Here is a 69837-nt window from a genome sequence, read left to right as displayed (position 1 = left end):
TACTTGTATCCCATACTTGCCTCAAAGCAGAGCTAGACGGGTATATACGTACATATAGACAAGACGGGTTCAGTGGATCAGGTCGAATAGAACTACAAAATTATTTTATTTTTGAATAGAAATCAATTTTTTTATCTCAAAAAACAGATTCGTGAAAAATTATATATATTCGTATCAGATTCGGATCGAAGCTATTTGTGAGCAGCTCATATTCCTATACGTTGGCTCAGCAAAATTCTGCTCAATCAGCAACTAAGTTGAGCTTTAGAATTGCCTAACTTGGTGAAAATATTTATTTCCTTTTAGAAAAGATTTAAATTTTTAAATAAAATTTTATTTATTTCATTTTTGGCAAGTTTCCCGCATTGGATTTTAAAATATAAATACTTTTGTATTTATCGATGTCTAGTTCTTCCAAGTCCAAGCCGGGCTTTTGGAGAGATAGGTTGTGACTAAATGCACGCTCGTTCAGCCTGGCCACACATCTTATTTGATTTGAATTTGAATTTGGATTCAAAATTTGATTTCAACCTATAACATAAGCATTACAGATCAATTTTAATTCGCAATTAACTTTGAAACCATAACCTAAGCATTACAAATTGATTTGAAGTTAATTTGAATTTAAATTTAAAATCTCTATCTATTGGCTGAGTTGTGCATTGTAACATATATGTACATTATGGATCATCACACGTATGTGATGTTGAGCCATTATGAGGCGCCAGCACTTAGCAGGGCCGTTATTGTGTGTGTGTGTGTGTGTGTGTGTGTGTGTGTGTGTGTGAGAGAGAGAGAGAGAGAGAGAGAGAGAGAGAGAGAGAGAGAGAGCTATTGAGGCCATTATGGGCCTCCTCCGTAGTTATCTGGATCGAGAACATTTTTTAGGACTTGAGTACATTAAATTAGACCTAAAATAGATCTTATTGAGAGAGATCTTTCATTTTTCACTTCTTTTCACTCATTCTTCTCCTTTCCCAATTTTCCTGAAGCTTTCTTGCTTTATTTTTAGGAAAACTGAAAGATAGTTGATTGGGTCAGACCATCCAGAATCTGGGCCGAGCCAGGTTCATTATACCTTAGGGATGGTCTCGGCATAGACCGGTATAAAAAAATGAATTTTATTCTTAGGGCAGTGTACATATTCATATGCCTTATCCCAAGCATACCTTTATTTTTAGTTTTTTGATTTTTATAATTTATCTTTGTATTATTTTTGAAATTAACATTTTATATATTTATTAAAAATTTCTAGGAACCATATCTCCAACATAACTTGCTCTAATTTGGCGGTGCCTCCAAGCAAGGTTATAATCAACAAATATTGTTGGCCGTTCCTGAGCTTGCTGGAATCTAATTGAAACAAAACTTATGACTCGAGCATAATCTGGCTCACTTTTTTTTTTTTTTTTTTTTCAGAAGGAGACTAATGAAGGAATGCTTTCATTAGTCACCGAATTTTATTAGGTGAAAGAAAGAATACAATAAGTCTACCAGAAAAGAAAAATTAATTACAAAAGAACAAAGAGAGAAGTGTAGGTAATGAAGAGAAATAGCAGCGTCACCGAAGAACAGCAAAACAGAAGAGTCACAAAAGAAGAGAACTTCAGCCTGATCAGTAGTCTAGTCACAGATCTAGCGCCGAGGGATTGCCAAAACCATGAAGAACAGCATCAAAAATAGCATTCAAACAGCAAATCCTTGTGACGACAGTATCAAAGTTCAACTTGGAATGCTTGAAGAGTAAGTTGGAGATCGTATCCCAGGATCAACGAAAGCAGACAAAGGCCGAAGTAGCAGCAGCATAGCAGCCAAAACAGCATCCATTGGCAGCCTAAGAGAGATCCCATCAAGTAGACTGTAAGTAGGGGTGCAAATGGATCGGGTTGGATCGGATCCTGAGTGACTCCGGTCTGATCCGATTTTTTGTTCGGATCCTAATTTTGGACCCAAATCCGATCCGGTTGAAGATCTGGTCGGGTCGGATCGGGGTCGGGTTCGGATCCGGATCTGAATCGGATCTCTTTTTTTTGTGCTTTTGGGAAAGAGTTTGGGCAAATCTAATTTGGTCATATCATAATTATGAGGTGCTGGTGACCCAACTGACCTCCAGTCAGAACAGATGACCCATGACTTACTAAGTCGGTCTACAAGCCAAATTTCATATGACACTATTTTTTATCTATATGACTAATTGGACGGAACTTGGTGTCTCCAGATCCCCTCTCACGAGGACAAAAGAATTCCCCGGCCTTCTTCCAAAATCCAACGCCATTGCAGAAAACTGGCACATGACCCATATTCAGTTCAGTGTTCCCTCACTTCCTCCCTGCAAAAGTTAAAAAAAAACAAAAACCAAAAAACAGAAGGAATAAAAAAAAAAGCCAGCGACCGAGACACCAGAAGTATCTACAGTGTAATAGATCGAGGGGAAGTCCTGACGGATCAATAGTGCCACGACCCACGCGCTCGTGCAAAAAAAAAAAAGAAAAAAAACTCTCTTTTGCATTTTCCCCTCTTTCTCTCTCTCTTCGGATCCATTCGGATCGGCTCGGATCCGTTCGGTAAATCCAGATTCGACCCAGAAAATGATTCGGGTCCAATTTTAGAACCCAACCCGACCCACAGATTCTAAAATTTGGCTTGGGTCGGATATCCGACCCATTAATTTGCAGCGTTAACTATAAGGGGATACGAGGTCCAACCCATTTGCAGCCTTAACTGTAAGGGGCAAAACCTTTGATCCTCGCTCAAAGCTTGCTAAAGCATGATCTGGCTCACTTCAACATGAACCAATGGCACTCCTACCAATTACCCAAGTAAAAGAATCAAATATTCAATTATTGCGTGAGACTTTTGTTTCCTTCGTAGAGTAGTACGAGCTGGTTACTGTTCGAGTAGCTGCATGCCGTTGAGATCAGCCATAATCTTAGAGTCACATCACACCTGTCGTTGGATCTCCGGACACCAAGAACGGGATCACATGAACTTAGGGCTTCCTCATCAGGTACAATCCATTTCTTTGTTGGCCCATGCTTGTAAAGGATGATAAATGTGTGGTTTCTTTGTCTCGCTTGGAAGATGATCAGCTTGCCTTCGATCGTATGTACTTTAACAGTATCCACACAGACCACAACTGATAAGATGGATGAGTTTAGGACACTTTGTTTTTTGTGAAGGTGACTTAATCTTTTCTCCTCAGGCAGTAGCAATGGTACTAAAGTTCCTTGCCTCAGTCACCCAGCGGACAGTAACTGATCACCTAAGTCCTGTAGAGCGCGATGTACAGGGTCCCAACTGATTTCCATCAAACTCCTCTGAATTAAGGCCCTATTGAGCTCAAACATAAATTCCTGACCAATTAGAACATCATTAGAAATACTGCATCTACCTACGTACAAATGCTCCTTGCTCAGAACTAATAAGCTTTAAAAGGATGTCCCTCAATCTGGAAACCAATATCTTGGCCGTCGCCTTATACAATATAGTACACAAACTAATCGACCGAAAGTGGCACAGTTCTGTAGCATTTTGCCGTTTCGGAGTTAGGGTGACAAAAATTCTCTTCCAGTATACACACATCACACCTGAACTAAAGAACTGTCGAACAGCCTCTAACACATCCTGCCTGATGAGCATCCAATACCTCCAGAAAAATACCAGTGGAAAACCATTCAGCCCTGGTGCCTTGTCTTTCTAAACTAGGCTTTGATCCTTTAAATCACAGAATCTTGCCATCCCGGTGGCTGGAGCTCCAACCAAGGTTACCAGCTGCCGTGGGGGACCAGAGGAAGATCCCGACGACGAGCGCGAGTGGCAAGGATGGCCAGAAAAGGAAGAAAGATGATCATAATCAATGAAAGCAGGGGAACCAGAACATATTCCTCTTGTCAACCAAAATCTGGCAATGAGCCGACCGAAAACAATAATCTAATGATCATGGAAGACGTGGGTGAGGATTGTCTGAAGGGAGGAACATTACCTCGGTTCAGATGGCGTTTAGGACGCAACGGTGGAAAAGGCATCGGACGAATATTTGGCAATTTCCGGCGAACCACGACCCAAAACTGAGATATTCGGTGTGGATCGAAAGGGAGAGATCCACCTCTTTAAATAGCCGGCAGAGGCTAGCTTTCCTAGCTCTTCTGGAGACGGGCTCCTAGCTCCTCTAAGTCGAACAGGCCAGCTCTGCACTATTTTTTTTTCTCTGAGCCAACTCTTATATATCTGGGCCAGTCAAATGGACTAGGTCCAGTTTCGAGTTGGTTGTTACAATCATATGAGTTGATACCTTCTCACACATGATCACAAATATCCAAACTCCGCTCACGTAAATCACAGGCATCTAGCACTGGCTGGAAAACTCAGAAAGCCATAAATTACAAGCCCATCAATGCATCACAAATAGGCCATGCCATGCCATGCACTAATGAAACAGAAGAAAAACATCTCAAGCCTCCCAGAGTACGTAGAAACATGAAATAATACTACAGCGCCAACATTGTCATATCTCCTACAGAACTGGAATTAGTTCTACTAGCAACTTTCCACTGATGTAGCGAATAACAAACAATGTTTTGCCTTCTTTCAGCACTGTGCCGGTGCAGGGACGTTGCATTTTTCCGGGAGCTGCATGCCATGGCAAGCTTGGGGTCGATGCCAAGGTACGTTAGCATGCTGGAGTTCTCATAGGCGCAGAGGCAGGGCAGGTCGGCATGGGAGAGCGCCAGGCAGCATGCGTCGGCCGGCTTCTCGGCGAGTTTCACCGTGCTGGTGCAGGGCTTGCAGGCCATCGGCTCGTCCCTGTCATATTACAAATCGCCGGGACGCCAGACACCAAGCCCATCTCCAGGGCACCACACGGCCGGCTACAGCCAGTGCCCAAGGCCACACTCCTAACTTTTTCCACCATTTTGGTTGGACTTGCTTGGTCGCCATGGTTGTATCCTGGGGCCTCGATGGTTGGTTGCTGGATTGTGGAGTGGAAGAACCTTGGTGATGACATATATAATACTTGTGGTGAGGTTTGGAGGCCCGTGAGTGGCCTTTGGCTGCATTTGGAACGCATACAGGGCTTTTATTCGGGTTGGTGATGGGCTTTGGAGGCCCAGGATTGGTGGTGGGTTGAATAGCGAGCCAGCTCTCAGTGCTCAGCTGGCACTTCGCCCATCGTAAAATAATATTAATATTAATACTAATATTAATATTAATAAAAGACAACTATATCAGTAGAAATATATAGAAAAAGAGAGAGAGCAAACAAGATTATGTTATTTGATAGTTGTCCGTTTTTTGACGACGGCCATGGAGCAGCATATAACAACGATGGAACAATAATGGAGTGTGTTGTATTTTTCACTTTTTTTCTTAAAATAAAATAATTAGAGTCTCTCATGCATCTAGCTAATAAACCATGTCTCACGCCCCAAAAAAAAAACCGTCTAAGAGTGCATTACTTTATTATTTCTTAATAATTAAAAAAAACTTATAACCATAGAATTCAAATAAAGAGTAAATATGAACCAAACCGAATCACGCCCCATCGACTCGCAGTACAAACGGCCTCCTCAAGCGAAACTATACCCAGAACCCTTGCCCTGTTTGTAGTTTCATGTCATTCTTATTCTTTTTTATCATCTACATCAATCCTTATAACTGTTCTTCTCTGCATATCCCTCTGTTTAAGCTTTATCTGAATCTCTCTTCCATCCCAACAAAACTCACCAAACTCTAAACACACTCTTTCTCCCCTTCAGGAGATTTGGCTTCCTCTGTACTTGCTTCTGGTTCTGCTATTGGTTCTACCTTTGGCTTCATTTCCTCTGTAGTCTCCACTGCAGCAGCAACAGCTTCTGGGGAAGCAACTTCTTCGAGCTTCTCCTCTTCTGCTGGCTTCTCCTCAGGTTCCACCACTTCTGCTTTGGCTGGTGCTGCCTCCTCTTCTACTTTGGGTTCTTCTGCGGCTGCGGCCGGGACCTCGGCTTCGACCACTTCTTTGGCAGCAGGTGAAGGAGCCTCGATTTCCACAGTGGCAGCTGAAGCTGTTTCCACCTGCGTTACAATTTTTTTCTCAAAAATGGGACCCGTAACTGGTGTGTTTTATGCATGCATGGAAGGTGTCCAGTTGAGATACGTGGAGAGTTGGCTGATGGGACTGGTGATCAATGCTCTTTGATAGGTCACCGAAGATTCTTGTTAAGTTTCCCTTGCCAATCTAAACATTTTTTCAGATAAATTGGATGTGGGCTTGATCTCACAACAACAAACAACAAAAATCGTGATGTACCATGATTGGAGGATTAATTTTTATAACTACGATTTGTACAGGACTTGTAAATTAATAATCGGCAGGAAGAACAAAGCTTAATATATAAGAAAGAAAGTAGTCTATATAAACCTGAATTAAAATGATAAGAAGAAGTGTCTTAACTAATGATAATTTAGACCACCTTGTGTAATAATTCTTACATCTCATGCACCAATCTTTTGGCATAAATCTAGAGTGCTGGGGAAAATAAGTCTTAGTAAGACTGATAGTAAACTAAAAATTATCCTAATCAACATGGTAACAATAACACGCGACAACAAATTTGATACTAGTGTGGATGAGAATCTGAAACTAAAACTGGTCGACAAAGATGCAAGACATGGAATGCTACCATGCTCAAGAACAATCAAATGAAACTAATCAATCCAGGGATGATTGATCAACCCTAAACTATCTTCTGGAGGAAGAGATGATAACAACTTGCTGACTAGCCAGTGAAAATGTGTGGTGACAAAACCAACATAATTAAATGGCTCACCTCAACACTAGCCATGGCAAGAGAATCTAAGACACTGAACTGTTGGAAACTCGAAACTGAGAAATTAAGAAGCGAGCAAGCACTGGATGACTGAGATTGGTGCATGCGTGAGGTGAGCTAGTACTTATATCAGTGCCTAAAGCCTATAGCTATTGGTTGGACTATTGTTATGAGAAGAAAATATTCTCCCGTCACCCACCTATATATGTATCATTATTATTCCAAATATATAATCACATCACAAAGTTTACACCACCTTTTTGCTTAGTTTACACTGCATGCTTCCTCCCAGGTCTCTAACTACTAGCCACGTGGCGAACATATATTGGACATAATTCCAGCATGGGTCCTCTCTGGTCCCACTTATTAGAAATTAAGCAGCCAACGCATGGGCCCCACCTGCTGGTAGCGCCGAATATGTGGCCCGCCTAGGACAAAGTTGACGATGATGTCACGTCGCTGGGACCTAATTCCCTTCGGGACAACGTAATTTCCGAACTGACCGCATATAAATTTCTATGCGCCCACAACTCCGTCGCATTCCCTTCGCGTCATGAGTGGCCGTCACCTTTCGCAGGTGGCGACATGCTTGACGAACGGACGTTATGTGGTTGTCAGAAGATGTAACTTGTAAGCTTGCTACAGGTATTTTACGAAATTGTATTTTTTAATTTTATTAAATATATTTGTACACGTATTGAAGAATTTAAAAAAATAAAAAAAAACAAACAACAACGCAGAGGTCTGTTTGGAAATTTGTGACTGTGGCATGGAGACAGCTTGGGTGGGTGGGCCCCGAGTTCGGCATCGCCCTGACGTGTGTCCACCTGTCATCCACGTGTCCCGTAGAATCCTGAGGGCCGGACGGCTCTTTGCAGCCACTTGCCGATGTCAGATATTGTCAACTAGTGTTTTCTAAAGGAAACAAAATAATAGGAGAGCATTGAATCCAAGTTGGATTGCATTTGTCAGTACACATAGTTCTAGGGTTTGATTTATGTCTATTGTTCATGCCATGCATTATATTTGCGAGTCCTTCTTGGCAAAAGTGTTAAATAAAGACATGCCTAACTCTGCAGTATATCATCATTTACATGATTATATGCAAGAAAAAAGAATTATAATCATTTGCATGGTACAAGATTAGTATAATAATTAAGTCAGATGAATTAATTAATATAAGCATAAGTACACCTGTGGAGATCGAAAATTAAACTATTCAAAAAATTAGTATGGCAACTTTTAATAATGATAACTTAAACAAGTTTAAACCAATAACTCAGTGATGAACAGGCTTTGTGGATTATGATTGATCTCAAGTCCAACATTATGTAGGTATCCAATGTATCCATGAAGTACCATCCTGTAGCTAACACTCTACATTAGCCATGGTCCATGAAGGAGCTACATAACAAAGCTTAGTGTTGTTATGCAGTTCCATTTGCCTTGATTTTAAAGAACAGATACACCTTCATTAGTAATCTTCAATACGGTAATTCTGATTACTAGATCATAATGGTTAAATATTTACTCACTGATATTGAACATTAAACAAATAAACTTATAACATGTTTATATTAATAATTAATAGCAAAACTTATTGATTTCTCCAACACTTCAAACGCAAAACAAGCCAAGGGGTATGGCAGGTGCGAGCCTGGGCCCCCCCCAATCAAGAAGCCATGACAGCTTGCCAGGACTCAGGCCTTAGAGACTCTAAAGAGGCCTTGGTTCGGTACTCACGTGAATCTGCCGCCCCTTGCGAGCCTAGAGGACTGGGCGGGCCCTCATGGGCCACGGCCAATCCCTTCTCTCTTTTGTCCACACTCCATGCGTAACCAACAGGACTGCCACTGCTGCTGTCCTCCAGGCAAAACACCATCATACAAAGCTGTGGAAAAGCTTCAACTTTATCAGCACGAGCAGAGACCAACTCCTTTGGCCACCACATTGCTATTAAAGAAAGCATATCACTCTTCTCATTCCCTTGTAACTATCTATCTTTTATTCTAATCACCATTAAATCCTTGGGTCCTGCTTATCACTTCTGTTTCTTTAGTTGGTGGCTCGGTACCAAGGAAATGGAGGTAAGGGAAGAGGTTATGGAGATACTCTGTTTTTGTAACAATGACATGATGATTTTTGTGTAATAATGGTGGCTGGTTTTTGTTTCTCTATTTCTAATTCTAATATTCACCCTCCTCCCCCCATCTACTATTATAATATTGGCATGGACAGAGATCTCTCTATTGTCCAATTCTAAACAATGGCAAATACCTTTGCTCACAAAAGCAATAACAAATACCAGAGCTTTGCAATATTTGCGCAATCACAATCTACATATTCATTTTACTATAAAGGTTCCCAAGGAATTCATTCTAGAAGTGGGTCCAATAAGAATTATCTGTTCTTTTCATATATACATAGTGATGACCACCTTCAAGATTTGATCACAGCAGAGCTAAGCTTTATTAACAAAGGATAGCATATCATGAATTTTCTAAATCAAAAGATTGAGCATCAAGAAGACCACTAAAGTGAGCTAAGAAAAGGTTTTTGTTGGGTTTTTTTCAGTTTAACAGTAGGGTCATTAGTTTTAAAAAAAAATTTGCTGATTTTAGCTACAATGCATTATTGAGAGTTCACTATTATGGACCTATTATTTACTATGATTGGTCCACTATAGATTGCTCCTAATCTCACCAAGAAGTCCAATCTCACATCAAAAGGGAAGATGGATCATGGCTCATAATGATGTCGTCACTGAGAAGCGAAGTTTAAAGCAAGAATCATGGTGTTGATCTCTTGTAGTAGCTTTTTTTCCCTCTCTCAGGTCGTTCTAGCTGTTTTGTACTGTTGAAGTGGCTTTTTATCTTTTCTTCCTTCTCTCTCTTAGCCTTTTATCATTTTGGAAGCTTTAGAAAAGCTTGAGAGCCGTGGGTGATAGAATTTGAATGCCCCTCCTCGAAAGGCAATTGACCACCTTTATCTAAAGGTGGAGAGGTCAATAACAGGGAAGCCTTTCACATCTTCTACTGCAGTCACGTTTACCAATGAAACAAGGCTAACAGAGAAGTTTCTAATGAGGCATTGCAAACCTCAGAAGAGCAGCACAAAGCTTGTAAGGGAATATTACTAGGTTTCTAATGAGGCATTTACAAAAGCAGGAATCGAAGGGCGGCGAGTGCAAAAGGCACCCACCGCTGTTGATCTAGAGAAGGTTGGATATATGAAGCCTTACCCCCATATGCAAAGAGATTTTTTTCTAGTTACAAAAGCAGGTATATTAGAAAATGAAGGGGTCTTTTGAGTGTCTAAGCTTTAGACAGTCGAATCATTTAGTTCATTAAAGCATGGAAGAGCAGAATATCATAGCTGGTGATGGTTTGTCAGATGCTCCAAATTTGAGATAGTTACATGTAAGCATATTAACTGATCTCAGAACATGGAAGCAGAGGTGGTCTGCTCATTTCATAGTCAGTCAATTGTATGAGTTAGTAAATTAATGAGACGTGTTGATTCAAAATTATCTAGCGATGAATAACTCTATCGCATTCTAAAAAACAAAAAAAAAAAAACTTTGCTTGTAAAGTTTGCTCATGGTTATACCACAAGGTTCAATTTGATTTGATGGATCAGATATATTTGGGTGAAGGCTACTCCTAATTATATAAACCATTGTCTGTGAGCCCAAGAAACAGATAAATTAGCTGGTGAATTAGACTACTCATGGATGTAGCTGCATAAACAGGCAGTCCTTGTAGTTTTATCTTTCTCCTGGAATCTATAATACACTTCTAGAAAAGTATTCAATCTTCTTAGCCAAGCTATAAACTCATTTCCATATGACATGCATCTGCAAAGAATTAATAAAGAAATTCTTGAAACTTGGACTTGTCTCTGAGATCATATCCTTGTGTCTAGCAATGAGAGATTATGGATTCCAATCTTGGATAGTATATTTTCAAGCACCAAAATCCAAGTAATAATAGCGCAGGTGATCCTCCCCACCTTCATCTAAAAAAAAAATCATGAAGCAGTATAAACAAAATTTCATATGAACATTTTTTAAATCACTTAATTTGATGATAGAGTTGGATAGAGGTGAAGTCTTGTGCTGATACATCTAACTATAGTTAAGCTGATTTTGTGCCATAAGATTAACTTATCATCTCAATTTTATTGTCCCAACCTAGGAGCATGATTGTTCCAAAAGAGTCTGTATTGAAGATCAGTCAGATTCATATTCTGCAGACAGTCAAGAAATTTATTTAAAGGCCTGATATCTACCAACTATTTTTTCACTGATGGTTCTGACAGCATGACTCAAGCAAACAAGCATCCTATACACATACACATGGGGATGAGAGATGGGAGACAAAAAAATTAGATGTAAACAAACCTTAGTCTCATCTTTATATATCTGGTCAAGTCATAGGGATTTGGTACCAGCAATCTGGGTTCAAGTCCTGCCTTCCTCATTTTTCAGCTAGGTTTCCTCCCATTCCATTTCTCGAAAAAGATTACAAAAAGAAAAAAAAAGGTTTATAAATCAACAAATATTCCTTCTTCATTCCATGTGTCAATTTTTGTTGGGCATTTGCTATTACTTATATACAGGGATGACAATTAATTAGGCGAGTCTGCGATAAATACTATTTTAGATTTTGTCCCTCTAATGTGGCCTAAATAACCACTTGTATATAAGTTATATTTTGTATTTTGTTTTAGTAAATCAAAACTTCACAAAGGTTAGAACAATGATCAGTTATAATAACCAATTCTAGTTATCTATAAATGAAGAAATTGAAATCCTATTTAATTAGATGGGGTTATACTAACACTAGAGCAATGTGTTCATGCCATCTCATGTCACTAAATTCTCCACTGCCTAATCTTGAGGTGTGCAACCATCATTCTTACTCTAATCTTCTCGTCCCACCCATCCTCCCTACTTGGACTACATCTCCACCTCTGCATGTCCATCCCTGCAACATCGATTTTGGAATTGGTACCTCCTCTAACTTGTGTTCTCTAATCATCCTTTGTGCTCCCTACATCAAATATAGTATAGATTCAAGAAAAAGCTATGAAAGATTACATGATATTATTTCATGTTTTTATGATTTTATTTGTAAGGACCGATGTGAGCGTGTGTTTAGTCCCATATCGATTATTCACTAGGTAGATCATGAGTATTTATATAGGATCAAAGAATCCGAATAATATCTTTCAGCTAGCTTTTTGGGTGAGGTCTTGGGTTGTAACAGAATTGATATTAGAGCTGGCTCAGCCCATGATCTATATACACTAGGGAACAATGTAGCACAAATTTATGGAGGCTGATCATGGGTTGATGATAGTGTTTGTGATTAGATTTAAATGGATTTGGATTCTTAGCCTAACGAGGATGCTAGAGCTTAACAGAGGGAGCATGTGAGCAGGGTGTATGTTTAGTTCTCATCGGTTATTCGTTGGATCGATCTTGAGTACTTACACAGAATCAAGAAACCTAAATAATAACTTTCATCTATGCCTCCACATATGCCTCCACAACTATGCACACATTTTTTTTAAAAAAAAATAGATGGATCATGAACGGAAGATAAGATATAATAGAAAGGAAACGGTCCCATAAACAATCTTCGAAGTGCTGAGCCATATAAAAAGCGATTCAGTCAACTACTCCATTCACCTTCCATTAGAAATAATTAACCCGAAAGGCAACACAATTCATCGTCCCCACACACATCTTTCAAGACTGAGGCATGGTCTCAGTTGCGTCTTAAAATCCAAAAGGGGACCTTGGGTCAGTGCTCACGTGAACCGAGCTCCCCTCGTGAGTCAAGAGCACTGGGTCCTCCTGGGTCATGGCGCATCCCTGCTCTTTTCTCGAGTCTGCAGACATGGGCAACAGAAACTGCTTCTCTTTAGGATAAACACCACCACATAAAACAGTAGAAAAGCTCATACTTTATCAGCACGAGCAGACCGCCTCCTTTTGGCCACCCATTCCTCTTAAAGCATGCACAGCTCTCTTCTCCGTGTCCCCATTATAAAGGCAGGGACATCCTCCCACCCTCCACATTCCATTGAACTACCTCACTTTAATTATTATCACCACCACATTCCTGAGTTCTAACTTGTCTCACTACCTTTGCTGGTGCTCAGTTAATGGAGGTAAGTGGAGAAGCTATCAGCTATGAAGGAGTTTGCCTTTTTCTTTTTCTTTTTTTTTTTGGTGGCAACAAGTAGGGAGGGGGCTTTGTAATGGTGGTGGAGTTTTGGCTGTAGGGTGGGAAGAAGTGGCGGCAGGTCCCGGCGTTTGGGAGCTGGAATTTCTGCGACGAGGCCCGGTTCGCCCAGTACTTCGAGTCGGTGAGAGGGGCAGGTTTGATCCAAGCTCACTTCTTTGGAGGAGATGGTAAGGTTCTCTTCGAGGTGGTGTCCCAACAGCATCAAAGAAAGGTCAGTAACTCTACATACAGTTCTCATGAAAGTGTTTTCTTTTTGGAATTTTTGTGACAAACGTGATTCTTATTTTGGGTGATAATGTTGTTGCTTGCTTTACAGAGGAAGAAGGGAGGAGGGAGAAGAGAAGGAATGAAGCAGTATGAGAAGGAGAGGAAGAAGCCAGAGGCTGTAGACGAGGACTTGTACAAGATACCCCCAGAGCTCTTGTATCAAGCACCTAAGAAGGCAAGTGTTCTCATTTTGAACTTTGAAACATAAGTTGGGTTGGGTTGGGCCAACATAGAACATGACCAAAATTTGATTTGACTCAACACAAATTGTATTTAAGTTCAAAATTTTGGAGTGGGTTCAGGTTCAAGCTTGAGATGTTAGGTTCATCAAGCTAGGGTTGGATGTTGGGTTCAAGCTTGGATGTTAGCTTAACCAGCCCAAGTTGCAAGAATTTAGAGCAAGGAACAAATAATAGAATCCACATTAGCTTTCAGAATTTCCTGTGGAACTCTTCTATGAGGGTCTTCTATTTTTATTTTTTTCTCTTTAAACTATGGCCAAAAAAATTTAGCATATTCAAATTAAGAGACCTCATGCTTGTTTGTTTTCTTCTATTTATCTTGTTGCAGAAGAAGTTGCTGTGGAATTTGTGGGCTCGGTGTCTAGGCCTGAACTGCGTTGCTTAAGTGGGCTATTCTGTGGTGGTGCTTTGCGTCTGTAGTTTGTACCTCCAATCTTTGATCCTTGTGTAGTGAGATATATTGTAAGATATTATATAGTGTTCTAAAGAGGAAATGGAAGAAATTACTGACTTGTTAGAGTGTCCACTAGTACTACTTTTTTGTGATTTTAAGAGATTGGAGTTCATCAATCCATAAAGGAAACTGTATTTATCTATTTGCTGCTTCATCTACAGCACATTTTTGCTTTTATTTCCTTTGTTTATATTCACATAACTCTAACCTAACACTAAAGGTGGAGATGGGGAAATGATGGTGTCTAGAGAAGCGAAGTTCAAAGTTAAGAGCTAATAACTAATTGAAAATTGTTCATTCATACTAATAGCTAATTGAAACTAATTGAAAATTATAATATTTTGTAAGCTAATAACTAAATTTTAAAAAAAGGGTTTCTTTCTTCCTGAAACTTGAGACATTTATTCATTTCATGCTTTCCTCTGTACACATCTAGCTGATTGAAAATTAAAGTCAGTCACCTAACTTGATTTTGGTAGCAAATTAAGAGCTGGAACGTTTGGAACTCTACTAGGAACAGAACTCTTCTTCTATTTTCAACCAGTTGCAAATCCTTGAGAAGCTTTTGGGTGACTTGCATCCACTGTGAGTCAAGCATTTCATGAAAGCAATGCAGGCATTCTTGCAAACATTGTTCAAAATTAGTTTGTCAGAGTAGTGAGCTCGGATTTAACTCAGTGGTCACATCTCTCAACCCAGCAACCAGAGATTATTGGTTTGAGTATTTGATGGTGTATTTACTGGTGCTTGGACCTGGATAATTAGCATGTGGTCGATGATACGCAAGTGTTGTTGTGAAGAAAAATGATCAACTTCTCAAGGATTCCAGGAATAAGCAAAGCTTTGATTGTCTACTTTTGAGGCCTAAAGCTTGTCTCTTGAGACTCCTCAGTGGATTGTCATATGAACTGGATATGTAGCACCCTTATATGCTTAGGGTTGCAAATTGGTCGGGGCAAGAAACAGCATGCTTGACCTTGATTTGATCAGGTTTTATTTAGATCGGTTCAGGTCGGGTCTAAGGAAAAGATTCTTAACCCAGCGAGTCATATGGATCAACTCCCGGCCAAATATGACTCGGACCAACAAGTAATGTTTAGGTTGGGATTGTATTTTTCAATTCCGGTCAAGCATTTTGCTATTATTTTATAACTAAAAATATAATAATCAATAGCTAAATACAAAATCAATAATAATTTTTAAATAAAACTAAAAAGCTAGCTTAAACATGAATTTTCATCAAAAAAAATAATAAAAATTTTATCCAATCAATTGATCATGAAAATATGCAACATATGTTTAAATATAATTAAATGAAAGTATGTGAGGAGAAGGGATTGTTGACATGAACAAAGAGGGAATAAGTTAAATGAGGTTTCATTCAATAAATTAGAAAAGATGATTACGATGAAGGAGAGAGGCTTCCTATATTTTAGCCTTTTATATTAGATTGGATCAGGTCTTCATCAAGTCAAGCCTGTTTTTTGCTAATCTAAATTAGATCTGAGTGATATATGAACTAGATTGGGCTTTCTTTTTTGTTGATCTAAATCAAACCTAGATGATTCAGGAGCATAGTAGGATCAGACCGGGTCAGAAAATACATAACTCAAACCCTAGCCCTATATTTAGACCAAGTCATGTGATATAACAAACAAAATAAAATAATAGTATAAATCACCAATTTCTAAACAAATGTGACATCTAATGGCTCACATTCGCCTTACAAATCCACCACTTAACTCTATATTATAACCATTTGAGAATGTATCATCAACTTGGGCTCATCTATTGTGCTCTCCAAGATATCTTCTCTGGTTTTCCTACTGTCTTGTTACTTACTTCTAATCTACTTGTGAGATGTAGCTTGGCGTCCAAGAGTTAGCAGCTCTCTTGATGTTATCTACCTTTAGTTGAGACTAGAGAAGATTTGTATCCTATTATTTTCATGTAGTGAATGAGCCTGGCCGTGCATGGCCTCGTGTGTTTTCTCTTTAAAGATTTTTCATGTAAAAATCTCCGTACGTTCTTCTCTGTGTTTGCCATTGATTTGTTTTGATCTTCTGCAGAGAAAAGGAAAGCTTGGTTCCATAAAAAGATCAGTTGTGGTTTTCTTGAGAACTATTACATGAGGGGGTCAAGAACAAAATAACTATACCAACGTGGAGGTGGTGGCTCGGAACTAAATGGAGCAGGTGTAGTCATCGTGCCAAAATCTTTTCTTCAGAAGCCATGGCTGTTCCCTTCTTCAAGGCCATCCATAGGTGGAGTGAAAGGGTTTGCACCAATGGCAGGACTGACATTGAAGCTTTAAAGAAAAAATTGTGGATCAAATAGTAAAATTTCAAACAAAAAATAAAACCTAATTAGTTTTAATGTCAACCACAGGAATTAATCCAAAAGGTTTGAAAGCAAGCACATGACAATTACCTTCATATAAGGCAAATTAAAACCCAATTTAGTTTTAATGTCAACCACAAGAATGGCAGAAATTATGATGAATTATCGCTGCTTTCAAACCTATAATTCTAACTCTCTAGCATGCAAAAGAAAAAGTGGCTCACATACATTGATTTCCCAAGTCCTTGGGTTGCATTGTTCATACTCCCTGCGTTAAAGAAAAAAGCAGAAAGCAACAAGCATGGTGAGTAGCAGAGTCAAATTTCAGTAAGTGCCCACTCATAGTGAAGCAACAATATTATTTATATATTTCCAAAGAGATTCTTACAACTTCTGGCCAATGCAACAATGGCACATTGCCAGTGACTTATAAGAGACAACACAAAATTGCACCCTCTTTTGCGATCACTCTAACAAGCATATTACAATAACCCTGTCAACACAAACATTTTACTAAGAAAGAAACTGTCTAAAGAATACTTCCACAGCAAGACCCTGTAATTGGCTGCATGATTTGAAAATCTGGATTTCCTTTCTGAGTAATGTAAAATTGGAAATCGGCAAGTGATGGGTATGTACAAAAAAGAAATGTTGGAGCAAGAAGCTTTTATGTGATCCGGTAAGAAGAATGATCTTCCATTTTTTTCTGTTCTTTTCCCCCTCAAAACTCAGTTATCGACAGAAAAGTAATATCTATCTCATCTTTTACATTTTGCTTAAGGACACCGCATGTGGCACAAGTCATGAACCACATCTGATGAGCTGCTGAAATGTGCAAAATCAGCCCTATGTAGATGGTTTGACTGGTTTCTTCTAGACTGGCTTCTTGCATCGTTGCTCGTGGTCTTGGACAAGAAGCAGTGACATACATGGATCCGGTGGCTTCTGCTTTCAGTTGAGCCACTGCCCGTTACATTTACTAATAATACCACCTCTTTGTCCCTAGTGTCTTCACACCACCAATTCTGTGGGATTCCATCAACAAACTCTTCTTGGGTATAGAAATCCTCATGATGCACAGTAACTTCTACTGTTTGTCCAGGCTTGATTATACCAACTGCCGGGTGGACCTACATAAACCAAGCAATGACAAATAACCGACAATGCTGAAAACCAAATAAGAAAGGCGCAAGATCAACATGCAGAAGGAAGTAGACTATGTGCTCATCATAATATCACCTCTAGCAGCAACATTCAAGAAACCAGACTGACCAATGGCTATAACTCAAAATTAGACACCATTATAATTTCAGTTATGTTCATTATCACTAAAACAACATTATGAAATCTCCTCTTTGATTTAGATATTGAGCACAACCATACAACTTGAAAAGCACTTTAAAAGTAAAATAAGTAAAGTCAGTTTAAAGGTACAATAAGTAATGTTAATTTAGACTAGATGTTGATACTGGCAAAATGTCATGCAGTGGCATTTTAAAATTTTATGGAACACAAAAATAATTTTGAATGTCAGGACAAGAATTTCTTAGCAATAATATCTAACAAGATGATTGAGACATGTCCACAGAAACCATCATGGTTGGCCATAATACCAAGGAAACTACATGCATAATTTCATAAAAACTAGCACAGGTAATTTGCACAATTATTAGATGCAACTGGCAAACTCAAGGAGTCCAAGGAATGTGATTGACAGAAAAGGTGCATATACTATTAAAAAGAAAATGTAATTTGTCTTCTGCAGCAGATAGACTGACATATACTTGCCATTTTATGTTTTGGTTGGTAAACAGCCTAGATAGAGAAACAAAAGCTCTTGTGAGGCTTGTAAAAAGAGATCCCTTACAATATAGTTTTAGTACAACAGTTTTCTTCTATTTTTTATTATATTATATGCTCAGAGATCAACACGAGTTTAGAAAGTCTTAGCAGCAAAGCATGTCGGCTATGCAAAGTTCTCTTATTAGCACATTATAAAGGGAATATACTTTATGATTCAATCAAATTCCTACACACTGTTTGCATGAGATTTTCCACAGAATCTCAGCCTAGACTTGGACACTGTTTCAAGTGGGTCCAACAAATTAGGGAACTTGCAGAGATTAATAAAGTGAAAATTTAATATATGTGCAAAAAATAAATTGGTAACTTGATGAGCAGAGAAAACCTGACTGGAGAAGCTAATAAAGCCATAGGGAGTAGCTGCAAAAGATACTTTAGGAGTGAGGAAGATGGACTGAAATAGCTTATAAATATGGAGCAAAAGAGACTGGTTTTAACAAAGGAAGTTCTGCATCATCACTGGGTTAGGCTAATGCTTGAAAGACCTCAAGGAAATACAGATCACAAGTCCTGATTATTCATTTTTTTTGATATTTTTCTGCCAAGAGAAACTCAATATTTGGGAAAGCGATTACGGGCATCTAGCATACTATGTGAATGTTAACTTCAGGCATATTTAAAGTATCGATTTGTACCCTGCTATGGGCATTGGCCTACTTAAGCATGTCTGTACCATGGAGAGACCATTGCAAATTACCTGCAAAACCCAATTCTCTTTCCTATCAAAATATTTAACCCATGTAACTATTATTGTCTGTTATTTAAGGCATCAACAAGGGTGTGGATGGTACAAGGGACTCCAAAACATGGGAGGTTTGAGACAATGACACATATGAGAAGGCATATAGAATGAACAAATATTCCTTGATTCTACAATGATGATGCAGAGCACAGTGGCTTGTATTTGCCAATATCATGATAGTACAGGTCATGTCCTGGGAAATTTGATGTAGCATGGAACTTAAGGTTAATGAAGAACTTATGGCAATGCAAGATAATAAACTAGTCTCTTCTCAAAAGTTGGATAACATGGCTTATGTAGCTAATACCAAACTGCAACCCACTCTTTCAAGTAGGACAAATGTAGTAACAACTCAAGACCTTACCCAAAAAGACTAGCTAGAAGATATTTTTTGGATTTCTTGGCCCCCTATAACTACCCAAGATCTACCTAGTGTGTAAATAACGTAAGACCAAACATATGCTTGAATGGGTTCTCACATATTTCCTCCTTTTAAGCTCTGGTGTCCTTGTTAGGCTAAGGGTCCAAGTCCACTTACAAACCATGATCGGCTGGTGGTCAGCCCCAAAAAAGGCTCGTATTGTAGTATCCCTTGGTCTACATGGGATATGGACCAGGTCCGCTTTGATACCATCTGTAACAACCTAGAGTGTCACCCAAAAGGCTAACCAAAAGATATTCTTTGGATTCCTTGGCCCTATATAAGTACCCAAGATAGAGTGTATAGCTAAGGTGAGACTAAACACACTCGCATGGGTCATCACAAATGCAGTCTAGAAAACCAGCATGAAAACCTCAGTAAGTCCACTGATGTGAAAGAATTGTAAAGGAAAAGAGCACAGAACAGTTAATTTTTCAAAGGTACATATGGAGATGTGTGGCCCTTCTATAGTCTTTCAAAGGTACTACTCCAATATACTTTGTCCAAAAGAATAAGCCTTTTTAGTTGCAAGTAATTAAAATGCAAACTGAAATAGCAGTTGGATAGAATTGACGAGCAAAATGATATTAGTGACCACTTTCTTAAAAAAAAAATTGTTGGCAATCTAAGAAAGAAACAAGATATTAAAATAGCAAGGTAGCATACAACCCAATCTGGAGAGTAAGCACAAGGATGAATAACCACTGTTGCAGTGAATTCTTCCATGATTATCAGCCTTGGTACGATAGCAAGAGATATTTTTCTGTTTTAATGTTATCAGATGGGATAGCATCTCAAAAAAAAAAAGATGAAAAAAATAGCAGTAGAATGTCGATTAGAAAAATCACTAGAGGACTCCGCATCAACAGAGGCAGATGACTATAGTGAAGAGAAGGGAAGACAAGCAAGATAGAAGAGGCCATAGAGGTGGCAGGCTGTGAGGTGTAGATTGAACAGCTGAAGAAGGAAAATTGGCTAGCTATGACAAGAGATGCAAAGTAGACTTGAAAGGCTTTAAAATAATGATTCCAGGCAAGATCCTAAAGAGTCTAACCTTAGTAAAAAAGAAATTTTAGAAAAGCCTCTACCAGAGCATCAAGAACAAAATTGTCTATGAGGTGCATGCAACTATTTACCTAAGGTTATACCTGTTTGCCACAGGTACCATAGAAGAGATAAGGAAAAATCAAGACAAAAAATAGCAAAGGCTCTAAAGGTCCTTCATCATAAAGTTATACTAGAGATGCTGCCCTAGAAAAAGTAATGATGGATGAATCATTGCTAGTAATAATGCTATTCAAATAAGCTGGATTGCAATGCCGTAGCATTTAGGTGTAGTAAGCATGGTCAATGCAGTCCTGAATGAATCCAGCAACAAGAAGCGTGCAACAAAAGCAATTAATTGAGATCAAAGAACTTGTTTAAACTGTTAGATGCCATGAGTGGAAGTTCAAGAACTGTTGGGATGATGCTAAAGGCTTGGAAGTTTTTTCACAGGCCTCTCCATTTCACTGTAAAGAAAGGCAGACTTCATTACAAACTGATCCAGAGGCCAACTGCAAATAGGTAAGACAATGAAGAAAATACTGTTCATTGCAAGGGTAAAGGCTTCTTATATTCATGTGATGCTCCATGTGTGCATGCGAAATCATAAGTAACCAGACAAGATCAATAGTGCAAAATTAAATGCTGTTGTGTTATGACTTCACAAGTGCACTGCATCAAATATGTCTGAAAATTCTTCTAAAATTGGTATTTTGATCTCCTGGAATAAAGGAGTTAAAAATGAAGTGTGGCAGGATAAAACAGAATAAAATGAAAAAAGGTCAGTTGATTCTGGTTTTTTACACTTCATCCTAGGATAGAGAGGAATAAACCAGAATAAATCCTAGGAAAGCAACCTAGAGCATCCTAGGCAATCATTTTTTCAGCCACTAATTATTTCTCTTAACTCTTTATCATTGTTGCCTATTATTGAACAGGTCATGTGGAACCCCCTGCTATTGGTTACATATAAGGTATGATATCCCCTTGTAGCTACCAATTTGATTTTTTTCAGTCTACTCGTAAAATATATAGTGGCACCACTTTGTGATATTGTACACAGAATATCCGTCTCATGGTCTGTTGAACCAGCCAGTTCGGGGCGTACCGAACCAAACCGGTCAATTACCGGTATAGTACAATCCATCGAATCAAAATGCAGGGTGAGGGAGGAGAGTGAGGAAAAGAGAGAGGGAGAGGGAGGGGAGAAAAGGGAGAGAGGCCGAGAGAGAGAGAGAGAGAGAGAGAGAGAGAGAGAGCTCGAAAGCCCTCTTGACTTGTCAGAAAGGAGTTTTCCTATTTCATTTTGAAACAGGGATACCTCGTAATTTTTTTTTGAATATTTTGACGGAGGACGGCAAATGGTTTGCTGACTTCACCTACCATTTGCTAATTTTCAATTCGAAATCGGCAAAAAACTGAAATTAGCAAATTGTTTGTTAACTTCACTTAACTGAAAGTCGACAAATTATTTACTAACTTCAGTTTGAAATATTAAAAAAAAATGGTACAACCCGGAACAGTACGGTACGGACCCATATCAACTGACACGGACTCTGAAACTTGTTCAGCAAATCTTGATCCTACTAATGTATTGTGAGTATTTGAGATTGTACAATGAATTAGAGCAAAAATAAACATTTGCAAAGCGTGAGTTGGAATTGAGTTATTTCCATTTCAAGAATCAGAAAAACATACCTCAAGCCATAGTGGAAAGCCAAAGGAACCTCTTGCAGAAAGCTTGGATGAATTTCCATCATCCTTGATTGTGGATTGGCCTTCGCAAGTGATTTCGAAAATAGCTTTATTTTTATCGCATTTGTTAGTGATTCGGAGGATGGAAGAATCTTGGTTTTGCAGCATTATGTTGTTTGTGCTGACAATAGTTTCTGGAACTTTAGAATATTCTTCAAGCAAAGACTTTACTTTCTCATTTGATGCAGTTATTTCTCCATATTCTTGCCTCCTTATCAACTCATCTACGTGAGCAATTTCAACATTGAATATACACCTGACTGGTTTGTGATCGCTGTCTGTTACATCCATGCAAGCTTCATACCTGATAAATGAAGATACCATGTCCCATAAGAATTAACAATAATGTATACATTCTATGTAAAATCTTGCTGTACAAGTTAATCTTACATCATAATGGAACAAACTATAGGGCATTCCAATGAGCATTCAGCCACTGAAATTGAACGGTTATCACGATATAGTATTCTGTCACACCAAGCAGGAATTCGCTTCTTCTCACTGGAATCATATCCTACAATGCAATTGATATGATAATTCAAATGTCAATGCCTGCTGGCTATGTGTCCCAACAGAATTCACAACTTATATAGTATTGATAAGCTTACATAGGCTGATATGCCTTCTTTCTATCAGTGCATGCTGAATATCTCACCAACCTAATTTACGGAAAAGGCGTTCTGTATTATAAGCTCACCTGAAAGACCTACTTGGTGCCTTTCAAACTTGTACGTGGGAGGAAATTTGATTTGCCCTTCACGCATTCCTTGAAAAACTTTGCCTGCTTTCATTTCTGCTCTAAGCTGATCCTTCTCTCTAAGCCAGTCAAAGCATCTTTGAGAAACCATGTCCCTTGCTTCATCATAACTGATACCAAAAAGGCGATAATTGAAATCACCAAAAAAAACAACCATGTCCGCTTCTGACAATTCAGGTTTCCCTTCATCAGATTGAGATCCTGTGGCCTGTTATTACCTAGCTATTGTCATACAAGCTTAAGAGAATCTTTATTTGAAGAATCATACAGTAAAACAACAAGATACAGTACATACATTTACTCCACGATGCAATTGGACAGATGTAGCACCAGCTGCAATGCATACAACAAACATGAGTACATTATAGTAAAGCTGCAATCTTTGTATTTGAGTGCATGAATGGACATGTTTCTTCATATGTAAATCAATCATGTATAGTACGTGCTTGCAGACAAGTTCAGCACCAAACCTGCAGCTCCATGAAGTCCAACAGATGGCCGGCTAAATGCCATTGTTTGATAGACATGATTAAAGTCAGCATTCCGCCGGCTAACTGCTTCCAAATGTGCAGCAAAATGACAGTTCACAAAGCATACTATACGATCATAGATTCTCATCCTCAAACCTACAGCACCCTGCAGACAAATGTTAGCCCATATATCTAGTTTATCCATAAAATGGACTAAAATAAGTCTATTCTGAAAATAATTTGTCCACAGTCTTGTTAAGAAGAAAAGGCACCAATCTAGAGAAGAGCCAAACTGATTTCCACATCCAGCATGAGCAAAATGAAACTCAATTGAAAGCTAAGCTAAACATGTGAACAGACAAATAATGCTTGCAGCAAAGCATTGGATTGGTGGACAACAATATATTAAGTGTAACCAAATGCTATCAAAAAGTTTTGAATCGTGATATTTAAGAGAAATTTAAACCTATAGACCTTACTGTCTGAATATGCCATCCTCACAAGAAACCAAGATGTAGTAAGATATATAATTGGATAAGTACTTTCAACTTAATCACTATGACTCATAATATAGAAACTGGACTGAAAGAGAATAATGGTGGGGGTACCACCAATCATCTTAGAAAAATGATGTGAAATTTACACAGGTCAAACACAAAGGAAAACACCTTAGGAATTTTGAACTCAGAGTCTCCTACAACAGAAAGTGGGTTGCAACCATGGGGCATATCCCAGTTTTCTTTAACAATATTTCACTGTGTAACTTAAAAGCCCATAAGCTTTGTGCTTCTAGATGCATTGAAGAAGAAAATAAGGTAAATTTTGAATTTTCAAAGAAAACATCCTCACATATTTCCTCCTTTTTGCTTTAATAAGTTAGTTTTCCTGCAATTGTAAGTATAGGACAGTTCTTATCTTGAGTTTAAATTTCCAGCACAAACATAAAACATTTCAACAAATGATTAATTTCAGCCATGGCTCATGTGCATTCCATAACTAAATCCTTTTCCATTAAATCATTTAAACGTCCTCGGGTTTTTTTTTCCTTTTAGGTTGAGAGAAAATAACAAATTTTTGGCTACCAGATCAAACCTCCAGGAAGCATTATCAAAAACAAAACTTGGATTTTGCTATTTGATAAGATTTAGAAGCATTTGTTTGTTGGGTTTCATAAAAACTTAAGAAAAAGGTTTGTTCAACTTTTTATTTGTAATTCTGTTGGTATAAATTATCGTACTTTTCATGAAAGTCCCTAAATTTAGGAGACGATTATTCACCAATAAGGAAAATTATATTTATTTTATTAAAATCAGCAACTTGCATTATTAGACCTTTTCTCCTAAGAAACTAACTAGGAACCCAGGCTTCTTGCTCAGGTGGTGGATGTGACTACCAATCAAGATGAACAGATTCTGCAGGTGCCATTGTTGAAACAGAAATCTCCATTATAATGAATCCATGTGGTAATTACTTATTTTGAACAAAAAGATCCTGTTGAATGTAGAGCGAACAAGTTGCAGGAAACCAAACAAGTTATAAGGATAATTAGAATGATCGCAAATACGTGTACAAGAATGCAAAGACAGAGGTATCAGTTGGTCGATAACTACAGAATTTCAGAATTACCAATTTCTTGCTTCTATTGAGTCTTATAGAATTTTAATATCACACTTTCTTGTGACTGATCAATAAAATGTTAATATCACTTGAATGTTCTATGAACTGAGAATTAATAGAGCAAATATCAGCTGCTCCTATAACTATATCTTCCATATGCTTGTTATGTTCAAGAGTTGCAATCTCAGTCCTAAGAAGCAATTCAGCTGCCATGCATTGCTCATGCATTGCTCCACCACAGTTTCAATAATTACAGCTTACCTACTTTCCAAACAAATTAGAGAAAGAACCAACTTAGAAAAGGAAAAAGCCAAAAAAAATTAATAAAAGAAGCACCTTATTGCCAATTGCACGCCCAAATCCACATGGTACTGCCCCAGCATCAACATCACCAATATGTGGTCTAACATTCTTCCTAGCCCTGAGAAATTATAATTCGTAAGTTATACACAATGAATTGATAAAGATAAAAGCACACCAGCAGACTGATGTCTGAGGGATGCATTTGCAATGTTTTTTTTCTTTCTTTCTTTCTTTTTTTTTTTAGGGGGAGGGGGGGGGGGAGGGGGTGTGGAGAAACTGTAAAACCAACACAAAAGATAACAATCTATAAAAGATTCGTACCATGCAGCTACTAGTAGTCCTGCCAACTGCCTAGAACCAACACGTTGAAAAGATGTCCCCTCATCTAAGGTTTTGCCTATAGCATCCAACCACCATTGCCCATTAGCACTTCCCTCGAGTCCTACCTAAGATCAGTTAAAAAGCAAAAAGTGCAAATAATAAAGAACATAAGAACTTAATCTCTAATGAAATATGAATGTTATATGAACTGCTAAAGCACCATATTGGCACGTGGAATCATACTCATCAATGATGTAAACTTGAAAATAATATTTTGAACATAATATCACAATGAAAGAGTCCACATTTGTCATCTCATTAATATAATCCAAATAATCAGTTCATTAGCGTCTTATATTTTCTAAATTCAAAGCATCATTTTGTAGTATCACTTCATTCTAAAACTCTTTAAGATTAAAATGACACCACATACACCTTGTAGGTATTCCTTAATAATTCTGAAGTATGAGTTCGTTAAATTCTTGATGTGCAAATTTAATGGAAATAGAGGTTAAAAAGAAAACCTGAGCCAAAATTGAAAGGAAGGCGATGCATGTAATAATTTTCGTTAACTTGAATATTACAGAATGGAAAGATAGACCAACAGACATCTCATATAATTCAAAAATTGGTTAATGGTTTGTAGAGACAATCATAGAGTGTTCCGTGATTTTTGCAAGCCTTTAAAACTTATGGGAGCACTCAAAAATGTTTAAAGGACTCTCCTAGCAAGCAAGTGCAGGGATGAGTTTTTGAAGAGTTTTGAAAAAGGTGCAGCATCCTAGACAGAAGATTCCAACTAAGAAGGTATAAATGGGTGGATAAGCAAATGAAAGTTATAGGCAAATGCAACAAAAATAAATCAAGGCTTCAAGAAGAGATCAAAGATAGAGTCTTAAACTTAGCGGAGCAGAAATTATAAGGTAAGATCTGACAAAATTAGCATTGTATATACATATGTAACTCTCAATTATATTTTATGGCAAAAAGACATACAACCAACCCCATATAGTTGGGACAAGGGATGCAAATTACTGTTATATTCTTAGTTAAATGACTAAAACCTCATTTAACAAAGCTTTACAGCATGATTAATGAAGTAACTCTCTCCCCAATTGGTAGAACAGAAGAACAAAAGAAGAGGGAAAAATTATAATATCTATAATTCTATATGTTACTAAGTTATCTGCTTTCCGTTAATTAGTGTATTTTATCCAGAAATAAATGATGCATTAAGATAATATTTGTCTCTCACTAATCAAAAAGTAGATGTTTAAAAAATAAATAAATTACAAAAGGCAAAAGCATTATCATGTCAGAAGAATGATGAGCAACAAAATAATGAAGAAAATATGTCAATAAGTTCCCAAGTTATACTCTTTTCCTTGATTAGTTTATTTAATTTAGAGCACGTACAATGTATTAAGAACTTAAGATAATGTCTTTCACTAATTAAAAAAAGAAAAGAGCAGGATTTCAACTAAAATAAATTAATTGCAAAAAGCCAAAGCATTTTTATATCACAAAAATGTTGTATGGAAAAAAAATATTGCATACATTTTCCTGTTTAAGAGTAAAGTACAAATACAAGGTTTGAGCACCAGAAATCAAACAACCAATATATTGTTATAAAATGACAAAACTAATGCTTCATTTCCACATTCAAATATAAGGTTAAATATTGTGCTAGGAGAAACTCTCTACATAATAAACCAAAGTTTCCATATTTAGCCTCACTTTCTATTAATGATAAATATAAGAATCATGTTTCTCAGTGGTAACCTTGGCAGAGTAATCTACTTTTGAATGCAAAGCAAGGTATACATGATTTAAGAACAACGAATGCATTAATCACAAGAAAGATTCTTATGATTATTTAACAAGCAATACTTTCTTAGAACATTGAAGTGTGCGATTTGAAATTGTGTTGAGAGAAAATCTCATACAATCTATCAAAGTTTCCACACTTATTTCTCATTGCAGTATATGGATGAATGAAATCCAATGAGACTCTAGCTATGCAAGTTCTGCTTATTTTTATTAAGAAAAAAAATCAATTCCAATTTTGTACTTAATAAAGGCCGGGTGGAATTACCTCCCTTATCATAAAAAAAACAATTCTAATAGTAGCAATGTAGCAGAAGGATCTACTTTAAAAAGATAAAACAGACTTTTTTTCTGGAAAAAAAATGGTATGAAAGTTAGTTGTGAACATTCCGAATCCATGACATATTTACAAGTTGATACTAGTTCTAAAGGCTTGGATGGAAGCGATCAGAGAACATGAATTCACTCAAGAAGGAACTAATCAAAAGTATAGTATCGACAAAGCCTAAGAGGATGGAAAAAGACTATTTATGTCTAGTTTTTGCTGCTTCTGCTAGAAGTCATCTTGTCATGCTAGGTCACAATCAGGAAAAAAAAAGAAAGAAAAGAAAAGAAAGAAAACTTGTAAAAAAAATGATGCAGAAAAATCTTACAGTTTCTTTGGCAGCAGCCATTGCAAGAAATCCGGCACCCATTTCCACCTCTTGCAACCCGACAACAACTAATCCAACCTCTGATGCTGCACTACCCAACCATGATATGAGTGAATCATGAGATGCCCTTTCCTGTCCAACATTCCAAGTTCCAGCCAAAATTTTAAGTTTTTCATATCTTGTATATGACAACTCCTTATTGGCCAACTCCAATCGCAAGATATCATCAAGAGGTCCAGGAGATGTCAGGTGCCATCCACGAATCCCACCATGATGAGCGAGCGTGAAGATATACAAACCCCCAACAGCCATCTTTATAACTGGACTGCTATGGGCAACCCATGATCCAAGCAAATTTCCCTCAAGATCCAAAACCTGAACGGTGCCACTCCCATAGCCCACCCACAACCGTGTCCCAAATGCACAAATGCACCGAACAGAAGAAGAATGATGCTGAACCTCATGTAACCGATTCCCATTTCCATCCCACTGAACAAGTGAGCCGTTTGTGCATCCACTCCAGATCATTCCATCCATAGCTAATGTCAATGATTCTGTTCTTCGATTGTCTTCCCCAAATGTTCCCTTGACTGCAACTCTGCGAACAGCATCAGCTGCTCCCATCAAAGCATTCCGAGAACGTTGAAAAAAGCTAACAGAACCTGACTTTTCCTTCTTCGATGTGGAAACAAATTTTACTTTCATCTCATCCTCTACATAATCCTGTGCTGATTGCGCCTCAATTTTTTCCACTCGGGTCTCAACCTGGCCATCTATGCCAAACACTTTCAAAAGATCCCTTGTCCGAGCATCCCTGCGGCATTGCACAGATCTGGTCTACTTAAGAAGATTGTGACATGATGAGAAAAAAAACACAGTTTAACTAAAACAGCAACTTATTAGAGTAATTTAGCCACATCAAAAGAAGTAATTCTTTTTTTAACAATCAAAAAACAAAGGAAGACTCATGAAGGACATACCAGAGTGCAAAGGATAAGCTACCAGCAGTCCACACTTTAGATCTAGAATTATCAGATAACATATATCTCACATCTACAGCAGGCAAGTTGCACACACCACCCACAGTGACCTGGCTCCTTAGGTCAATATATGCCCTCTCAACTAATAAAGCAGCCATATGTCTTTCTTCCATTGATAGAGAACGGGATTTTTCAATGGCATCCCAAGGCCAAACCTTTATGACCCCACCTTCAGAACCTGACCATATTTCACCTGGAGATCACAAATTGAAAAAACAGCATGATATGTGTCAGCACAGCTTGCACTGCAAAATAAAAACATTAAGCTGCAAGTTTTGAATAAATCCAACAAAGAAGATTCTTTTTCCCTATTTTCAATAAAATAGAATTCAAGCAACAAAAGCAGCAGAAATATGGGAAAACCATCCACCAAATACAAAACTTGTTAAAGCTAAGCATCCAATGCTATTTTATCTAACAATGATTACTCGGGAAGTAGATAACTTCAACAATATAACCACAAAGGATGCATAGGGGATAGTCATGTGTCACAGTTCAGCATAACCATAAATTTTGCTACTTCATGAATGCCCCTACATAATTGGAGCCACTGAAAGTTATGATTTTGCTACCTCTCTTTCCCCCACCATTGCGAATTGATATTTACTTATACATCAATTCCAATCAAAGCTAAAATGAGGAGGAAAGGCAATGCTCTTCGAATGCTGGTTGATTGATGAGAGATTACCATACGAAGTGATGACCATGGAGAGAACAGGAGACCGGCTGTGGGCCTGCCACGAAAGCCCTTCTCTAAACTGAACAGCATTGCCCCCACCGTCCTCCGGAGCAGAACTCTGGACCATGGGCTGCTCTATGTTCCACGACCGAATCTTCCCATCCTTGTGCCCGCTCCAAATCAACCCAGTAGCTGCGTCCACCGCCAAGCACATGGTGGGCGACGTGTGGCACGACTCCCGGAACGGCGCGCTCTCCTCGTCCCCCCTCCTTGCCGGCCCGGCAGCGCCCCAGCCGTCGAACACGTTGTCCAGATTCCACACCCGGAGCCCGGACTCGGCCCCGGCCCAGAGCTGGCCGCGAGCGCAGGCGATGGTGCGGAGGAAGGAGCCGGCCTGGGTTTCCCGGATGGGATGAGGCCGAATTTCGAGGGCGGGGGGGCGACCGGGGTGCATGGCGGCGCGGAGTGGGACGGCGCCGCCGCCGCTGCCCATGAATTCCGGTAGAGTCCCCGGGGCGCCGCCGTACTCGGACATGGCGCGCTCGAGGGTGAGGGAGCCATCGCTGCCGGAGAGGAAGCCGCCGCCGCCGCCGCCGCCGCCGCCGCCGCCGCCGCCGCCGCCGAAGGGGCTGCTGAAGGAGCCACCGGTGGCAACGGCGCCAGGGTGGTGGTTGTGCTGGTGGTGTTGGTGGGAAGGAGGAAGGGGAGGGTGGTGGTGGTGCCCGAAGCGGAGGTCTTCGACGGAGTTAGAGTATTGGTGGTGGGAGAATGAGGGGGGAAGGGAGGGTTGGTGGTGGGGGTAGGAGAGGGAGCGGGGGCCGTCGGGGGAAGAGTCGAGGAAGGGGTTGGTGGTGGCGGAGTTGTGGTGCTCGTCGAGGCTGTGCTTGCGGAGCGGGGGGGCGTTGCGGCGGAAGGAGGAGGCGACAACGGCGTCCTTGCCGAGGGGTTGGCTGTAGCTAATGCCTTTGCGCGGCGGCGGGGGGCCGGTCGTCGCCATCTTCGTGACGCTGTCGGCGGCATCCTCGTCTTCCGTTCCTCTGTCGTCCATCTCTTCCTCGTTACTCCTCCTCCCTTTTTTTTCTTCTTCTTCTTGAATACTTGTTTATTTTTTAGTGCATGGATGGTCGACGTTGTCTTTTTCTTCGTTGCGAAGTTGTTTCGGGTTGGGATTCTTGGGAGGAGGGGGGCGATAGAGGAGGAAGGCGTCAACGAGGGGAGGAATTGGGGCGAGGAGAGAAGGAAGGAGAGGGAAGTGGAAAGCCACGAAGAGAAGCGGGGGAAAAGAGGAGGGGAGCCGAGGATGAGGCCGCCTTCCACGGGGTCAGCCCACCCGTTTCCTCTTCTGAGAGGTGGCTGGGTGGCCCTCGTCCCAGTCGTCCTTTACGTTTCTCTCTTATCTTTTTTTAAAAAAAATATTTTATTAGATTTAATATTTAAAATAACAATAATAATAATAGTAATAGTAAATTTTTAAAGAGATATTTATAAAAAAAATCTATAATAATAATTAAACAAATTCTTTTCCTTGGTCATTTAAGGTTGGGCAGCAGAGGTTTGCCTTAGTGATTTAAAAAAAATAAAAAATCTTCCTTGGTCATTTAAGATTGGCTGGGTGTACAACTGATTTAAAAAATAAAAAGTAGGTTGCCTAACCGAGAGAAAAATGGATAATTATAGACACGTGGCAAAAGAGATTGATGTTTGTGATTCCTTTGGCACCTGGATATTTTTTTTATTCTTTTGTAAGTTAAAAAATCAATATAATTTAACTATATAAAATAAGAATAATGTCGAAACCAAATAATAAATGGACATGCAGCAACTCTTCTTTGAAAAATAAGAAAGGCAAAAAAGAGATTCAGAACCATATGAAAAAAAAAATGTTGAAGTAGTTGTGTTATAGTAATAGACTTGAAACAAATAAACGGTCTCAAAATTAATTTGGAATAATGCCTATTGTAGGAGGCTAACTCTGATTTTTGGAACTGCCTAATTTCATGTTAGTTTAGTATTGCTCATGTTCAAAATAACCGACTTCTATTGTACCAAAAAAAATAACTCACTTCTATTAACAAAGATATCAATGCATTGATCATCCTGTAAAAGAGGGATTTTGACAAGTTAAAGAGTGTGGATTACGTGATAGTTAGCTCCTTAGATATTGGCTTATGTTGGCATAACACTTGAAACTACTATAAATAAAGGGGCAATATCAGTGACATGGGAAAGTAGTAATCAAGAGATCATGTACTCTTATTTGTGCCATCATGCATGAAATATTATTGCCTTGTTGTGAAAATTCGAGCCCTTGAATTTTTTTGTATTTACTATCAGCAAATATCATGGCTGCAAATTAGTATTCTCTATTATTTTGATGCAAATTATTTCGGATATTTGCTTACGAAGCCCCTAAAAACTTGAGTTGAGTGTTCTATCTATACATTACTTTTTTTTTAAGGAGATAAAAAGAAGCAAGCAATCATAGCAACCATACTTCCTCTTCTATGTTTCAATTACATGTGCTCATTGCTAGTTCCATCTAGTTTAAAGCTTTGCTACTTTTCAAATAGGTTCAAATATTTTGATAAATGTGTTATTTGAAATCGTGCAATCTTTTGTCAAGACCGTAAACACACCAGCCAAAAGTCCCATAATGAAAAACATATAAATAAATGCATATATACATGTATAAGTACATGAATGTAAATGAATAGATATACACATACAAATATGCATATAGAATTTGACTATTAAAATTTAATTTTTAATTTTAATTTATTTTTATTATTTTTTATTACATTTTTAATGATATTAACTATTTTATGTGTATTATATACATATATATAACACAACTCATGGATAAACATGTGATAATTCTTCTCATATAAAAATATGTTGAGGAACATAGGTGAAGTCTAAAATAGTTTATTAATAGAGATAAAAAAGATAAATAATCTTGAAAGAGCAAGCGATAGCACCTATATTAGGAAGTGAAAAGTCATGTGCATCACTTATTCTCTCTCTAATAATTAGGCAAAGTTCAAAGGGCTAGCTTTGACTCTCTCTTTTTCCCCCAAAGTGTTTGTCTAATTTCATGTTTTTAGTATCATTCATGTTCTCAAAACTCAAATTTAGTGAGAAAAAGATCAAAAAGTTTACCATCTTGTAAGAGAGGGCTCATGACATATTTGATTGTAGATGAGTGTTTTTCTTTATTAATTTGCTATGCAAGAATGAGCTTGTTAGAATGGGATACATCTATCTAAAGAATTTTAATAAAGTTTTCTCTTACCCCAAGCAGAGAGAGAGAGGTAGTTCCATAAAGCTAAGCTTATTGATAAGACCTCAAAATTGTTTATGAATGTCAAATTAAGAGACTATAGAAAAAATTTATTTGATAAATATGATGCAGTGGGATGTCCTTGTCAAATGTACGAAACTTTCTCCTAGTCATTTGTGCCATCATTGAGGCCACTATGACTAAGTGGGCAATAATAAGGACACAAGCAACTAGAGCACACACCATCACTCATGAGATAATATTGCCTAGTTATGAAAATTTGAGCAATCAAAAAAAATTATATGCGTGCCTTAAAAATTAATGTTCCCAAATTTCAAGCTAAAAACTAAATTGTTTAATTAGAAAGCAAATATCTTAGTTGTGCATTATCTGTTGGGAATTATGTCCTAAATCCAATCAATTGTTGATTGTAAATGTATTTGAATCAATTATAAATAACATGGTATTTATTCATCACCAGAACATCTTCACAAACTCCGATGTGATGAAGTCCTTAAGACTGCTTTGTGTAATGAAATATGATTTTGTCACACAGGTCCTTAAAAGTTCATGATCGTATGATATACTATTAATAGGACGATAGTATTATCGGGCGTAGGTCATTGTGTATCATATTTGTTGGTTGTCTTCCAAACCAAAGAGTATAGAGATACTAGTATGTTATACAGGTGAATGGTAGTCTACGTTCACTGAACGTGACCAATTGACGGACTCTCTCTTGTCAAGAGTTGTTCCGAGTGGATATGGGTATATGTATCCTTTAGACCTAAGATTGCAACCGGTGGCTTGCAAGCAACTCACTGTACTTTAGTGCCGGACTACCTAGATTTCTAATCCAGCGACGGAAGGTTTCTGGGTCCAGTCAAGTACTTGTGGTAGTCAGTTGCAAATCAAGATGGGATTGACCTCCCTTAGGAATAAGGGTGAATGCCTTGTGTTTTCAATTAAGTAGTACCCTGGCTAGGGAAAGTCAAATCTCTATCACTTGACTTATTGAATTGAAACATGTTTCCGGATGGATCGTTTCAGGATAGACAGACTCTGAACCCACCCTGGGCATTTTCTGGTCAAGAGGATGAATTATGCGGTAACCATGGTCCATAGGTTCTAGAATGTTGCTTTGCATCTATTCGGCCTATCCGGACGTCGGGTCCCATTGCTAGATGGTTACTTCGATTAGTGCAGAAAGTGTTCTTGTACTACCGGCTTAGGTACGAACCTGTGAGGTCACACGCTTAGAAGTTTCAGGATTGATCAAATGGCTGATTGACGATTGAGAATCGTCTAGAGGTAAAATAGTCAATGTGATTGACTGATTGCCCTAAGCAATTGTTGCTTGGAGAAGTTAATTGGTGATTAGATCACTGATTAGACTCAATTTGATTGAGTAATAGAGATTGGGCTTGACCAAATTCAAATATGATTTGAAATTTGGTAAAACCGTAATTGACACCAAAATTGGTTTGGTGAAAATGTCTAATTTGCTCAACCAAATCAGATTTGGCTTGAGTCAAATTGGATTAAAATCAATTATGATCCTAGTATGACTAGGACTTCCTTCCCTATGTGGGACCCACATACTGTATGTGGGACCCACATCCTGCCTAGGTGGGACCCACATACTGTATGTGGGACCCATGTCCTGCTTAGGTGGGACCCACATACTATATGTGGGACCCACATCCCGGCCACCTCACCCCTTTGCATGCGTGACACGTGGCGGAGCAGGATACCTCTTTTGCTTGCATGTGTGACATGTGTCGTGGCCGGACACCTCACACTCTTCCTGATGTCATCCATGACGTCATCTGCCTCATGAGGTCACCCATGACATCGCCCTCCAGGCCACCTCACCCCTTTGCATGCGTGACACGTGGCGGAGCAGGACATCTCTCTTCCTTGCATGTGTGATATATGTCCTGGCAGGACACCTCACAGGACACCTCATAGGGACACCTCACCTTCTTCTTGGCCTATAAATAGGCCACCCCTCTTCCTTCTTCTCAACACATGAAGAGCACCAGAGAAAGAGAGTGAGAGGAGAGAGTAGTTCTGAAGGTGAAAGCCCAAGAAGGAGTTCTTGAGCTGTGAAGGTCCATCTTCTTCCTTCTCCTTTTCAGCCAACCTTCTGCCTCCCTGCGAGCTAGCACTCCCCGGGAGCTGATCATTCCGGAGCTTCGCGTGGACGAGTCATCGAGGCCGGACGCTTGTGCGGCTGCGAAGCATTCTTGAAGGAACCCCCTTTTAAAGGTAAGAGACCTGATCTCTTTTACGGTTGAGATATGATCTCAATCTTCAAATCACAAGAAGTTGTGATTTATGCATATTTATTCGAATCACACAATCCTCGGGATCTGAGGGCTTTGTGATATTTGGTGTCAAAGCAAAGGATTAGTGGAGACTATCCGATTCTCGGGAACTCTCACGCGTGATCGTGTGACGAAGCGTGGCTCTCCACCCGGGGGCTCATATGATGAGTGCTTTGATAGGCACGTGCGGGTGTCACCCTATGTATTGGGACTGAGCCCGTGCCACATGTGATGTGCAGTTGAAGATTGTCTTCGACTGGTACAAGAGTTAAAATATCTAAAATATCAAGCATGTTATGGGTTAAAATGTTTAACCTGTTCTTTCCGCATAAAAATTTTCTGAAATTCATGCTTAGCCCTCTGCACGCATACTATCATTATCGTATACCTATGCTATTCTAATTAAACTTATCATATATACATATGCATGTAGATCAAATTATATCAAATAAAAACTTTTACTAAGATTTTATATACAAAAATTTATCTTATTTAATTATATTCATTTTGAGTTTGTAAACAGAGGCTTATACCAACCGCCATATTACTCTACATGGTGATCAAAGATTCTGATTCTAACCCTAAATAATATATCTTCAGATGTTTATAACTAAATACTTATATTATAAATAAGTTTCTATTTTAAAAAAATATTTGTTTTTGACAAATCTTGATTAAGTTAGATTTTGATGTGTCATACATGTCGGGTACGAATATATCTAAAAAAAGTCAAAAATAATAATTTTCAGAATACACCGGATAATCTTCTTTTTTCTAGCCACAGAGTTTTTCAACATGATTAGTACATAGAAGGCTACCTAATTTATTATTTTATTAGCCCCATAGCCCTTGGATTTGATAGTGTCGCAATGCCGAATTAATTTGGATGTTCGGCACACTTAGATTCCTTTTGACAAAAGCCCAAGATTACTTGTCGTAGCTTATCTTGAAAATAGTACAGGAAGGAGGTTGGCTCATTTCTTAGAATCCTTAAACAATCAAGAAGATTACTGACTGCAGCTTATTCTTTTGGTCGGCCAAGTTAGATGCTTCACTTTTTTCACACCACTGGAGTTGGACCTATTTATGCTTCAAAGTAGAAGCGAGATTGAGCAATATCCATCATACGACCGATGTGCATTTTAAGATGGGACCCACCATGACGCGACACCAACTCTTTTTTTTTTTTTTTTTGCTAATGCGGGTGGATCATACCTGATGGGTACGGATACACCCAATAAAATCAACAAATAGGATACCTCGGAGTGCCAAAGGCAGCTCCCCATTTTCAGTCCACAAGGTGCCTCCGGAATGACTAATTACATACGCAGTCACCCAATCCGCCGCATCATTGGCTTCACGGTAAATATGCTTGGCCTGAAAGCCCCATCCATCCCTCACTATAGCCCAAATGTTCCGGAGCAAGAAATGGTCTCTACCGTCACTTCTAGAATCTCCCTGGATCTAACTGATAACGGTAGCGACACCAACTCTTTAGCCCAACCCTTTGAGCCGCCGTGTTGGGAGCATTGCGTGCGGTGCCGAGCGAGAAAGTTGGGCATCCCGAGTTTTTGGGGACACCCAATAGGATCAGCGGGACCCACCCACCTTATCCCGTGATGTATCGGACGGTCGGTGGCTGTCTGAAACGGAAAATCCAATCACGCAACGGGAGTTAGGCCCGGAGTCTTAACCACCAACCCACTTGTCGTGCCATGCGCCAATTAATTGGAGGACAACCTTATCACCCATGTAACAAGAATTGGCAGCTTCTCCACCAACAACATGCTTCAGGTTTCCATATGATACATATGTATATAAGAAGTCAAAGAGAAATTGAACTATGGAACGATCGACCTCGTGTAGTGGACCGGTTGACCTAGCGATCAGACTTGCCATGATGATCGCATGATGTAAACTTCGAATGGTAATCTTTTGTCATAGTTTGTGAAAGTTTTGTCGCAAATATCTTGGTCATTGCATGTGCCCAAACTTGATTGTGATGGGTAAATTTTTTCGGACAGTGGATTCTGTTAAAAAGGATGTGTAAATATATTTATGCTTTCGGGTTTATAAGTTGATATCTATTTTGCAAGGGATAATGAGTGGCCGTTTAATCAAGATAAGATTAGGAGAATAAGGTCATCCGATGCTCTAAACTGCTATTAAAATAAACTCATGGATCAATAATAAAGGCATTGGCTTTGTTGAATAGGCTGGATGGTATAATATGGGTCTAGGTTGTTTAAAAAGAGTTGCCTTGTTATCTTTCATTATATACTCAAGAAGTTCCAAAGTATCATCCTTAAAAGATAGTGTGTGCAGCATGATCATGAAGCCATTTTTGATTATGAAAAGTTTCCAATCAAGAATGGAACTACAGTAGAGTTTTAGTTTCTATTTTTGTTGTTCTTCGTAGCTCTTAAGTAGGTTGCAGCATCAGTTTTCGATAGAGGTAGAATGAAAGATTAGCAAGAAGGAAGAGATGCCTGAGCTTATTTGAAGAATAAAACATAGCCCTCAATACCTTGTTGTAAAAGGGTACTCTATATGAGATCTACAAGAAAGATTACCACAAGTATATGGAACAGAAGCATGGAAGTTTAAATAGTTAGTTTCGTGATGGCTTTTTAGGACTTTTAATTCTATTCTTTAAAAGTTAATGAATGTTTAGCAGGAGCTCTTTGGTTGTCTTTGGAAATGTGTTGATTGCCCAAGTAATGATTGAAGAACTTTCATTACCAATTAGGTGAATAATAATTTGATTGCTTTGCTCAACTTTTCAACCAACCCTAAGAATGACAATCAAGATATATTAGCCATCAATTTGTGATTGTTCAGCAGTTAAAGTTAATCTTTTTTTCTTGTACCTACATTATATTCATGACCATTAATTGTGGTCCTCTAGAGGTTAAGCGTTCTTTCAAAGCAGGCTTCTATGCTCTTGGTTTCATTGGAGCAAAGGACTTTTATTCGAGGTCATAATATTCTTGAACTTATGCATTCTCTTCTATTCTATCCTTGTTCTCGTGGATTGATAATGTTCAAGGTGGATATGGAGAAGGCTTAAGACGGGATTCAATAGCACTTTCTTCTTTAGGTCCTCAAGCAATTTAATTTTCATGATAAATTTATTAAATGGATTGAAGTCTATGTTGCTCCGCTGCAGTTTGCTTTGCTTATCAATGGAAGTCCCACCGAGTGGTTTACCATTGCATGTAGGTTGAGGCAAAGATGTCCCTTGTTGCCCTACTTATTCATATTATGGTTTCGAGATGTTTTCTGAGTCACTCACGCTGCTGTCCAAACAAACCTATTACGAGCATATCAGCCTCAGCCAATAGGATCTATGATTTCTCATGTGTTGTGTAAAAATACTTGCAAAAGAAAAGAAAAACCAAAAAAAAGTGAGAAAAAAATAATTTTTTTTCTTTGTTCTACTACATTCGGTACATCTCAGGGGTTATATATACTTGTGTATAGACTCGATACAAAAACAATAATATTCGCTGATACAAGTTGATCATGCTAATAAAGAAAAATAATATGAGTTGATACAGATTGTTATGTGATTTTTAAAATTGTGCTAATATGTGGTTTGCTCACAATTACTTACCGGTTACCAAAGCCATAGTTCACAATGCATTATGTCTTAAAGCTAGTCTTGGATGCTTATTGTTCTTATTCAGGGTAGGCGGTTAAGACTGCCAAATTCCATTTCCTATTCAGCCCAACCACTCCTAGAGCTATCACTCATGTTATGTAACAACTCAGGACCTCACCCAAAATGGCTAGCCGGAAGTTATTATTTGGGTTCCTTGATCCTATATAAATACCCAAGATCTACCCAGCGAATAACCGATGTGGGACTAAACACACGCCCGCACGGATCCTCACATACTCCCCCGTTCAAGCCCTGACGTCCTCGTTATGCTAAGGGTTCAAATTCATTTGAATATAATCACAAACACCACGATCAGCCCATGGTCAGCTCCAATAGATCCGTGCTGCAGTGTCCCCTAGTCCACATAGGTTATGGGCCGGGTCCGCTCTGATACCATTTGTAACAACCTAGGACCTCATCCAAAATGGCTAGCCGGAAGTTATTATTTGGGTTCCTTGATCTTGTATAAGTACCCAAGATCTACCCAATGAATAACCGATGTGGGACTAAACACACGCCCGCACGGGTCCTCACATGTTATAGCTTCTTATTCCTTGGGATACCATTTGTCACTTCCTATCTTCTCTCTTTCTTCCATGCATGTGCCTTGTTCGGTGATAAAGACAATGGAGAAGGAACTCCATGGGAGGTGGTAGCCCAATGGGAACGTGGCCTTACTTCCAACCAAATAGTTCCGAGTTCGAAACGCACAGGCATCGATTAAATTGTGGAGACCGGATGCTCCCTACTCGGACACGGGGTCTGGAAGGGCGTATCGCTTTGTTAGTAGCCTTGGTGGTGCCAGATGTGATGTACTCACATGTGGTATTCGTGCCGGAGCCCAGAGGGGTAACCGAGTCGGACCCACAGGTGGGGAAGGTATGAGTAAAATCGGTCGGGATGCCCAACACACGGTCATTTCTGCCCGCATCGAACATTCTCCTGGCAGGATGGGAGCCCAGTGGGGGCTGCTACGCGGGGGTGGGCTTGTCCCTTCCTCCCCCCTTCCCCTTTTATTTACCAAAAAAAAAAGAGTATGCTATGCGGCATTAATTGTATTATCGCACAAAATGTTACTAGTGCAATTCATAGGGATAAGTTGAATTAGTATATGCCACACTAGTGCTATATCGATATTTGAAACTTTATGTGTGATTAGCATTTTCATATTATATAATAAAGAGTTTTTTTTGCATGAATACCCTCTTAAATATCGAATTTTGCATGAATACCCTTCCAAAGGTGATATTTGTATGTATACCCTTGTTTTGTTATTTTGTCTTTTTTTTATTCTTATTTTTGCATATATATTCACTTCATCTAACGCATTAAAAAATTAATGGTTTCAAATTAAAATGACTAAAATATCCTTAATGGATAGATATGCAAAAAGAAACATTTATAAAGCGATCACAATGAAAAACAAAAAAGTAATTTTAAAATTTTATTTATTTTAAAGTAATAAATATGGTTTTATTAATGGTGTTAGAAAAAGCGTTATGTTAGGGGCATTTGTGCAAAAATAGTGTTTTACGAGGGTACAAAAATAAATATAAATTTTAAAAGAATATTTACGTAAATTTAAATTTTTAGAAGGGTATTTATGTAAAAAAATTCTATAATAAAACACGAACCTATGTCTTCTAAAAATTGCTGCCTACTTTATGACTATCATAATTAACAAAAACTACAAATTCTTACGAGTTTGAAAGGTCATCGAGCCTGACAAGATCTTTAACTTTATGCTTTTTATTTTCTGAGATTAGAAGACCCTAATCTACACTTTTCTACCCTATACCCAACTATTCTCGGGGGCTGCTCCAATTGGAATCAAACACTCATCTCCTTATCCAAGCGACAAAGGATGATACCATCTTAGCAAGGGCTCAGTTAATTCTATATCTGTAGTTATAAAAAACCACAATGCAACAACAAGATTTCTTTTATTTTTTAATCGCATCTAGGTTTAAATTATCCCAACTTCTACTTTTTCCTACCCGTTCAGACCTCTCAAAACTCTCCACCTATGTGTAATTCTCTGGAATTCTCCTTTTGAGTTAATTTATATGGAGCTTTATAATTCAAGCTAGAATTATTACCTTATATCTATTTTTTTAATTAAACAATGGGTTTTGCTATAATGCTACATAAGATTCCATACCTTAATTTTTTCAAAATAATATCGGCCATTCATTGAAGAATCGATGGTTAAGATGAATCCAAAATTGACCGGTGATGGCCAATTCCAAACCTACAGGAGAATGGCAAGTACGATAGTTAGGAAAAAAATTGTAAGGATATTTTTTTCTTCGGAAATGAGAAAAGTTGAGTCTTCTTTCCTCTGTTGAGCCTGTAGGGTGGCCGCTGCTCCTTGCTCTTGTTGGATGCTTCCCGTGATGTCCTCTCCTCCGGCTCTCACCTCATCATGCCACTAAAAAACCTGATGCTATTGATTTGGTGAGGATAACATCGATCGACAGTATGACAACCCAAAACGTCACCTAAAATAGTTAGCTGGAAGATATTATTTGGGTTCCTTGATCCTGAATAAATACCCAAGATTCGTCCATACGGATTTTTATATACTCCTCCTATTTAAGCCCTGATGTCCTCGTCAGACTAAAAGTTCAAATCCATTCAAATTTAATCACAAGCATTATGATCGGTCTATGGTCAGCGTCAATGGATTCGTGCTGCAACGTCTTCTAGTCTACATAGATTATGAGTCGGTTTCGCTTTGATATTATTTGTAACAACCTAGGACCTCACCCAAAATGGCTAGTCGAAAAGTATTATTTGAGTTTCTTGATCCGGTATGAGTATGTAAGATTTATCCATCGAATAACCGATGTGGAATTAAACATATGCCTGCACGGGTCCTCACAGGTAGCCTCCTGTCTAATAAATTTTTCTCCTCCACTGCCATTGGCAGAGAGAGGGAGAGATAAGGTCGCCGGAGGAGGAGGTAGAGAGAAACGGATGGAGATGGGATTATGGTGGGGAAATGAGTTGGAGGCTACAGCGAGGAAGGGGCCAACGAGTTTAGGAAGGGTGTGGGCGTGTACGGGAGGAACGAGTCGGAGGTTAGGTGGGGGAAGAGTGAGGGAGAGGTTGCTGTTGAGAGAGGACAATCAGATAGATACCGGTTAAGCTAAATTTCAAATTATAACGTCAGACAATGAATGGCGATTTGTTGCATGCCCCCACCCAAAAAAGCATGGAGTTCCTTCTCCATTGTCTTTATCACCTAACAAGGCACATGCATATAAGAAAGAGAAAAGATAGGAAGTGACAAATGGTATCCCAAGGAATAAGAAGATATAATATGAGTGATAGCTCTAGGAGTGGTTGGGCTGAATAGGAAATGAAATTTGGCGTTTCGAACTCGGAACCAGTAACCCCTTTATTGAGTTTGAATACATGCTTGTTGGTTTTGGCTTGTATGGCTCATGTGGATGATTCCAATTCTCCACCCATAGCCCAATTAAGAGGAAAATAAATGGGAACACTTGACTTGCAAGTGTCCAAATAGCTTAACATTTTGCAGAAATTGGTTGACATGTAATGTTAGGTATAGTTTGACGTATATCGATTTGAAATATGGCTTCATACTGTTTAGAATATATTGAATTTAAATTTCAACTGAAAGATTTCTAATGCTATTTAAATCACCTCATTGGAGCCCGGATGAGACAGATATGGCAGAATGCTGAAGAAATGTTAGTGCAGTTGAGTTCAAAGACCAAAAATATGAGAGCCAGGTCGGTGCCATTGGATATCTAACAACAGTACCAAGACCATTAGGCCTATTTTCTAATGACAGTTACCTATTTTCATATCCAAATTGGCCTTAAAAGTCCAAAGTCATCACACAATGAATCATGGTCAAGATGAAAGAAAGAGTACATTGAGATATGTTTTTTAAGCTACAACATTCACTTGGTCATCAAAGAAGCAACCTTTTTGTACTATCAACTTGTGAAATAAAATTTGTTAATATCAACTCAAATATAAATGAATACTAATTTGTATTATACAATGCTTCCTTTTTTTTCATGCCACATCATGCTTCCCCAAGGGAAAATCCTGGATCCACCCTATGTCGAGCACTTTTTTGGCTGCAACAGGCTTTATTAGCTCCTCCCTCTTCTGCGTCAGAATAGCATTACCTCAAATCTTTTTGTATCTTTTCATCACTTTTCAGTAATCATTCGTACTTTCTTAATAAAAATAAATTTCTCCAAAGAGTTGAGAGTAGGTCATGAATTTCTTCTACATTTTTTCATGAAAGCCAGTGCATAGAGTCTTGCTGCACAGCCAATCTATTTTAATGAGGAAAAACATACCCTATGACGAGGAAATGTCATTAGCCTATTTTTCCACACAAATTCTGATAGTTTGACATAGCAAGACAGCCAGTTCAGGCTCAACAGCTTCAGGAAATGTCATGAGAAATTAACATGAATGCTTACCATCGACGGTGGACATCTTCTCCATCAGCCATAGCCCATAAGCAATGTTGTCAGGCAGATCAGACCTCTGAAATTAAAGTTTTAGCCTCAGCAGCTGGCCATTGCAGGTCTCCAACCAGGAGTTGCATCCATACACCTGTCCTTGAATCGAAAGTAATCCACCACCTTACATCTGATGAATTTTATACATAAAAATTGCATTGCTTCGTGCAATTGTTAAAATGCTTGATTACTAAATTCATCTATCAATCACAATCAAGGATGCCCATCTTTTTAACTTCTCACATACATGCCAGCAACAAGTACAAATAGATGACTAACCAAAATTGCAGTGGAGAATGCAGATAAGCCCATATTCCTACCAACTAGGTCTACCAGGACAACATTGGGTGTCTTTGGGGTTTATTCATCCACAGCTGCAGAAGCTATGCTCCACTTGCATCAGACTAGTTCAGGGCAACCATCAGTTTCCCCTCAATCTGATCATTCAACTTCTTTGATGATTCTCCTTTTCCTGAAGGGTTGTACAGGCATGCTTCCTGGGGCACTGTGAGCTCTCTTCCTCTCATCTTTCTTCCTCTCTGCTTCCATCATTGTCCGTCTCAAAGAAGCTGCCTTGTATATTGGTTTTGGCAAATGCCTATGTCTGCGCAACAAATTATTCCATCAAGGAATCATGATATTTTGATAATATATTCTCACAATTTTGCTACGTTGTTATTGGGAACTGCAATTTTAGAGAAGCACAAAGAAGATAACTTGAAATTGAATTTCAGTAAACAATGGCCATGGTGCAGCTTCGTTTCAATAGTCTTTATCATTCTACATTCTCATATGAGATTGGAATGACGTAAGAATTTCTGGCGGGGCCTTTGATTCACGGATTATACTGTGCACCTTGAGGAGTTTTTTTCTTTATTTACCAGACGCTAGAGTTGATGCATACAATAAACAGCTTACCTAACTATGCGCTTCACCTCAGGAAGGTGCTTATACCGCTCCTTGACAGCATCAAGGTATTCTTGCTTTTTCTGTTCCCTTGGAAGAAGCTGTATAATATAAAGCAACTTGTCAGAGTGATCACAACAGAAGATATCTTTTGATGACGTAAATTACTGTAAGTTAAGCCCAAAGGAATAATAAAATCAACAGCAATTGTCTAAGTAACCTTAAGCAGTGAGACCATTGGTGCAATCACTCTTTTGTTCAGTGGAATGTAAATCAAGAAAATAAATGAAAAGAAAAAAGAAATACAGACTGCACCTTAAATAGAGATAGAGCAATTGTGGGGTAATACATATTGCAACCATGGTAAATTGTAACACATATTACTTTGACATGAATGAACATTATGTTACCAGGAGTACTGTACCAGATCTGTGAAAAATGGCATAGCAAATTAGTTTTACCAGATAATCCTGAGTTTGAGCCTCACATGGAAAATATTGCCTCATGATACTGGTAATCAAAATCCTATTTGAAGTTGCAGCGAAGAATTACATTGTGTACAACTTATTACTTGTTTTAGGGGATGTTAGGATTTCCATATGGATACAATCTGGAGGGGCAGGGAAGAGCAAAAAACTTAACTAAATTCCACATGACAGAATTTTAATACTTCAAGATCACTTTATTCTCGCAAAGCCATTTCCTGTCAATATGAACTTTTCTTCACTTACCTCCAGCATAAACTTTGCATGTGATTCTGAAATTTAAAAATTAAATAAAGGCCACCTCCTCTGCCACCCCCCCCCCCCCCCAACCCTCCACTTCAGACTACTACAGAAATCTGATGCATAAAAAGAATCCCTCCCTTCCCCACCCCCCACTCCTTCCCTTAATGTGGTCTAGCTTAAGGGATCAATGATCCGATGACTCATGAGACTGCTTTAAAGCTGGGTCTCAGCTTTGGCTAACACCTCAGGAGGAGGTGCCAAAATTTCTTACAAGGCAACTCTGGGCAAGAAAGGCTCATCATGAACCTCCGAAGCCAGTTGGCAGGTGGAGAGACTACCTCCATGAGTCACAGACAGTTCATGCCACTAACAAGCAACTCCCAGTTAAATAGCAAAGAAATACTTACAACTCCCAGCTGTTCCGAAGCTTTGGCTTTCCACAGCCGAAGGTTGGTATCATCACTCCCAGAAATAACATAAGATCCATCACAGCTATATTTTACACAAAATACCCTACATAGGAGAGGTGATTTGTGTCAGCACCTAGGAGAAAGGAAAAGGACACATAGTAGAAGGAAAGGCATGATGATAACAGAAATGCTGTAATACAAGAGAAAAAAGACGTAAACCAAACAATATACCAAATCATAAACCAAGAAATAGTATTGAAGGTGCTAGCAAATTTGTCGCAAATAAAATTCAAGTACTTACATAACTAATATTTATCATGTGCGGTTTAAGAGAGAGCTTATAAAAAGATTGATAAGTAAAATTAAACAATAAGCTCCGAATTAAGGGCAGAGAGAAAGCTAGAGATAGGAAAACCTTTGCATCCTCTTAGTATGGTATATCTCCCTGCTATGGTCTCCATTATACTGGAACAACCTTACCTGCAAAGTCGGGAGTTCTTATTTAATTTTTTTTACATGCAAATGCTTCCATGATAACTTAATATTGTCATGGGAAAAACATTATTTAGAAAGAGTCAAACTCACTGTTCTATCATAGGAGCCGGTTACAAATTCCCGGCCTGTTGGAGAGTAATCAATATCCATCCTGTAATTAATACCATTTAACAACATATATTTACTGACTTGCACAGAAAGGTATTATGTAGCAAGGTTTGGAGATAAGATAACAGCAAGTTATTCTAGCCAGGTTACTCACACTGCAGAAACATGATCTCTATGAACAACCTTGGCTTCGTTCAATTTTCTAGCATCATAGCTATAGCAGTTGCAATCTTCATTAGCCTGCAATAATATTCAGCGTATTCGTTAGCCTTTTAAGCATTATATCCATACGTGTTTCGAGGCATGGCGCATAATTAGTTTTGACCGCATATGAGAGTAAGAATAATATGGACATGCAACTGCCAAAATAAAGCTTATTGGACCCACTCAAATTTGGTTCCTTGGACAGACTCGTGAAATAATAAATGCTCATATCATCCCAACAAGAAAGCTTAGTTAACTGTTCAGAAATCCCAAATCCCAGGACAAAAGCACAATGGGAAGGGCAGAAACAACTAGTACAGGCTAAACAATCACATTATTCTTGAAAAGGTATTTCCACAAAAAAGAAATTGTGAATGTCATAAAGAATTAACTTCTATTGGCATTGCTTACAGCTGTGAAGTTCATTGGCTCCATAGGATTCCAGCATAGTGCATTTGTTTTTGTCTGTATATCAACAAAACAAGTGTCAGCTTCCCTGAAAGACATTCATGAACCAGCAAATGTTGAATGCCCAATAAATACTGCAGTAGACAGATTCCATATTACCAATAAAAACAGTTGATACTATGGCAAACCACACTGTCTAAAATGACTCTTCTAAGTTCTAACGATAAATAAATAACCACCATAAAGGCATATTATGATTGGTCAGTCCAATCAAGCATTATGTAATATGAATATTTAAAACAACATCAGAGGTTGCCAGAAGCTTATGCTCATGTACTATACTACTAGGCTACTAGCCAATATAATGTTTTGAGACATCATAATCTACAATGACTTTATATCAGTAAAAGTGGGTGAAACAGCAGGGAAATATTGATTGTCCATTTTTAACATAAATAAATATGTTATGCTATACATCAATGAACTTCTACTTAAGCATTTCTTAATGGACCTTATGAAACAGAAGTTTGGTTTTGACTATATTTGGATTTTCCTATTTTTAAGTTAAACTTTATGAAATCTGGGACAAAACCCGGATTTGCTTACCAAATTAAGCAGTAATGCTTCTCTGAGTGTATCTCACTGATCTCCATCAATGGTGATTATTTTGTACTAAGTAGTCAGCTATATCAACTTTCCAACTACATTGCTATTTTAATACAAATACTATTTTAATACACTGGAAGCCCCTTTGATGAGATCCTTATATTGTTTATGTAAATGACAATTAAAATTACTGGAAATAGAAAATGAATGGACAGATAGAAGGCTTCATCATAAAAACTTCCATATCAAAGATTTGGGGTCAAGGTACATTTTGAGAATTAAAGTGGCAAGATTTAAGATGTTTGTCTTGAAACAAGTATGTGGTTGATCTTTCGATAAAGAACAGATTGCTAGAAACACCGCCAGTAGATACTGCAGTGAACTGAAATACTAAACGTAGTAGTAGATCAAGTGGATCTTTTAAATAATAATGAACTCTTACAGGAAGACAATAATAATATAATGTAAAATTTAAATAATGAAATTAAATAGCATAGTTATTTAGATATTGTATGATAAAGAACACGTGCTGTAAAAATATGCAAAGATAATAAAAACAAACTTTACTGAATAAGACCTGGTTGTGTTGGAAACCTGACATTACTAATAGATGCTCAATGGAAAAGCATCAGAATTCAGAACTTGGTGGTCCAAGGTTTTAAATACCGGTGCTGAAATTTTTTCCATTGGAAGGTACCAGTATCAACGGCATGCCCCGAAACTGAAAATATCAAAAAGAATAAAAAAACCATCGGTACGGACTTGTACGGTTGGTATGGAACCATCATTATGCACTAACATGCATGGGTATGGACTGATAAGGCCAGTATATAACAGTATAGTGGCATCCCCTCACCCATCGAGGTGCTGCCTTAACATTGGAACAATCGGTAACGATGGTACTGTCCTGTTTCAGTGGCTTTTGAATCCATTTAGGGCTCCCAGTGTAAGATTTCTTTGTTGATGAAAGCTCATAGCATGGTATCCCATACCGGCCCGAACTGAACGGTATATAACATACCATACCGTACCGATTCGGTACCGGTACCTAGTACGGGTGACGTACCGACACTTAGTACGCCAAAAAAAATTTGCATCGGACCGTACCGACACAGTACTAGTGTAGCACCAGTACGGAGTCCGGTACGAAAACAGCGAACCTTGGCTCATAGAAAATTTCCATGCAAATGTAACACCCTAGGCAAATAAGATGCTTATGTAGGAGCTTTTCCCTGAGAAGTGTCTTCCACGCACTCATAAGAGAATCATGCATAGGAGGTCTCCCACCCACAAGAAAATCATGCATATAATTTTCCTTTTAAATTGGACCAGAAAAGTCACCATCGAGGTATTGTAACTTCATTGAAGTGAATGGGTGACTTAGAAGAACAAGAAACAGGCGTTGTTGCTAGATCCAAGAAGCCAAGCAATGGCTAACAAAACCATGTGGAGTTAACTACTTAAGCTGCTAAAGATATTGATGCACGAGGTTGCATTTGGTAATATTGAGAACAACCCATGTATTAGTATGAATCTCCATCAACCAGCAGCAACCTACATAGCATGTAACCTCATGCTTCAAGAGCAAATGAATCAATATCAAAACTGACCGTCTTTCATAAGAGAGATAATAACTAAATTCAGTCAGATATATCATCAATAACTGGGAAACAGCTATCTGTATTCTCAAAAAAGTCCCACCAATTGCTCCAAACATCCTCAACATCAAGCTGCATGTACTCTAGCTTGAATATTGTTGAGGAAATAATTAAAAAAAGAAATGCATTGGGGTATAATCTCTTGCTTTCACCTAAATGAATTTACACACATTTCTTCACACCAGACTAGTAGCAACAACCCCATTTATAGCCGGACTCACTAAAAGGTATTTTCCCATTTGCTAAAACTAGTTTGGAAACCTTAATTATATAAAAGAGAGAGGGCAAACAGTCCATATGTCTGTGGTGCATCCACTTGTTCCCTCATTTATTCTTTTGTTTCTTCTATCTAACTTGTCCGCTGTTATTCTTAACTTTCTTTCGTTATAATTTCTTCTATTTCTTCATTGTTTTTGTTGTTTCACATCCATCCTACTCGTTAAGGCATTAAACCCCCATATAGGACAAAAAACATTATTTAAGGACTTAATCCACAACAACTTGTAAATATGATGATAAAAATCCTAAATCCACAAGCCTAAGGATTCCCTTTGGTTATCACCAATATGCACTCTAAAATAACAAGACAAAAATTGTAAGTCCCTATTACTTGTTAATTTTTAGCTAAATCTAAACCGTCAAAGAAATCATTATGCACACTACAAGTATTGTGCTCATGCAAATGCACACAAAAAGCACACATGCATTTTCAATGCACATAAAAACCTTTATCCATGCAAACAAAACAATCAATATAGTCCTCTCTTTGCAATAAAAGTAAATAAATTAAATAAAATGGGAGTAGGAGAAAAGAAAAACATAAGTATGGAAAGCCCCTACATGATTATGTTATAGCATTGCTCACAAGACAAGGGACAGGAAGCCCTCTCCTCCATAATCAATCAGAAAAATGCTTGGACTTTTTAAAACATGATAATTAGAAATATTGTGACCAGTAATGATCTACAGATTTATTTCAAAATATTGTTAAGGATTTGTTGTTGTATGTTCAATCCTTAGAAAATGAACTACATCAAGAAGAGGGACCTTCCACAATGAGCCCCCACTCTCATAGACTGATGATTAGTTCACATTGGACAATCCTAGCGCACTCCATATTTTGAGTTTTTTGACATGTCGGACACTTGGGATGCTTGATGACATTCCTTAACACTTCAAACTATCAAAATAATATGCCATCATCATTACATGTCTACTTTCAGGACTCCTATTTGAACATTTCAATTCCAACACAACAATTAGAACCAATTTATTAAATTTTATGAACTTAAGGACCATACATCTAGCTCATTATTCATTAATCGCATCCAACAATACATATTTACACATACACACACAGACACACACGCATGCACACACACACACGCACGCACGCATTCACATATATAAGATACGTCTGTCCTCGTGTCCATTTTTAGAAGATTCTTGTCTCGGAATCTCATGGACTCCAAGCTAGTGGGCAACTAAAGAATTTGGTTACTTCAAAGCATGCAGAATTGAAATGCCAACAATCCCAACCAACCGAGGAATCTCATGAAATGACCATCAATTTTGGCTTTGGATGGAATGGGTACCAGGTGGTGGCTAATAAGAGTCATTAATCAGTGAGCATCTCAGGAAGAAAAAGAAAATTATGTTCTACCGATTCTTAGCAAGGTAGAAACTTAGAATACATAAAATCGCTGACTTAGTACACATGTCAACAAAATTTTACTTTTTACCATTAAAAAACATAGGCTAAGCAAGCTATGAGCTTTGAAAGACTGTATTCGAACTTTGATAATTATCCATATAAAATATTTAGCAAATGAAGGCAAAACATATAGCCTTGTGAAACAAAAGTCAGCAATGCACGTTCACTGATGAATCCAATGAAATAGGCGCATAGGCTTATATCAAAGATCCAAATTTGACTGGATAAATTGGAGGATTCAAATGGTGATCTGTATCATAGCATGCCTTACAATATGTACAGTGCTGCAAAACTGTCAAACAACACATGTTGTACCTAGAAAAGCAACAAGTATAGATGGGGAACTGTCCCTAATAGCTCATATCGAGTGTGTCACAGTGGCTTAAGAGAGAAAGCATCATCATGTCGTACATTATGATACAATTTAGTACATAATGGTACCTTGTAGTAATGAGCTTTTATTGATTACATTGCACCTTTCACATAGAATATGATTATTAGGGCCATGGTTAGTCATAAATTGATTAATACTTGTTACATTCAAATTCGAGTTCCACATTGTTTTTTGTTAAAGCCCTATATAATCCTAGTTCGCTAGTTTCTTTGCTGGCTTTGTTGACATAGCATAATGCACATCTTTAGTTTTCCAAGAATATCTTAGCATGTAATTTTTTGTGCTGTTACATGCCAAAGGTTGACATAAAAGGGTCTGCAAATATCTGGGCTGTAATAAACACAGGCACGATGTGCAGTATTTTGATCCTTTGCTCAAATCTTTGCAGGTAAATAAGCATCAAATACCTCTCCATGCCCCAATTGTACCACTACACACATTAGAACTTCTGATCTCATGGTTGATTGATGACTAGAACTTAAAATTATAACAATAAAGATTCAAAAGCATCCAAATCACAGAGATATAATTTAAAAAAAGCGAACAGATAATGAGAGGCCATCTTTTGCCTCCATGAATAATGAAATTTTGGTTATGAAAGAGGACATCTATGAAAGCATGCTTTCAGCTGAAATGAATTCTTGCTTTTATTATGAGAATGTGATTAACAATAAATGTCCATGAGGTATTAATGACTAGGAAATTTAGTGCACAAAAGATTTGCTGTCCATTAAATATAGGAAATAAATTTGCAAAGTTATAGCCGAAATTTGTTGAAAAGAAGGGAGCCTTATGCTCTGTTCCTTGAACGGGTCCGTCAAATACCGAAGAAGAGAATAAAGTCAGGTTCATTTTCATTGATAATGTCTCATTATTATCCAGTTGACTAACAAACCCCTCAATCTAAACCAACTTATGGAGTTGCAAAATATGGCACATCCCATCTTAAAATCATGCCCATAAGCTTTAACTGCCTTCTTAGAAAAACCTCAAGAAAAGGTCTTTACATTCAAGTTTCAAACTGACTTCAAATTCAAATTCCAAAAGAAAGTATATTAAAAGCTATATGGAATTTTGTTTACTATTGTACTTCTAGCAAATACTGAAATTGCCACTGAAGCAATCTTTAATTGGAAAATCATGTACAAGTAAACCAACATAGAAAACAAAATATGTAAATAGAATATTCCAAACAGATAAAAGAATGACGAGTTTGGTTCCTGCAAGTACAGCTAATTCAATAAACAAGTCGTCAAGATTGTGAAAATGATAATAATATTAGCGTCTACAAGTAAGACTGGAAGTCATAAGTATACCTTCATTATTAGTTTCCTAGCTGGAGATGACATGCGTAGGTCATACAGTGTTATGCTGCGATCGCTACAAAATCATATTCACTCCCTTAATGAGCACAGTTGCAGCAGTAAAGAGCTCAAAAAGATAAAACAATATCAATGAATTATATGTCAAACTACAAGAATATCAAACGGGCAAGCAGCAAGCCTGCTAATTTTCTGCTAGAAACAAACAGCCAAGAATCACTAAGGATCGAAAATGTCAATCTTGTTAAGTTGGAAAATGAGAGATACTTAACATGGTTTGGCAAAAAAAATTATGAAAGACGACATGTCTCTCCCTTGTCAGTAGTCATGTAGTTACTAGTGCACGAAAATTATGAATATTATTGTTAACAATAAAATGTCCATAAGGTATTCATGACTAGCAATGGGTGCTATTTTGCAAGATATTGCAAAAATAGTTCAATTTGACCAGTTTACAGAAACATTAAAAAAATTATAGTATCATTAGAATGTTTGGTGGAGAAGGGTCTTAAAAATACGTCAAACTAACCATAGAGGATAAGAATGCAAAATCTTGAAGGAAATATATTAAGAAAGCAGATTCCTTACATAAATGTAATGGAGAATATGCACTATATCATCTGTAATATTCTCAGTTAATATAAAAAAAAAACGAAATGTTCCTAATAAATAAGGATTCAGAAATTGCATGTTATGATTAAGGCCAGCAAAATATCAGTACGATTATCACGTTGAGTGTCAGAACAAACTAGCACATTAGAAAGCAGAATTTAGGTGAAACATGTAAAGGATATACTGAAAAAAAATATGAATCCTTTTCTAACTCTGGGTTGATTTTGTTTTTTTACAACAACAATTTGGATGACACTTTTAAATATGATGTTTTCTATCTTCTAGACAATTATTCTAAACATCCGCAACTTAGCTCAAAAACATAATCAACATTTAATTACCCAATGTGCTAAAATAAATTCCTTTATTACTTCAAATTTTCATGAAAAACAAAAAATTGTGTATTAAAAGAAAAATGATCTCTTGTCGATCCTATATGTTGTTTTCATCATCATTTATTTAGTCCTAGATCTCATGGGGAACCTCTAGCGCGACACTAGTAGATCCCCAACTCACGGAGCACAATGCATCCATAATCAACCACAACTCCTGGTAGGATGTAGTAAATGTTGCACCAATAGCGCCCCCCAACTGAGATCCAACAAAACAAATAGCAAACAAGAGAACAAGAAATACTTAACATGGCTTGGCAAAAACCTGCCTATGGACAAGGGAGAGCATAGATGATCCACTATTTGTAGAGAAAATTATGAAGGGTAGAGAAACAACAAGCTAACACAAAAAACCTAAGCCCTGAAACAAATCCCATTTCCCTGTTCCTGGTGTATGCTCTCTCTCCTTAGTGACCATATGTAGATGCAGCTGCTGATTGTTTGGATGCATGGTGAACTATGATTAATTTGCTGATGAGGATTCATTTGCATTCACTTAACCCCAACAAATTAAAAAAGTAAAACAAAATATGTTAAAATGGAAACTGAACATGGTGAACGAAAACTTTAAAAAATCCATTAAGATTGTATCAAAAATTGGTGGCGCTTCATGCACATCTAGAAGGAATCTAGAGCTCCCTAATTAGCTTTTTAGTAGAATGAAATATAAATAATATAATTTTTTATCTGCATACTAATTAGGACAAACATATATGAGTCAGAGAATATAGAATTTACTTTTTATGGCTAATGTATGTATTCTTAGAAAGGATTAAGCTGCATCCGCCCAAAACTTGAATTAGCAAAATTAATGATAGAATCTTTGTTTTTGTGGGGGTGGAGGGGGCAATGATAGAATCTTTTTGAGAGCAAAGAGTTGCATACCTAGATGATGTTGCCAGCACATCAGGTTCTCCAGGATTGAATCGTACAGAAATAACAGTATCCTTACCCCACTCAAAAGTGTTAACTGGCTCTGACCTATTCTCAGGAAAGAACTTGTATTTATGTCAGAGAAATACCATATTTCATGGACTAAAATAAAGATAGAAAAAAAAATAACACCTGTTGTGATCCCATATGTCAACCTGTGCGCCAGCCGTGGCAAAGAGGTTACCATCCCACTGGTGATCAACAGCCCTAAGAGTGTAAGATAAATAAGTGAATGAACAAACTCAAGAGCAATCATAAAGACATAAAATGAAAATTAAACCTAACAAATAATCAGATCCAAGTATCACTATAAAATTGTATTAGACACAATTTTTTCATATATAGTTCTATTGTGAATCTAAATTCTCACCAGAATGCATGCTTCCATACATAAACTGCCAACGGCTGAAATGGCAAAACACCCACTTAGGCACGCCAAGAGATAAGGCAAAAGGAACATAATACTATTCCACAATATATTGTTCACTAGGAAACTACATACCTTCGAGGCATTTTCCATTGAGTCACTAAAGTCCATCATTTTTAAAACAGGAACTTTCCAGAGCCTCACACTGTCCACAGCAAAATGGATTACACAAAATATGCATGGAAATCTTTCACATGTACTGTCCTAATACTGATGAAACTATACACCAACAATATTTTAAAAACAAAAGATAAAGCATGCCACCACCATTTTTTTTGTTTTTTAACGCAACAAGGTCAACAAGATCAAATATAATTAGGATAGGTATACTTATCCCTTCTTCTTTTTGATCATCAGGACAAGATGTGCATTAACTCAAATGGAGAAAACTAAGGTGAAATTGGGCTAGGCGGCAGGAATAAACTTACGTGCAATCAGTACCACATGATATGAGAACATCACCATCTGTAGATGCTGTTAAGCCTCGTACAGCACCTTGGTGTCCAGGGAATTGCCGCATTGTTTTCCTTTTTTTAGAAAATAAAGCATTGATCATGCAAGCTGCCTGGAAGGCTTCCAGAATTGAAAAATAACACAACAATGATGTGGAATGAATGATAGTCTATGCAACAAACATAACATCCAGTAAAAATACGGATTTCCCCAAAAGGAGAACGAAAAAAACAGAGAAAATATAAAAGAACTAAGCATAAAAAGGAAGCCACACTAAGACCATTTCACAACAACTCACAAAATTATATCTGCCATACTTTGTAATAGATATTTAATAAAAATGGTCAATTCTCAGAGACAAAACAAAAGAAAATGAAGCACAGATCTTGGTGGTAGTACCTGGTTGCTATGTCCCAAAGATGAATATCTGCAACAGAACAGAGTGTTAGAATGGTTCCCCTTTCCAAATCCAAAAGCACATGAAACCATTTTAAAAGAACAGCCAAAAGAACAAAACTAGAAATATATGGAACCACTTAAGAAGTACAATGAGGACGAAATTAACCTCCATACTTCACTTCTTCAATCCACCAAAGCAAAGATAATGGAAATATGAATAGTCTTACACGTCACTTTCCTACTTTTTACTTAATCGCCTAATTACATTGTTGTCATCAATAAGGCATCACTCACATGAGTCAAAAATAAACTCTCCCAATGATAGCTATCACCTCTTTGCTCACAAGGGCATCAGGATAAGCATCATAATAAAGAGAGAGTTTTTCTGAAAGGAGTTAAAATGAGATGTATGCCTGAAGAAGGCGAAAGTGAAAAGTTTACAGATGGAGTTTTGGAAAAAGGGCTTAGGTCAAAAGAAGTTAAGGCCGTATTTCTTAGCAATCTGGTTATTTTCTTTGCCCACATAAACAAAAGTTTAATAGATGTAACTGATTGCATGTTAAATATGCCTTTTCTTGTAGATATAACAGATTATTTACAATACAAAAGATAAAGGACGACAACAATATCTAATTATACCATGTTGGTAGAGACAATAAAAGGAAGAATAGAACAGAGCTTATATAAGTTAACTATAAACAAAGCCAGTAATTGACTCTTATAAGGAAATGTACTTTAGTTTGTGTTGGGGGTTGTAAGAAAAGAAGAGGGAGACTTATATTAACAATTCTGAGGAAGGATATGGAGAAACTTAAGAGTAACATCAGACGTGATCCTAGATAGGAATACTTGGCAATGAGGATCCATAAAGCCGACCCTAGATAGTTAGAAAAAAGTTAGATGGTTCTGATTATGATTACGATAAACAAAGCCAGTAATCCTTAGTTACTAGTGCTTCCTACCAACAACCAAATGGTAAAAGGAAATAATGGTATCAGTTTTCTCTCTCCTGATTCCCATTCCCATTCCAATTCAACCGTATGCACCAAAAGTCAAACAATAACAAAGTTGACATATTAACAAAAATGAATTCCCTAAATACTGCTATCTATCCCAAGCTTTATACAGGTACCATATTTACTATCACAAGAAAAGGTCAGAAAATAGAAATGCCGCACTTGTATGGAGCAAGTACCTCCATCCATTGAACCTGAAAATATCCCTTTCAGGTGATTTGGGTTCTTTGCCATACAGGATACAGCGTCGATGTGCCCATCCATGGCTCCAACAAAAGGTCTTGCAAATATCTGAGACAATAATAAACCATTAATGGGGACAAGACAGCAAAAATTATGCATTAAAAAACAACAATTAAAAAAAAATAAAAGAGGCACACCTTGTCCAATTTTGCAGCATTAAGAGCCCTCGTGTATTCAACTGCTTTTTCTTGAGTACGAAGGCTTGGATCATAATTGTGGAAAACTTTCTGTTGGAAGATAGGAGAAGTGAATCAGGAAAATCCCCCACAAATATCAGAAATTAAATCATAAAACCCTGCAGACTAAACTAGAAATAATTGATCTGCTTCAAGACAACAGGATCATCCAAATATTAAACATGTGTATCAATGAAGAACCCAGAATTTGTTTTTTTCGGAACCATGTTTCATATTGAGGGCTTGACTAACGCACAGATAAGGTGCATTGATCAGTAAGCCAGATTTAGCCACATCACACAAACAATGAAAAACTAACCCTGCCCACCACAGTGATCCATTGAAGTGTTATTCCAAATTATCTTTTAGTTCAATTGTCATATCCAATTTCTATCTCTATCCTCAAGAAATCCCATGAGCACCCAAATATTCATTGAAATCAGTATAAATCAAGAAAACTACCGACTAGGTTGCTTGTATGAATGCAAGAATTGCTTGTCGGTTTCAGCAAGAAATCCCCAAGAAACCAAAAAAGAAACGTTTTGCTTGTACCAAATTAAAAATCTTCGAGGTTTCAGGGAAAGGAAACAATTTTGCACTTCAAAAGGAGCTGAAGAGTGAACGGAAACAAGTATCAACTGAATAAAGTAACCATAATAAAGGAAAAACACAGTAAAGCAATTGGACAAGTCACCTGAAGATCTTGGCTCCTTTCGCGAGTGAATTCGTCTGTGGACCGAGATATGACCTTCACCTTCATCTCTCACGGTTTCAGAGGCCTCCGTCTGTGGATTACGTCCCAAATCTGATCATAAAAGGGAAAGAGAGAGAGAGAGAGAGAGAGAGAGAGAGAGAGAGAGAGAGAGATCAAACTAGAGCAGCAAAAAAAATATGATCGCAGAGAAACATAGTTGTGGGTTTCTGAATTAAAAAAATAATGGAAAGCCTAACGCGTACCTTGAGGAGGACCTGTTAACTGGAATGAAAGAGGGAGAGAACCGAGCAGCCAAATCACCCAAAAGGATCGTTGAGGAGGACTTGAGCAAGCCAACGTCGCTGGACCAGTTCGTCGTGATCCCTCGGGAGATCGACGCGGTGGAGGAGACCGAGAATAGATGTCGAGCACGCCGCGACGCCGGACGGAAGGATATTTCGATCGGGAATCTAGCTAGGGTTTCGAAGGGAAAATAGGGGGAATCGAAACTAGGGTCGGGACGCGGGAGAGCTCGACCTACCCCTTCCGGGTTATCGGGTTTGCCGGATTCCGGTCGGGTGAGAACGGGTAATAAATAAACAGACTTTTTTAGATCCGGATAACAAATGGGTCGGATCAGATCCAAACGGGTCAAAAAAATAGCTAACTTAAACCCAGCCTAAAATACGGCCTATGGGAACCAACTCAAGCTAGCCCTGCAGATCCTTTAAAATAGATGGATTAGATTAGATCTAAGCAGGTTGGATCAAGTCGAGGCCGATCAACCTAACCTATTTACAGCCTTACTCATTATTTATTAAAAAAAATTCAACATAGAGAGGAGGAAAAAAAACCTAGATACCACTTCTGATTCAAAATCTTAGGTTTTTCTCCAATCTTGATCCGAGATCAAAGGCCTCCAGTAATAATCCAATTTTGTTAGATCTTAATAAATTGTTTGATGTATTTTGATCACGAATGTGCATGTGATATAATCTATGTCAGAAGATATAATGGTGTCTTCTATTTTTCTCGTGGAAGAAAAATAACAGCATCAAAGAGTTTTCCAATCTAAGGGCAAGGCTTGTTCAAAGATCTTTTATTCTCATCTTATACTCTTCAAAAATGCCAGTTCTATTTAATCTCTCCTGATCCTAAATTTGATCTTCGATTACTATTATCTTTTTTGGAGCGACAAATATGGTAATTGTTGACATATGAGAATGAGGAATTTTTCAAATTTTATGCTTTATGGCTTTTTATTATAAAGATTCTTTCTTGGGACTGCATGAAGAATTGAAGGATGTTTATCTAAGAACATAATAAAACAGGACTGAATATGATTATAGTACTCATCAAATTCACTGCAGTTGGGAGAAACATTTTAAGTTGCCATTTTGACAGGATGTAGTAGGCTTGCTTTTCAATGATTCTATCATTCTATTGGTAATAAACATAATTCTATTGGTATTAGTGATCTCGGTAATTCTGGTGACAATGAAGCCCATTAAAGCAATGTAGGTTCTTTTTCCTATCTCATGTATTTGTGTTTGTTAATTGATATTTTTATAGTATGTTGTTGGTATACTTTGATTATTTCGAAATTTGTGTGCTCGCACTTTTATCGTTTTATATTTCGTCACATTCGACTAGTAAATTTGCATGCTATGCAGCATGATGTATGCAATCTACTAGCTAATTTTGCTTCATAATGTTTGGCTAATTCTGCAGGTGCTAATTCTGTAGGTGTTAAACTTTTACATGTATTACATCCTACTCAGATAAAAATATTTAGTTGTGCTATATATTTTGAGTTATATTCAATTAGCATATAGTCCTACTAAGTAGTTTGCTGAGCAATGGTTAAGCCCCTCTTGTTGAATGTTGCTGCTAAATGTGAGAAAGTGCAACATTTTCTTTTCCTTCATTTATGCAACTAAGTATAATTGGCATTCTTTGGTAATTTTATTCTAAATATATTGGAACAAAAATTCTCTAGTGCGCGCACCAAAAGAAATTATATGGAGTAGTATTTCTTTTTTGCCATATATCCTATTGCATCCATCTTAAAGTGAAAGTTGAAGAGTCAAAGTGAGACGGAACTCCTCTTACTAATAGAGTCTGTTCGTCTTGTGACTTAAAAAAAAAAATACATGAAGCATCGTCCATGAAACTGTCTGCTTGTATTCCTCTATTCTTCTTTGTTAAGCAACTTTTTTCTCTCTATCCATCCGTGAGGCCTCCTCCTCCTTGAATCCCTCTTTCATCCTCTGAAATACGGAGTCCTTTTCTCCTTGTGGTCATAGACTATATTCATCAATATACAGTACATGACCAAATGATACATACCTAGCAAACTAATCACCTAACAACCCTTACATACCCCCAACAATTCGATATACAGTTTTCAGAATATTGTATTTACTAGTACACAATACATATCCAAGTGATATACACTCTCTAGGTTTCTGATACATATTTTAATACATACTCAATAACAACCCAAAACGTACCTCCAGGCAAATGAATACATATTCAACTAAATTGATAAATAGTTTCCAAAACATTGTGTTCACTAGTACACAGTATATATTCAAGTGATACATACTCGATTGGTTTCTGAGATATACTTAAAGCTTCTTTGATACATACCTAGCAACGATCTGATATACACCTCCAAGCAAATTGATATAGGGTTTTCAAAATACCATAGTTACCAGTGTACAATATATGTTCAAGTGATACACACTCAATGGATTTAGAATACATACTTTAAATTTTATTATGCAAACCTAGCAATGACCTAATACATACCTTTAGGCAAATCGATATATAGTTTCAAAAATATGTACTAGTATACGGTCTATGGGCACATGATACATAGTTGGGATGAACGTCTTCATGAGAGAAAATTTAGAGAAGGACAAAGGGACCCAGGAACAAGGAGAAAGACCTTACAAAACGATGGAAAGAGAGGGATGGTTTGATGAGGAAGAAGAGAGAGATACGAACCAATGGCCTCATGGGCAATGCTTTACATATTTTCTTTTTTATTTGGATGGATGAACCTTGTTAGTAGGACTTTTGTCCCACTTTGTGTTGCCCAGTAGATACAACCCAAGAGGGGGGGTGAATTGGGTCTTTTAAAACTTTTATGCTACTTCTAAAACTTTTTGATTAACTATGCTAAGTTGTATAGATGCACAGTGAAAGTTAAACTTAGCAAGGGTTTGATGTATAGACTGCGACTTGATTAAATATGCTTGCAACTAAAGGATGTGCGGATAAGAATTAAGCAAGCAATTTATCTAAGTAAGTAAGTGTGTTAGTTAGACAATAACTAGAGGCATTACAAACACAAAGGACATATAGTGGTTCGGTGCACCCCAGCACCTACATCCACTCCCCAAGACCTCTTGGGAATTTCACTATAATCCTACCGATTACAGCCGGTTGTTTTACAAGCTCACAACCCAACTTGTTGTTTTACGAGCGCACAACGAACTCGGTCGGTTTTCCCAGGCTCACCGACTAGAACCTCCCCGATTGTTTTCTCGGGATCACAATCAAACCCTTACACGTTGGTTTTACCCTCGGCTCACCAACAAACCTATCACCGTTGGTTTTCCCTTTGGCTCACCAACAAACCTTAACACCGTTGGTTTTTCTTTGGCTCACCAACAAACCTTAACCCCTTGATTCAATCCCTTGATTGAATCAAGTTACAAGATATTAAAACAAAGTATAAAACAAAACAAAGCTTCTTAAACAAGCAAATATGACAATATAAACAAATAGAGTAAAGAGAAGCCCTCAAACGAGTTTTGAATATGGAGGAGCTCGGCTTCTTCTTTACTTGATCCTCCTCTGATTTGGCATGAAGTAGAGGATCCCCGAGGCAGCACACGGATGGAGAGGAAGCTTTCGGATTCACTTGGATGCTCTTCTTCTCTCTATTTCGTTTTGGATGGCCCTTTTGTGCTTATGGGAGATTTCCTTTGTAATCTCTTTGAGATCTCTTTCCTAGATGATCTCTCCCACTTCCATAAGTTCTCTCCTAGCTCTCTTCTTGTTTTTATAGCTTTTGATAACGTGGAAACAAGAATATAGCCGTTAGAGACAAAAATAGAGCCGTTGGAACCAGTCTGCACCTCCTGACAATATGACCGTTGGGATCGGAGTCGACTCGCGCGATCAGGAGTCGGCTCGCCTGTTGCAGGAGTCGGCTCGTGTTTTACCGGAGACGACTCGGCCACTGTTCCAAATTTGAATTAATGTGCTTGCCTCGACTGGGAGTCGACTCGTCTTAACCTGGAGTCGACTCGCCAACTTCTGGAGCTGACTTGGCAATTTCGGAGTCGGCTCATCCACTGAAGTCCGTGGATCCAATTTTGAATTTTGTCCTCTCGAGTCGACTCGACTGTCCTGGGAGTCGACTCGAATCTCAGAGCCCGAACTCCCGATCCTCTGTCTTTTGGCTCGTCCAGTCTTGGAGTCGACTCGAACTTCCTTAGAGTCGACTCGGCTCTCAGTTTGCGAAACACAGCCTTCTGCCATCTTGGTGTAGCGCTGCCTTGGAGTCGACTCGAGCTGTCTGGGAGTCGACTCGAATCTCAGAGGCAGTAACTTGGTTTTTCTGTCTGTTGATGGTCGCGGAGTCTCGGAGTCGACTCGTGCAATGCGGGAGTCGACTCGAATCTCAGAGTCCCAAAAATGCTCTCTGACTTTTTCTTTGTGTTCCGCTGAGAGTCGACTCTTGCTTTCTTTGGAGTCGACCTACCAACCATCGGAGTCGACTCGCGTTCCACTGGAGTCGACTCGAATCTCAGACCCGAAAACTGCTCTCTGACTTTTCTGTCTGTGACTCCTAGGAGTCGACTCATACTTCCCCGGAGTCGACTCGGTAAACATTGGAGTCGACTCGAATTCCTCAGGAGTCGACTCGAAGACTATTCTTTCGAATTTTTCCTTTGATTTTACTCCTCCAATTTGAACCTTTTGAACTTTAAACTTGGGCCAATGAATTGTAGCTTTCTTCTAACTTTTCTTGAGAGCTTTTGGAGGCCTTCTTGTGTTCTTCCAACTTGCTATGTTCCTTGCAAAATAAATATCTTTCTCCTTGCAACATAAACATTAGTATCCATACTTCAAGGTTTTGTGATCATCAAAATCAATCTATGAATCAATCTTTGGGTCATCAATCTCCCCCTTTTTGATGATGACAAAACTTGGAGTATATGCAATATAAAAGATATTGTTTTCTAGAAGTAATACATAGCTAAGTTGCATGAAGTAGAAAACATATATATTTAAAAAAAAACATACTTCATGATAATGCTTTAGATTTAATCAGCTTAACACAATCAACATATTTCAATTTAAGCTGATTTGTATTCAATTCAAAGCATAAAGGCATTATGAGCATATACTTAGATATTTCTCCCCCTTTTTGACAACATCAAAAGATAGTGAAACATTAAGCACAAAGATCAGAATGCTCATATATTTCTTTTCCTTATTGTACTCTGATTTGCAAGTCAAATTATTGCAAGGATATGAATCATATAACTCAAGGCAATAATATTAGAATCAGATTAATGAGCATAGATCAGAGCCAATTAAGATAATTTCAGAGCAGAACACATCGAATGTGATACCACAGATAGTTTTCTAAGCAAGTGTAGGTGGAATCTTTCTTAAGTTAATTCAAGAAGTACCACACGAATGGAAATCTAACCTCTCTTCAATAATAAGTATGAAAGCTTGTTCATTTAGGACCTTTTGCCCAATCTATTAAGTATTTTATCAACCATGAGAGCAAATTAATTAATTCTCTTAATGACTTCAAAGTTCTTTTATGATAATAGGAGCATTGGGGCACAAATATCAAAATATACATTCATGCAATTTTTGATACATCTTAGAGCTCTTTTAAAGACTTTCTTTTATTTCTTTAGAAAATAAGCACAATTTGATACATAAAATAATGAATTTGCACAAAATTGAAGTTCCAAAAAGCAAGCCAATTAGAGCTCATTAGTGAAGTTTAAAAAAAATAGATTTTCTAAGAGATACTCAAGAAAATTTAACACATTATTCTCCTCCTTTTTCATTAAATTAGAGGCTCTTAAGATTTGCAATTTGGTTCAAGAGTGATGCATGAGATATACTAACCAAATAACACGCCTCAAGGTGTATCATAAAGATTTTCAGATTTAAATTTCAGATGATACATATTGGAGAGTATTAGAATCACTTTTCATTTAGTATTCTTTCTCTCTCCTTTAGTTATAGATTTATGCGATTAAGTTCCATAAGACCTCTCCTTCTGAAATTTTCTTTCTCCCCCTCAATTGATCATTCCATTTAAGAGTTTAGAATCCTAAGATAATGTTCAATAAAATTGTCAATCTCAAAAATTTATTTTCTATAAGTTTCAGCTTATTTTCATAAGACTCAAGGTTTGAGATAAGACAACCTTTATAGAACTCATCTCAAGGTAATTTAAAGCATGTCTTGCAATATAAGGAAGTTCATAAAAATCAATCCATAAGATTTAAGGTATACATCAAATTGAAGTAACTTTAGGATAAGATACTGAATATCTAAAGCTCCCCCTCAAAAGATGCGTACTTCTTTAATCATTCTTTTCTTTTGTTGAATTTCAGATTTTAATGACAAACGTGAATAGAACTGAAATTCTATGATATCGAGAATGGAGAGTGATCAAGAATTATTCAAAATTTATAGCAATCACCCTTTTTAATCTATCAAGAACAAGTTATACTTCCTCTTAATCTTTGAGAAAATGTACTGAAATATTAATCAGAAAATGATTCATTTGACGCTCAGTTTCTTTCAACAGCATTTACATTTTCTTTCTTTTAGAGTCATTTGAGTGAGGTGAAATATTTCTAGCTTTTAGATCATTCACTCTATTGATGGAAGTCTTTAATAATATAGGAGAGAAAAATATATAGATGATCATTGAGGTATATATATTTATAGAACTCAATTTCTTAATCATAGTTTTTCAGCAATGTATACATGAAGCACAATAAATATTTTTTTTTAATATCAAAATAGAATCATAAAAAAAAAATTGCTTGTAATCAAGATCATTGAAAGACACATCATTTAGACCAATATTAGTACATTTTAACGATAAGAAAAGATATGTTTCGGATGCGTACCGGAGCAACCAACCAAGGCATCAAAATTAATTCTGTTTTTCTTAAATTAAGATTTTATTTAGAAATCATATTGAATTTAAGCTTTTATACAAAATCAGATTCTGAATTTCATAAAGATTTTCAATAGAGGCTTTCAAAGTCATAATTTGAGATATGGATCTTCCACATTGTAGCTCATCTTAAATCATTATGATTGAAGACACATATTTCACACATATAAGAGGATATTCAGAATATTTGTATTTATGTTTAGCACATTATATACCAAAGTTAAGAAAGTTGAAGGATAGAACAAACTCAGTTCATTTTGCCTAAATAGAAATATCCTTCTCTTCTCCTTTTTACAAATTTATTCACCTTTCAGATTTTAACGATGATTGTGAATGACAAATCTGAAATTTCTTTTTAATAAAAAAATTTTATATAGTATTCCAAATATTCAATCAAATTATCCAAGCATGAAGCATTGTAAAACATTGAGAACCCATAATTTAAAACATCATGCCACATGCAAAATATATTATGTGTTAAGTCATGCATTAAAATATTAAGAACAAGCATGTCAAGGATCAAAATCAATTCTTTTCAAATAAACTCCCCTTATTTAAACATTATCTTGCACTGATTTCATCCTTAAAGTGTGTTTTCAAGTGATTAAAAATTTGACTTGATTATTCTTATATATTTTCATTTACTTTGTCTTTCATTTTTATTTTCTTATGCTCTATACTCTATTTGCTCCCTATCCGGTGGAGTTGGGAAGGGGGCACGAGGTACTACCACTAGCCTCCCTCTTGTGCCGTCCCTAATATGCCCTACACCGAATAGTTGGGTCAAATAGTGCCGGGTACTACCACTAGCCTCCCCATTGGCACCATCCCTATGATGAGCAATATAGAAAGGTTAAAATGTTCACTTCTAACTTCCCTGTTTGAGTGTAATTAGTTACAGATTTTATCTCTTCCAAACGTCTCACAAATGTTCCGAGTATACTATGTTTGTTTTGCTTTTCCTTAAGATTGGAGTATTTGCCTTTACTCAGATTTTTCATCTCTTGAACAATGTCCATTTTCTTTTCTTTATCTCTCTCCCTTTTTGTCATTCTCAAGTAATTTACATGAAAGAGTAGAATAAAGAGATAATCTTATGTATCATATAGATGTATATTATGCTAACAACATTTTCATTGTGCTCAAGGATTCATAACTTCTCACAAGTTATTTTACATCAAAATTTTAAGCATATACTTGTGTATTTCATGGTTATGACATAGGCAAAGATATATTTTAGTTTGGGCAAACCATGAAATAATTTCTAAAAGTATAAGTCAGTCAATACACATATAGACATGATATCAAAAATTAATAATTAAAGACCTTAATCATGCCATAATAAGATTTAAGTTATTGACTTTGCTCAATTAATTTGTGAGAAAGGTGTCTAAAATTACCTATTCATTATATGTTCTTCAAGCCAAACTAGATTTCTTATGTGTGAACTTTTGGCTGAAGAAGATCCTCTCTCTTGTTTGCATGTGAATGTTTAGTGTATCTTACATGAAGATATCCTTCAAGTTGAAATTTCTCATTTTTCTTTCTTGAAGGAAGGTCATTAGTTTCTTTAAGATACAAAGCATTCATCCAACATATATATATTTTTTTTAACTAGATGACTCAATATAAGATATGACAATAGTTGCATGTTGAGTCACTTTACTCAAGAGATTCCCTAAATATAAGCAAGCACATATCACTTGAACTAAAGAGATAGTTTCATTAAATCAGATGGTTCAAGGACAAGCATGTGAGGCAATAGGTAGATTTATCAAGGTCAAATCAATTTCTTATTTTCAAAATCAATTTAGTTTAGATTTTATTCAATAAGGCACGCTAGCTAAGTTTTAATCAACTTATCTTAAACAGTTGTTTCTATCACAATTCAGATTATGATTTATTTGTTTATCAATAAAATATGATTCATTAAAGTTAGATTGATGTCTTGCACAAGGTCACATAATGAGCATACAACCTGGTCTACTAGCTGTATGATAAAATAATTATTCTATCATGCTTCAATACAGCTTTAAACAATAGATCTATTTTGCTCATTCTTTTCAAATTCTACAAGATGGGGTCATAGACATACCTTCTTCATGCCAATCTTCTATGAGAGTTTTCTTGTGGACTAACATTGGTCAATGAAGATCCCCTTTCCTGTTTGTCTTAATTTGGAGTTTGAGAGAAGATGTTAATTCATTCATCATACATATTTCAAACTCACCTTGCAATATAACTCTTCATTAGTAGAACCAGAAATGATGTCATTAATGTACACTTTGAGCAAGTGAGGTGTCACACATTTTTTGATGCAAAGAATTATCACTATTACCTTCTATCAAAAAGGTTATTTAAGCTTTTATATCATGCTCTTGATGCTTGTATCAAATCATATATTGCTTTATCATATTTGTAATGAGTGTTTTCAAATATGGTGGTTATTTAACATATATCTTTTTTAATAAAGTAAGCACATAGGAGTCCATTCTACACACTCATTTGATGGACTATAAAGCTCATAAAGCAAGCAAATGATGATGGTGATCTTTACTTCTAATCATGCAAAAATTTCATCAAGATCTATTTCATCTTTTCTTGATTTAGTCTTTTAGTAGTCATCACTTTTTCTTCATTAAGAGCATATCTGAAAAATCCAAGTTGGCTCTAATTATTAACAAGTTTTTCAGATTGTTATATGTAAAAGATTAACCATATACATACATAATTTAATTTTAGTATCTTGATAATAAATCATTAGTCTCATAAAGAATAAAATACCTTGATATTTTTGTAACTAAAAACTTTTCATTGAATACTCTATATGCATTGCTTGATGAATGATATCCAAGGATAGACATATCTCTATCAGATTTGGCATTATTTTCATAAGAGCATATCAAGCATAACATGTACGACTGAAAAATATGAAAGATATGCAATGGTTCATTTTTCATTTTTTCAGAAGATCAAAATTTTCATCAGAAATAGATCTAATAGAAATCATATGTATGACAAGCAGTGATGATAGTCTTTTAAAAATTATTTAAGTAGATGACTATCATACATAATTGTCTTTTTCATTTCTTCAAGAATTCTATTAACCCCTTTTTACTTATGATGTCCATGGAGCTGAAATAATTGAATTTAATACTATTTTCTGTATAACCTTAATCTGGATTTTGGTTTTCAACACTGTGCCATGATCTTCACAGTTTGGAAACCTTTTTCATTTGAAACGCTTCTACAAGATTTAGTAAATACAGAAAAATACTTCAGTTTTATTCTCCAAGAACAAGTCCAATGTAAGCTTTTGAAGACTTAGAGATGGAAACAACATCTTTAGATTTAGAAATGATTTTTGTTTGTTTCCTTAGTTAGCATGCATAGCAAAACTTTGACCTTTAAGTAGATAATCTAAGCAAGCCTATGGCAAGGTCTTTTGAGATTAAGTACATACTAGCATGAGTTGATTCTATGTGCCAAGGATGGTTTCTTTAATCTTGGTATTCAAAAGCATACCAAGTACACATTATCATATTGATGATCAATAAAAATAATGCCATGGACAAAAATTCTTAATCAAGCATATAGAGGGTTCATAGAGTTATTTTTAATGAATTAATTAATCATTTAGCAACTTATCCAATAGTGAGTGGAGCATACAAAAAAAATGAAGTGATTTGAATATATTTTCTTTTCATACCCAAAAAGACAAATATCACTTATATCACAAAAATGATTAATACTTTCAAGTTATGTTTTAATCAACTAATAAAGTAATTTCAATACGAGAAGATGTAAGAATTACTTATTTCATCCTTTCTTTTATTTAAATCATTCTTTTTAATTACATTTTAAATTCAATTCTTTAACACATGTCTAGAGCACCCATTGTTTAGATAACATCTTTCATTAGAACCTTGGATAGCTAGACATGTTTGCTGAAAGAATAATCATATTTTCAACTTAGGAACCCAAGCTCTTTTGGGTCCTTGTAGGTTAGCTATAATTGTTCCTTTTGGAACCCATATTTTCTTAATAGCTATTTTGTCCATGAATTTACAGATTTTAGGATTACAAGGGATGTATTTCTGTATCCTCTTGTTGAATTTAACAAACTTAGATCGAACATGAGTAGTAGGAAAACTTTTAATGTTCTGTTTCTCCCTTTTTGGTTCATCAAATTTGTAATGTATAGATTTAGGAACAACAGAAGAGATTTTACTTAGCTTTTGTTTATGAGAATCTGTTTTAGAGTAATTAAAAAACTGTTTTAACAAACATATTCTTAAAAGGTTTTTGGGTGTACCAAGGTTGATATCCTAATGTAACTTTATCAAATTCAGCTCCTTGATCATTTATCATTAGGTTCAATTTTTCAGAGCTGAGGGTAAATCTTTCAACAACAGGTTTTAATCTGTCAACTTCTTTAGTTAATCTTCTGTTATCTTCTGAAAGTGACTCATTGTTTTTCTTAAGTTTATCATGACTTTCAGTGAGAAGTTGATCTCTTTGATTTAGTTCTTGATTTTCTTTAATTAAGATTTCAGTTTTACTGGTTAGTTTCAGTTTTTCATCTATTAGAATTTGATTTTCAATCTTCAAGTTTTTGTTCTTACAAATAAGTTTCTTATATTCTAAATA

The 69837-nt window shown here is 37.2% G+C and overlaps 4 protein-coding genes across 6 annotated transcripts; 1 reads left to right on the top strand and 3 right to left on the bottom strand.

Moving 5' to 3' along the window:
• Positions 1-5428: 5428 nt before the first annotated feature.
• On the bottom strand, positions 5429-6943 carry LOC103715206 (induced stolen tip protein TUB8-like). Its single transcript, XM_008802763.4, has 2 exons — positions 6807-6943; positions 5429-6051 (listed from the first exon to the last, which is right to left on the bottom strand). The coding sequence occupies exons 1-2, from the start codon at positions 6909-6911 to the stop codon at positions 5731-5733; spliced, it is 426 nt and encodes a 141-aa protein (XP_008800985.2). The 5' UTR covers positions 6912-6943; the 3' UTR covers positions 5429-5730.
• Positions 6944-12774: 5831 nt separating this feature from the next.
• Positions 12775-14168, top strand: LOC103715205. The gene is made up of 4 exons (XM_008802761.2): positions 12775-12986; positions 13101-13274; positions 13380-13505; positions 13901-14168. The coding sequence occupies exons 1-4, from the start codon at positions 12981-12983 to the stop codon at positions 13955-13957; spliced, it is 363 nt and encodes a 120-aa protein (XP_008800983.2). The 5' UTR covers positions 12775-12980; the 3' UTR covers positions 13958-14168.
• Positions 14169-16688: 2520 nt separating this feature from the next.
• On the bottom strand, positions 16689-31221 carry LOC103715204 (type II inositol polyphosphate 5-phosphatase 15-like). The gene is made up of 11 exons (XM_008802760.4): positions 29868-31221; positions 29120-29372; positions 28140-28953; positions 25660-25784; positions 25372-25456; positions 23419-23584; positions 23244-23281; positions 22889-23156; positions 22582-22705; positions 22135-22495; positions 16689-17496 (listed from the first exon to the last, which is right to left on the bottom strand). The coding sequence occupies exons 1-11, from the start codon at positions 30904-30906 to the stop codon at positions 17143-17145; spliced, it is 3627 nt and encodes a 1208-aa protein (XP_008800982.2). The 5' UTR covers positions 30907-31221; the 3' UTR covers positions 16689-17142.
• Positions 31222-43357: 12136 nt separating this feature from the next.
• On the bottom strand, positions 43358-58487 carry LOC103715202 (DDB1- and CUL4-associated factor 13). 3 transcript variants are annotated; one of them, XM_039128356.1, is made up of 18 exons: positions 58208-58487; positions 57945-58055; positions 57212-57301; positions 57011-57122; positions 55816-55843; positions 55392-55490; positions 55039-55108; positions 54907-54941; positions 54669-54743; positions 54489-54584; positions 52594-52657; positions 46909-46962; positions 46448-46533; positions 46276-46336; positions 46106-46170; positions 45688-45793; positions 44565-44653; positions 43358-44250 (listed from the first exon to the last, which is right to left on the bottom strand). In XM_039128356.1, exons 2-18 carry the CDS (start codon positions 58008-58010, stop codon positions 44088-44090), a joined length of 1359 nt encoding a protein of 452 aa, XP_038984284.1. In that variant the 5' UTR covers positions 58011-58055; positions 58208-58487; the 3' UTR covers positions 43358-44087. The 3 variants fall into 3 exon arrangements, with proteins under 3 accessions (XP_038984284.1, XP_038984285.1, XP_008800979.1); XM_039128357.1 differs by having other exon boundaries at positions 57945-58035; positions 58208-58486; XM_008802757.4 differs by having other exon boundaries at positions 57945-58035; positions 58220-58486.
• Positions 58488-69837: the final 11350 nt, after the last annotated feature.

The sequence above is a fragment of the Phoenix dactylifera genome, chromosome 7 (genome assembly GCF_009389715.1).
Source record: "Phoenix dactylifera cultivar Barhee BC4 chromosome 7, palm_55x_up_171113_PBpolish2nd_filt_p, whole genome shotgun sequence".
NCBI lineage: Eukaryota > Viridiplantae > Streptophyta > Magnoliopsida > Arecales > Arecaceae > Phoenix > Phoenix dactylifera.
This window is presented reverse-complemented; position numbering and strand designations above follow the sequence as displayed.

Bases quoted from the DNA above. Each gene is read 5' to 3' on its own strand.
- LOC103715205 (XM_008802761.2), top strand. The intron at 13,275-13,379 runs GTCAGTAACTCT...CTTGCTTTACAG, and splicing joins CCCAACAGCATCAAAGAAAG to AGGAAGAAGGGAGGAGGGAG. The intron at 13,506-13,900 runs GCAAGTGTTCTC...ATCTTGTTGCAG, and splicing joins TGTATCAAGCACCTAAGAAG to AAGAAGTTGCTGTGGAATTT.
- LOC103715206 (XM_008802763.4), bottom strand. From the start codon at position 6,911: ATGCACCAATCTCAGTCATCCAGTGCTTGCTCGCTTCTTAATTTCTCA. The intron at 6,052-6,806 runs GTGAGCCATTTA...ATTGTAACGCAG, and splicing joins TTGCCATGGCTAGTGTTGAG to GTGGAAACAGCTTCAGCTGC.
- LOC103715202 (XM_039128356.1), bottom strand. From the start codon at position 58,010: ATGAAGGTGAAGGTCATATCTCGGTCCACAGACGAATTCACTCGCGAA. The intron at 55,491-55,815 runs GTACTACCACCA...TTCTAAAAAAAG, and splicing joins CTTTGGGACATAGCAACCAG to GAAAACAATGCGGCAATTCC. The intron at 46,534-46,908 runs GTAAGCAATGCC...ATATTATTGCAG, and splicing joins AGCCAATGAACTTCACAGCT to GCTAATGAAGATTGCAACTG.
- LOC103715204 (XM_008802760.4), bottom strand. From the start codon at position 30,906: ATGGACGACAGAGGAACGGAAGACGAGGATGCCGCCGACAGCGTCACG. The intron at 29,373-29,867 runs GTAATCTCTCAT...TGTGATCTCCAG, and splicing joins CATGGTCATCACTTCGTATG to GTGAAATATGGTCAGGTTCT. The intron at 17,497-22,134 runs GTATGTTTTTCT...TGGTTTATGTAG, and splicing joins GCTTTCCACTATGGCTTGAG to GTCCACCCGGCAGTTGGTAT.